Raw genomic sequence first — 72,089 nt, 5'->3', positions numbered from 1 at the left:
GATTGGGTTTTTTTCTATCATTTGCTTGAACATTTGGGTTGATTTTGAGACTTCTCTCATTGCGCTAAGAATTATAGTTTACTTGCAGAAGCAATATATTTGCACTAATGCAAGACAGAGGCTGTGGGCCGAGGGGAGGAGGAAGCGTGATGTCAGGAGTAGGGAGCTGGGCAGGTCCCTCCTCACTGTCCTGTTTCACATAATTGCCTCTCTTGTTGTCCAAGTGGGCTGGTGCTATATGAAGGATTACGGTGATGGAATTCTTTAGGGATCTACTGGAGTAATATGAAAACTGTAATAGATTCAGTTCTTTTTGTAGAGAAGAACTTATGTGATATTTGACAAGCTACTCGAAACACTTTATTGCTATAGGCATTAGTGCAGCATGACAAGTGGACTTGCTTTATTAGGTACAATGGCGGATTTTGTAAAGCATGTTAGTACAACAGACTGCATTAAGAAGAGATTAAATAAGACAGTGCTGACAGGGTAGCACAGCAAAGTTGACCATCCCTTCAAATGTTAAGGGTCTAAACAATAGTAGTGTATTACCACAGCCTCACAGTATCCTACATTCATTCAATAGTCTACAATAGACAGCAAGGTCAGTATAATGAATGGACCATGCCAGCTATTTGTCAGTTTAGGGCAGAGTCCCTTTTGCTGCTCTGGGCTGTACAGCTACAACAGATCAACAGAATGTAGTGGGCTCCATTGACAAAATCTGTTGCATGCTCTCCTTTACTTGTCGCTAGCATCCTTCAGATGTTCCAAAGCTAGCATAGGTGACCTCCACACTGCAGACATTCAGTTACTAAACTTAAGAGGATGATCTAAAGGCTAGGGTTCCAGGGGTGTGGAGTTCTCGTTTGAACCAAAGCATGGCAGGGTGAAGCTGGTGGCTGGCAGAATGATAAGGATATTGCACAGCAGGTAAGTGTTGGTCACTGTCACTCTGATGCTCTGACATTAAAATAGAGAGCTGTGTGACCAGGGTGATGTTAAATTGCTCCACAAGGCTGTTGCACATGTTATGCTGGATATGGAGGAGTTGGCATACTTTCTTCAATCATTCAGACTCAAAATTTCAACCCTGGTTACTGTGATCTAACAGAATAGCCCATTGACCTGTTTTTATTCACATGTACATCTCTTGGTTAATTACTCATTAATTCTCAAAATTTTACTGTCGTTGTTAGAACATGGAATGGATCTAATTGAACATTCGCTCACTTGGCAGTAAAGCTGTTTTGGTAAATGATATTATATTAAGTACAAAATCTGATCTGTGCCTTCTCACTGAAACCTGGCTTAATAAATCTAACACTGTTCCACTAGCTGAGGCATCACCAGATGGATACTCGTTTCTTCATAAGTCTAGAGATGATGGTTGAGGAGGAGGCCTTGGAATAATTCATTGTAACAAAATGCAAATCACGGCTAAAAATTTAGGCGACTTTACATTCTTTGAGGCATTCATTTTAAATATTAAAATAGATTCCAACACCATTATAGTGCTAGTCTACAGACCACCAGGACCGTATTCATTGTTCATGACTGAATTTAGCAACCTTTTATCTGATTTGGCTATAAATTATGATCACATAGTACTGATGGGGGATTTTAATGTACACATTGATGTGGAAACTGACACTTTTATCAAATGTCTTACTTATTTGCTAAATTCAGTAGGATTTTGTCAGATTGTCAAAGGTCCAACTCATAATCATAACCACACATTAGATTTAATTATAACTTACAAAGTTGAAATTCAAAATTTAAATATTGCTCCATTAAATGAAGTTATTTCCGATCACTACTTAATTACATTTGATTTAGTCCTTCCCTTACCAACGCACTCACAGATTAAAACAAAGACAGTGCGACATCTAGATTGTAATTCAGCTTCAAAATTTATAGATACTTTGAGTAAGTCGAGTGTAATTGTGGAAAACCATTTAGATCAGTTAACATCACATTATAATGTGAACTTGAGAGATGCTCTGGATGCAGTGGCGTACCTTAAAGCAAAAGTGATCAAAGTACATAGAAACTCTCTCTGGTTTAATGAAAACACTCGAGCTCTTAAATTAGAGTGTCGAAAACTGGAGCGCAGATGGAGAACAACAAAGCTACATGTCTTTCAAATTGCACGGACAGAGAGTGTTAAAAATATAAAAAAGCTCTCTTTAAAGCTCGTTCAGAATACTATTCCACAATAATAGATAGCAATAACTGCGGTGGGTTGGCACCCTGCCTGGAATTGGTTCCTGCCTTGTGCCCTGTGTTGGCTGGGATTGGCTCCAGCAGACCCCCGTGACCCTGTGTTCGGATTCAGCGGGTTGGAAAATGGATGGATGGATGGATAGATAGATAGCAATAATAAAAATCCTCGGGTACTATTTAGAACAGTGGCTAAATTAACAAATGGGAATTCAGATCTACAGTGCAAAATACCAACAGATATTAGCAGTACAGACTTTATGAACTTCTTCAATGAGAAAATTAAAAACATAAGATCCCAGATCTCAGCATCACAGTACAAACTGCATACTAGCTTAGCAGACCCTGCCTCACATTGCATTCAGCACTTTAGTAATTTTAATCCTGTAACTGAGCAGGAAGTCTTAACTTTAATTTCTAAAATGAAACCCACTACTTGCTCCCTAGATCCAGTGCTAACAAAACTAGTAAAAAGTGCAATGGATGTTCTTGCAGTGCCTATTCTAAACATTATCAATAGTTCATTATTGCATGGCATCGTACCTGATGCACTAAAAGTGTCAGTCATTAAACCATTACTTAAAAAGTCAGACCTAGACCCACACATACTAAATAATTATAGGCCTATTTCAAATTTACCCATTCTCTCTAAAATAATAGAAAAAGTAGTCGCCAGTCAGCTTCAGTCACACCTTACACATTACAATTTATTTGAGAAATTCCAGTCTGGTTTCCACACTGGTCATAGTACAGAAATGGCACTAACGCAGGTTGTAAACGACATTCTGATATCCTCCACTGTAATTATGTTGTTAGACTTAAGTGCAGCATTTGACACCATTGACCATTCTATTTTACTGCACAGGCTAGAAAATGATGTTAGCCTTACAGGCACTATGCTTGCTTAGGTTTAGTTCTTATTTATCAAATCGATTCCAATATAGATAGATAGATAGATACTTTATTAATCCCAAGGGGAAATTCACAATATGTACAGAAGTGTGCTGACAGTACTCCATCATTATACATAGAAGTGAGATATGGTGTCCCGCAAGGCTCAGTACTCGGACCTTTACTGTTTTCACTTTACATGCTTCCACTGGGATCTATCATTAGGAAACATAATGTTAATTTTCACTCGTATGCAGATGACACTCAGTTATACATTTCATTTAGATCAAATGAAGTTTCTCCAACATTGTCTTTAATTAGTTGTGTTAGTGAATTAGTGAATTGTGTTAGCGTGTCCCTCCTCGAACCGCCACCTTATTGTGGTGGAGGGGTTTGCGTGTCCCAATGATCCTAGGACCTCTGTTGTCCAGGGCTTTATGCCCCTGGTAGGGCCACCCAAGGCAAACTGGCCCTAGGTGAGGGATCAGACAAAGAGTGGTTCAAAGAAACCTCCCATGAAGAATAAAAAATTTGGACGGCGTTTTCCCTCACCCGGACGCGGGTCACCGGGGCCCCCCTCTGGAGCCAGGCCTGGAGGTGGGGCTCGGTGGCGAGTGCCTGGTGGCCGGGCCTGCACCCATGGGGCTCGGCTGGGCACAGCCCGAAGAGGTAACGTGGGTCCCCCTTCCCATTGGCTCACCACCTATGGGAGGGGCCAAGGAGGTTGGATGCAGTGTGAGTTGGGTGGTGGCCGAAGGCGGGGACCTTGGCGGTCCGATCCTCGGCTACAGAAGCTGGCTTTTGGGACGTGGAATGTCACCTCTCTGAAGGGGAAGGAGCCCAAGCTAGTGTGCAAGGTCGAGAGGTTCCGGCTAGATATAGTCGGGCTCACCTCGACGCACAGCTTGGACACTGGAACCAATCTCCTTCAGAGGGGCTGAACTCTCTACCACTCTGGAGTTGCCCCCGGTGAGAGGTGCCGAGCGGGTGTGGGCATACTTATTGCTCCCCGACTGTTCATTGGGGTTTACCCTGGTGGACGAGAGGGTAGCCTCCCTCCGCCTTCAGGTGTGGGGACGGGTCCTAACTGTTATTTGCGCGTATGTGCCGAACAGCAGTCTAGAGTACCCACCCTTTTTGGAGTCCCTGGAGGAGGTGCTATAGGGCATATCTTCTGGGGACTCCCTCGTTCTGCTGGGGGACTTCAATGCTCACGTGGGCAATGACAGTGAGACCTGGAAGGGCGTGATTGGGAGGAATGCCCCCCCCCCCCCAACTGAACCCGAGCAGTGTTTTGTTATTGGACTTCTGTGCTCGTCACGGATTGTCCATAACGAACACCATGTTCAAGCATAGGGGTGTTCATATGTGCACTTGGCACCAGGACACCCTAGGCCTCAGTTCGATGATCAACTTTGTGGTCGTATCGTCGGACTTGCGGCCACATGTCTTGGACACTCGAGTGAAGAGAGGGGCGGAGCTGTCACTACCTGGTGGTGAGTAGGCTTCGATGGTGGGGGAGGATGCCGGTCAGGCCTGGTAGGCCCAAACGTATTGTGAGGGTCTGTTGGGAACGTCTGGCAGAGTCCCCTATCAGAAGTAGCTTCAACTCCCACCTCCGGCAGAACTTCAACCACGTCCCGAGGGAGGTGGGGGACATTGAGTCCGAATGGGCCATGTTCCGTGCCTCTATTATTGAGGCGGCTGACTGGAGCTGTGGCCGTAAGGTGGTCGGTGCCTGTCGTGGCGGCAATCCCTGAACCCGCTGGTGGACACCGGTGGTGAGGGATGCTGTCAAGCTGAAGAAGGAGTCCTACAGGACCCTTTTGTCCTGTGGGACTCTGGAGGCAGCTAATAGGTACCAGCAGGCCAAGCGGGATGCGGCTTCAGTGGTTGCTGAGGCAAAAACTCGGGCATGGGAGGAGTTTGGGGAGGCCATGGAGAACGACTTTCAGACGGCTTCAAGGAGATTCTGGTCTACCATCCAACGTCTCAGGAGGGGGAAGCAGTGCAGTGTCAAGACTGTATATGGTGGGGATGGTGAGCTGCTGACCTCGACTTGGGACATTGTGGGTCGGTGTGGGGAGTACTTTGAAGACCTCCTCAATCCCATTAACATGCCTTCCAATGAGGAAGCAGAGCCTGGGGACTCGGAGGTTGGCCCCCCCCATCTCTGGGCCTGAGGTCACCGAGGTGGTCAAAAAACTCCTTGGTGGCAGGGCCCCGGGGGGTGGATGAGAAACGCCCGGAGTTCCTCAAGGCTCTGGATGTTGTAGGACTGTCTTGGTTGACACACCTCTGCAACATCGCATGGACATCAGGGACAGTGCCTATGGATTGGCAGACCGGGGTGGTGGTCCCCCTCTTTAAGTAGGGGGACCAGAGGGTGTGCTCCAACTACAGAGGGATCACATTCCTCAGCCTCCCTGGAAAAGTCTATTCGGGGGACCTAGAGAGAAGGGTCTGTCAGATAGTCGAACCTCGGATTCAGGAGGAACAGTGTGGTTTTCGTCCTGGTCGTGGAACAGTGGACCAAATCTACACCCTTAGCAGGGTCCTGTAGGGTGCATGGGAGTTTGCCCAACCAGTCTACATGTGTTTTGTGGACTTGAAAAAGGCATTCAACCGTACCGAGTTGGACTCCGCCAAGGCTGCCCTTTGTCACCGATTCTGTTCATAACTTTTATGGACAGAATTTCTAGGCGCAGCCAGGGTGTTGAGTGGATCCAGTTTGGTGGGCTCAGGATTGGATCACTGCTTTTTGCAGATGATGTTGTCCTGCTTGCTTCATCAGGCCGTGATCTTCAGCTCTCTCTGGATCAGTTTGCAGCTGAGTGTGAAACGGCTGGGATGGGAATCAGCACCTCCAAATCCGAGACCATGGTCTTCAGCGAGAAAAGGGTGGAGTGCCCACTCAGGGTTGGGAGCGAGATCCTGCCCCAAGTGGATGAGTTCAAGTATCTCGGGGTCTTGTTCATGAGTGAGGGAAGAATGGAGCGTGAGATCGACAGCATCCGCAGTGATGAGGGCTCTGCATCGGTCTGTCGTGGTGAAAAAGAAGCTGAGCCGTAAGGCAAAGCTCTCAATTTACCAGTCGATCTACACTCCTACCCTCACCTATGGTCATGAGTTATGGGTAGTGACCGAAAAAATGAGATCGCAAATACAAGCGGTTGAAATGCGTTTCCTCCGCAGGGTGTCTGGGCTTTCCCTTAAAGATAGGGTGAGAAGCTCAGTCATCCGGGAGGGGCTCAGAGTAGAGCCGCTGCTCCTCCGCATCGAGAGGAGTCAGATGAGGTGGCTCGGGCATCTGATCAGGATGCCTCCTGGACGCCTCCCTGGTGAGGTGTTCCGGGCATGTCTAACCGGGAGGAGGCCCCGGGAAAGACCCAGGACACGCTGGAGGGTCTCCTGGCTGGCCTGGGAATGCCTCGGGATTCTCCCGGAAGAGCTAGAAGAAGTGGTTTGGGGAGAGGGAAGTCTGGGCATCTCTGCTCAAGCTGCTGCCCCCACGACCCGATCTCGGATAAGCGGAAGAGGATGGATGGATGGATGGATAGTGAATTAAAGGAGTGGATGCATAAGAACTACTTGTCTTTAAACACAGACAAAACAGAGATGTTAATTGTTGGAAGGCATGATGCTGATCACAACAATATTTTGTCATCATTTAACTCAGTTGGAATCACCATTAAATTTTACTGAATCAGCCCGCAATCTAGGAGGTATCTTTGACTCTAGCATGTCAGTTAAAGCACATATTACAAAGTTGTCCAAATCATGTTTCTTCCATCTTAAAAATATTGGGAAATTAAGGCGCTTTCTAAATAAACAGGATTCTGAGAAACTAATTCATGCATTTATCTCTAGTAGGATTGACTACTGCAATGCGGTGTTCACTGGATGTTCAAACTGTTCTTTATACAGCCTCCAGTTAATCCAAAATGCGGCTGCAAGAATTATTACAAGAACAAGAAAATACGAACACATAACTCCAGTTCTTAAATCCTTACACTGGCTCCTGGTTAAGTTTAGGGCAGATTTCAAAATCCTCCTTTTAACATATAAAGCATTAAATGGCCAAGGTCCGGCTTACTTGTCTGAACTTATCATGACTTACAAACCAGAGCGCACATTAAGATCTCAAGATGCTGGTCTGCTTATGATTCCAAGGATTAATAAAATAACAGTGGGAGGTCGAGCTTTTAGTTACAGGGCCCCTAAACCGTGGAATGGTCTTCCTGCTACTATAAGAGATGCCCCTTCAGTCTCAGCTTTTAAATCCCGGCTGAAGACTCACTACATCACTTTAGCATATCCTGACTAGAGCTGCTGATTAACTGTACAGACTGCATCTCTGTTGTTAGTCATTAGCACTAAAACATAAGTAATATGATAGTTAGAATTGGATACTAACCCTCACCTATTCTGTTTTTCTTGTCGGTACTCAAATGTGGCACTCGGTGCCACGGCCCACCTGTCAAGTTGTTTTGCCTGCCTAAGGTAAAGTCATCCCTGATGGAGGATCGCAGGAATCGTGGGAAAGAGGGGTCCTTTCATTGGATTGGCTGGCCCAGTGCTGTTTCAACTGTGGAATGGCCAAATGGGGGAGGCAGCTTGATGGCTGAGGTCTCCAGGACTCTAAACAAATCCAAATCATATTATGTGATATTATCTACTGTTAAATTCTGCTCCGTATTTGTAAAATTTTTATTTTTATACTGTATTGAGGATTTGTTCTGTTTTGTGTATTGTATTGTATTGACCCCCTTCTTTTTGACACCCACTGCATGCCCAACCTACCTGGAAAGGGGTCTCTCTTTGAACTGCCTTTCCCAAGGTTTCTTCCATTTTTTCCCTACAGGGGTTTTTTGGGAGTTTTTCCTTTGTCTTCTTAGAGAGGGAGTCAAGGCTCGGGGGCTGTCAAGAGGCAGGGCCTGTTAAAGCCCATTGCGGCACTTCTTGTGTGATTTTGGGCTATACAAAAATAAATTGTATTGTATTGTAAGTGGAGGAAACAAGGATAGCCTCGGGAGTCCAGATGGCTGCACAGTCTCTGTGTGTGCTCAAAAAATACCTGCAGGACAAAATTTTCCTTCAGATCTTCTGGTATCTCAGGGTATTCCTTTTGAGTAAGCAATAAGATGTCTGCCGCCAATACTCTCAGTTTCTCCTGACCCTTCTACTATCTGGTAAACATGCTTTTCTAGCAGCCTCTCACATTAGTGTGAATCCAGAGTTGGATATCTTACCAATTGCAAAGTTATTATATGCTAAATGCTGGCTGTCTTAATGAAAGTTCTCACCACATTAGACCATTTTCAGATATGTTGTAGCTTAATAAAGGTAGTTAAACTACAAAAACCTACCCCCACCTCACAAGCCAATGTAGGGTTTCATGGTGCTTTGGACTACTGTGACCCCACAGCAGGAAGGATGCAAATCCTTAGGTTCTGTCTTCCAAAAAATTGTTTTGTGCCTCTTATTTTGTGTATTTTTAGTTGGACATCTTGCTGAGTGTTATGTTTTATTCCTGTGAATCTTCAGTCCATTTGTCCATGGCAGATATCCATTTCAAATAATCTGGATATGTTTTCCTTTTTAGTTACTGCAGTGTGTTTTCCCCCCCTCTTGTGGTACTTATCTCGCCAAACAACCTTTTTTCACTATTTCTTCAGTTCCATCTTTTATTTTTGCTTAGCCTATAAGGTGGTGACTGTCTATTCACATCAGTTTGGCGTTTTCCTGTCTCTGTTTTATTTTCACAGTCAACCAGTGGGTTACCTGTCTATGTCTTGTTTCTGTCTTATCTGCGTTTGCCAAACACAACCAACTTTGGGACACCTCAGCCTGACAACATTAAATAAACCTGCTGCAATTCTGCACATATATATAAGCTGAAAATCCAGTAAAACAAATACTGATATTTTGAGTTCATTTTTTGACAGCTGCCCTCCTTGTTTGAGATTCTGGGTTCTCTTCTTGATGCCCAGATTTATACAATAGTTTGCATTATTGGATTTGACCCATTTTCATGTTGCTGATTTTAAAATTTTACTCTGTAAAGGTCTTCTGGTAAAAGTCTTTTGCTTTGTTTTTTTTCATAAACTCAGCTACTTAATCTCTGCCCATAAAAAATATCACCAGTGATCTACATAGCATAAAGCATTTTGTTAATTGGCCATCAAGGAGATGTAGATGTCAGCCATGCCTGAACACTGATAGAAACAACTAATCATGATTAACATAACTGTAAAAATTTAAAGGTTAGTAAAGCATAGAAAGATTGCATGCAAACTTTCATGTTTTGTTAAATGTTTAATATCCCTTTGGAACTTTCTTTGGAAGTGTACAGACAGCCGAGGGTGGCAGTCATTTTAATAAGAAATTGGAATCAGAAGACAGAGTGAGGTCAAAATGCAAGTTAAGGTCAAAACCAAGTAGTGAGGAACCCAGATAACAAACACCAAGATATTTAACAGGAGTAGTAGTAGAAGAATTGAGAAAAATGGTCAAAAGTCGGATTAACACACATAACTTGAGCTAAAACGAAAAACGTAAATGATATTCAGGGCCAAAAGTCAGATTGCATTCAAAGAGCTTTTACATTAATCACACAAACAGGATGCTGAGACTACTTTAAATATCCACAAACCTGGGCAAACCAGGAAGTCTCTCATACTAACCTTTCTACCTTTGACCCTATGATGTCACGCATCACATGCCTCTGGTTGGTCTTACCTAGCCTCCATCTGGCAACAAGTGCAACAAAGATCCCAAAATGGTGGCCATAACAAAACCAAAATGGTGCCACAGGAGAATGATATTAGTGTTTAACATAAACATTCCAAAAATAAAAGTAATGACTGGATTATTTGATATCTAATACTCCCAAAACAATGTCTCAAACACTTCTAGAGGCCAAGGAATAACTATGAAAATAGGACAGGAAATAACTCTTCAAAAAAGCACAGAATTAAGATCATGGAGAACTAACTGAGTATAGAAATAAGAAATTATATGTTTAGACATTGCGTATTTAGATGTTGCGTTTAAAGTATGTGACGCTGGCAGCCTCACCGTGTCATTAGTGGAACAGGCCAAGCAGGAGGGGAGGAAATTAGCATCACATAGGGTAGTGTAGCAGTGCAAATAGCTTTATTTAATTTTGAAGTTCACCAATTATTTTATAGTGAGAAAAATAAGAGCAACCTTGGATCTTACCAGTATGCCATCTTCTTCACCTGTGCGTCTCATGTGTGTGCCTTGACAGCCAGTTCCTGATAAGCAAGAAATGTCAAATTCAAGCTTGGGAGCAGAACATTAAACAGAACTTGTCCTTACTCAAATTAACAACTTTAAATTTTCATATTTGTACTTTTTCGGCTTCTCACAACATCGTTTATGGCACCGTTCTTCTTTAACATCCTTGATGACAGATTTTGATGGTTTCCAAGTGCAGCAGTTGATATTTAATGACCTCTTTTGCTATGAGCACATGACTGACTGACATTAAAGCACGTGCACTGTACAGGATGTGACGTCAAGGCACATGTCACCAATCACAATCACCAAGTTAATTCGGTTATGCACAGACTAGTAATTACATTTTAGAGATGCAAAGAGTTGATAGGTTTTTGTTAAGAAACTGTAGTTCAAGAATTGTGCTAAAAGAAATATGTGATTATGATGAAAAAAACATAGATTTAGGAGACAAAAACATAGAAACATAGACAGGAGCAGAAAAAACATAAATCTAGATGTAAAAACATAGTGGTGGTAACACTGTACAGCTGTACATAAACACTGTACCCTGGGCAAGCTCAAGTGCAAACATGAAGAACCCAGAGATACAGGCATCAAGGAGTTTCGTTATTGTTTTTGGGTGTTTTGGTTTTGTTTAAGGGAGGTTAGTTTGGTTTTGGTGTATGTACAAGGTATTGTTATGAGGTATATGATTTGTTTAGTGTTTCTTGTATTTATCAGCCCCCTATACTGCTTACTGCTTTGTGAAGCAGCTCCCTTTCCCCCTTTGACATGCAAATGGTTGCTCCCTTAGAGAAGGCAGGATGGTAGGAAAATAGAATAAACTAGCCAACCCGCAGCGTAGCATATGCCGCATAATTATGTATTGATGGGTGAACACTTCTTGAAAGACACAGTTGTCCAAATGGGGTGGGTTTGAGGATACGGCTGTAAGTGAATGCAAAGATGGAACTCAGGAGAGAAGGCGGGGAAGCGGACCCAAGAGGTTTCGGGTCCTAACCATCCAACGACGGGTCGGCACAAACGGCAACGAACCTTCCGCAGGTTCACCTACGGAACCCGTGTTAGGACATTTATATCCTCTAGATAGGCAAGTTCGATTGTCTGACGTCCATTCCACCCCCACCATTCTAGTCTGCCGATTTCTTAAGTCATCTCTTAGTCATCGTTCAGTACGCACTGCCTATGTCCGCCCCCAACTCCTCACCTGAATTGCTTTCATCTGTGTACAGTCCACATGCACCTGTGAGCCACGTTCGGGCTGGGTGAGATTTCCCGTGTTGAGTCAAATTAAGCCACAGGCTCCACACCTGGTGGTGCTCTTCCATCAATTCCTTTCAGTTTCAGCTTTGCAACCATACTCCCCCCGGAACCCAAAGAATTTGGTTACCCGGTTGGCTGCCTGGCGGGTCATAGGAATAACGCCGCCGGATCGCCAGTCAGCATCGTGTATGGTCGGAACTACGACGGTATGTGATCTTCTTTGAACCTCCGACTTTCGTTCTTGATTAATGAACACATTCTTGGCAAATGCTTTCGCTCTCGCGCCATGGTCGGCTGTTTAGTGAATTATTGGTGGGCGGGGCTCTGTGAGTTGGCGGGCGTGGCTGTCTTGCGTGCGTCTTGCTTGCTATGGACTTAGTGAATTATATATATAGATATTACTGAGCGGAGGCTAAGACTGCTGTTGTGAAAGTGGGATTAAATCGATTGAAAGTGAGTTATAGACAGGGTTGTGAAATCACCAGCACAGTGAAAGGCTGGATGGCTTAGCAGTTGGCTGTTAAGTATGAGAGTTACATCTTGCTCTTAGCCAGGAAAGGATATAGGTTCTTCCATTTTATAGGAGCTACATTTTGTTCATTTTTGGGGCTACTGCAGATCCATTCTTTTTATTGTATTTTGAGGCTGCTATAGCAGGATAAGAGCCTTCTTACTTGAGACCAGTTTGATTCTTCTTTTGGATGTACCACTTGGGCATTCTTTTTGTTTAACATTGTTGCTTTTTTTTATCACTGAAATTAATTTTGACACCCAAACCTGCATTCATTTTAGGGAACTAATTATAATAAAATCTGCCTTATTTATTTATTTTTTTACATCTGCCACCTTTGTATTGCCCAAGAATGCTACTTTTAGTCCTAGTCAGTCCCAAGCTGGTCTGTGATAAAGTATTATGTGACAGATTTCTTACAAAGTTGGTTCTTATTTTGCCCCTCAATGTGCCAGTATAGGCTTTAACCGGACCCTGGATGAAGTGAAATCAGAAAAATTGGTGGATGGGTGGAACTAAAATATTATTTAATATTTTAATTATGTAATTCATTACATTTTAGTTAAAGTTTTACAGTTTGTGTTGATTCCTGCTTTGTTTCTAATGCTTTCCGGATTTGCTATAGTTCCCTCCTAACCCTAAATGAAACAACCCATCATGAAAACAGATAAATATAATTAATATGTAAATAAAACCTTAATGTTAATTGTCATTGTTCAAAATGCTACAATTTGTGCAAGATGCTAAGACTACTTTGCACATCTCTTTACCTGTAAAACAGCTTATTGTGCTACTTTTATGAAATCCTTTTTAAAATGGGTGCCTTAAGTATGACAGTATTAATCACTAAACAGGAACGTTGTAAATGAAAATCATTAATTTTATAATAAACATGATTAAAGCCAATGAGACAGTACAGAGCATAGTAATTCAGCAAAAGACGTTGAGTTCAGGAGATCATTAAATCATATGCACCGTGGGGCTCATTTGAATTCAAAAAGGGCTCACAAAAGAAGAGTGGGAAGAACTCCTAAAACTGAGTTAATGAGAACTTTCCGACATTTTTTAGGTGTATAATACAAAGTGAAATGTCATCACTCAAGTTAGGGGATTTGCGCTAAGTGAAAAGATACCTGATAGATATGGATTGGCAGGTTAAAGTAGCACAATGAAATCAAAACTCTCCTTGTTGGATTAATAAAATGTAGACACGCACTGGGGCAAATTAAATGCATTACTGTTGGCTAAATTTCAAAGGAGATACAAGAAGAATTCATCACGTCAAAATGAAAAGGGTGGATATGGGGTATTTGTAACATTAATCGAGTGTCATTCTACGAGTCGGCATAGCCGCTATTTCTGAATTCAAAAGTAGACATTGAAAGTGTCATTTTTGTATCTCGTATTTACAAGGCTATAAAGTAGAATGAGATTCACTTTAGTTTCTTATCAAGCAAGTCAATTAGATGCTTTTGTACCAGATATTTTTTATATTATTATCAGGGCAAAGTGTGATGTTGATACCCAATATGATTCCCAACCAGTGTGCCCTCTATTCACCATGAGATCTTGTTGGCTGTGGGACTTCTGTTCCATCTAATGTTGGCAACTTCCTTGTTTCTTTGTTACCTAAAGCGGTCCTGAACTCTTCTTCAAAAGTCATTTAAAAAATAAAAAATGAACACAGTATAATTTGCAAAGAACAGAGCAAGAATGGAGCTATCTGAAACCAAAACTTTGAGTAAAAAAAAAACAATAAATATAAACTAATAAAAAGTAAATTGAATTTAAAAATAATCAAGTGATATTACAAATGACGTAACACTAATGCCATACAAATTACCAACTAAGTTTTCATATGAAAATAAATGGAATGAGTCACCAAAAGAATGAGCTGGCATTGCATCATCAATAGCAGAAGCGTCTATAAATAAAGCATCTCTATAAAGTCCCACATTATTTCTATCTTTGTGTGGCTTAAAGCTAGCAGTCCTTTCAATGATAGCAAGCTACTAAAAGAGCACAAAATGAGCTAGAATCTATTGGGTCAGTGCTGGCCCGCACCACACAGTGTTACAGTATAAATAAACTCTTATTTTATATTTACAAAGTCTCAGAATAAAAAGTTATTATTATACACAAAAATTATTACTTGAATTAATTATTTGCAGTTCTTCCATTGCACGTTTTTTCAGTACAGGAAGAAAGATCAGGGAGAACTGGAAGAAAGTGACACATGAAGTGGGAAATCATCGAAAAGAACCAGAACACAACAAGATTTGATTTTAAAATAAATTATTTCATCAGGCATAAAAGAACAAGAAACTGATATGCTAGAACTTTAAAATTATTAAATTAGTCCAAAGGAAAGGAAAGTAATGAACAAAAAAAAATTCAAAATTCAAAATAAAAAATGTTATGGTTTAGCCAGGGTTTTATCATGACTAAAGTACATGTTATTTTAATTAGATATTTGTTGTCTTTTAAGTATTATCTTTTTTGTATTTTATGTTTTGAATTTTTTATTTGTGATTATTTAGTATTTATAAAGTATGTGATATTTATTTAGATATTTGTGTTTTCTTTTATGTGCCCTATACCCTTTATGTAGAGCATCTGTGTACTGCGCTACCTAGATGCAGCATATATTGCGTATATATTCTATTCTTGCCTATATATTCTAGTCAAAGGGTCAAGTTCTTCACAACAATACTGAGATTTGTTTTGTTAACACAGTTTATTTTACCATTTTGATTTCTTGGCATTTCAGTGTTTTAGGCTGTATTCTTACTGACTTCAAAAGAGACAGTGTGTTTTTTTTTTTTCTTAAAGGACCTGAAGTGAGATTTATAAAACTTGCGTACACCCAAAAGAATGCTCAAAATATGCCAATGCACCTTTCCACGTAAATGTCAGGAAAAGAAAAATTGACGAGAGCTTGCGTATATTTACAGCAACTCTGACCCATCTGTATGCAACATTTTACTAAAATGATGACATCCTTGATCAAGTATGGAAATGCAGCGAGACCGGATATTTGACGACTTGTTTATATAATAATTCATATCACCAAGCTGCAATTATAATGTATGTTGATGTGACAGACATATTACACCTCAAAAGTGAGGAATATGACATATAGACTCAATTTTAGTTTCCCTTTATAAGGACCAATGCTATGTATTTGCAATGGAGAACATTTTTGTTTTTTTGTCAGATTTTACGGGCTACCTGTTGTTACTTCTAATGATTAGAAATAAAAGCAGAGTAAAAACACATAAATGATTCACTCTCTGTATACAGAAAACTCCAAAATATCATACCTATTTATAGCCTAATGGTTTTAGATAACATGGATTCTTCCATGTTTGGAACTGCTGAAAGTCTATACAAATGGTCTGATATGAAGATTACAAGTTTTTAGGGACTAGTTTTTGGATTTTTTTTGCCCAATTTGGACTTAAAGAACTGTTCTCCTGTAACAATGTGTTGAGTTGTTGCCAGCATTAGAAAAACAGACTGCCCAAAATCAGGCTCTACTTGTTCATATGCAGACTTTAACAATGGTTGGTTATCTGGCAACAGGCACCTACCAAAAGGAACTCGTCGACATGTCAGAAATATATCAGCCAAGCTTCAGCTACATCATGCCTGCTGTGTTGAAACCACTAATGGCTTGCAAAGCACTACATTCAGTTTTTTGTATGGTTTTTCTGTTCATAGCAACATAAAAAAGGAAATTTGCAGCAGTGTCCAGTTTTCTTGAACTATTTATGGCAATTAACAGCACATATATTTCAATAAGGACACCCAGCAAGAATGAGGCTGCGTTTGTTAACCGTAAGCAGATGACATGCTGAGGGTGCTGTACATGATGGCTGGTTTTCTGGTGTAGTAACTGGCTGAACCCGCAGTTTTTCATATAGAGTATACTTTTCATTGTAAAATCAACCATGTCATTACATGTGCTAGGTGATAGTGACTACCCGCTTAGACCAGGGGTCTCCAACTCAGTGGGATATATGAGCCACACATAGAAAAAAGTGCTAGTCAGCGGGCCGCATTAATTTCTAAAATGATACAAATGCAATATTATTGTTAAGTACTTGAACTACAATACTACATTACTACAATAATGCAGCTAGGTTTACAAGTTTACTCGAAGTGCTGATTATAAAATCCAGTTTTCCAGTTCAAATATCGTAAATGCAGTCTGACTGCTCAGTTGGCAGCATTTGGCAGACACAAGAACGTCAAGATTGGGCTTGATGTCATGCACAGTAGCCAATCACAATGTTGCACACAGATGCTAATCTAGTCCACAATCTCCATCTGTAAATCTTCTGAAATGCAAGCAACGTTCACCGCAAATGGAGTTACATAGAGTGCAAATTGAGGTTCAAGAGCCTGGAACTTCTCAAAATGTTGATCAAACTCTTCAAGTAATTTAGAAATTATATCTGAGTAATAACTCAAGTGTTCTGATTCGACGTCTAGCAACGACTGCATAGCTGAGAAATGAGCCAAATTGTCAGACTGCACCTGTTTGGCCCACAAAGACAGCTTACATCTGAATGATTTGACACTGGAGCCTCAAATTGACTGGGTTGACGTGTTCCGTGACATCTGTAAGAAACTCTAAATCTGACAGAAAAGACATCAGAAAGTTGGCAAATGTCTTTTTCTTTCACTGCCATAAAAAGCGTGATTTCCTGCCTGTGACACCCCGTGTAGTGGGAATTGGGGTCACCAGCCTACACTCTAGGTGTCTAGTATGTGGGACTGAGTGTGACCAGGATGATTGTGTAAGACAGGGAGACACGGACACAAAAAGGGTTGGGTTTTTTGAAAAATAAAGTGAGGTTTTATTTACAGGTGCACTTAAAGAAAAACAAATATAATGTCCTGTGGAATTTATATATCAATACACAGTCCAATACCGCAAAGGACACACAAAAACAGTAATTAAATGGAGCCCAAAAATAGTGACTATATACAGTATTTATAGTGCTGACTGAAAATCCCAAATAAAAAAGAAAAATGCACATAAACTAGTGAAACCCATATATACACAAAAACCAATATGAAGCTGTCTTCCACAGTGCTCCAAGTCAGGAAGCTGCTCCTTCAAACAGTGTATAGTACAGGATTCACCCAAAAACAAAAATATTCAAAATACAGAAAAAGAGAAAAATTGTATATACAAAAATAAACAGTGCACCATTAACCACAACCCAATAAATACCTCCACCAAAGTTAATCCAGAGATATTTATCATAATATATATACAAGAAAAAAATATTTACAATAATCAAGGCACGAGCTGTAGTGCTTGGTAAATTCAAGACAGAGTTCTACAAAGTAATATTCTGTTAGCAAGATCTAGCCAGAAGACCCCCTCTAAAGGCCATAATTCCCTTTTGTATTTGGTGCCCTCGCACTGATCATTTAAACTGTTCTACGTCATCCCTCTGCGAGCACGTGATAATGTGACCGCATCTACGAAAAGTAGTGTCTCCTGCCCCGCACAATTAGTATAAAAGTTTGGCGCGCACGAGCATAGCTGTGCCAGCTTTTGAGACGCAAACTGAGCTTCTCCGAAAAGTGAAAGTAAGCATTTTTTTCCTTTTGTTCCCTGAGCTACTGCCCATATGGGATCCCTTTTCTAAACTGCGGCAAACAAATACTAAGGTGCTTCACACTTTCTCACTCTTCTGCTGTTATGAGGTTGCGGGAGACATGCGCATGAGTGGAAGACAGACAATGCCATTCCAATGTCTCTTTGCATTATCTAAAAGAAAAGTAAAAGGCAAGTTTCCTTTCTTTATACTTTTTTGTCCTTTTTTTCCCAAACAATTGCCTCTTTCTTAGCACTGCAGAGGACACTAAACTAATTTTATTTAATTGCTGGTAAAGCCAGTGAGGTATATCACCACACTGCCTTAAAGCAAAAAATCTCTTTAACACATTTCCCCGACTCAAGCATCTGACTTCAGTATGTTACAGCAACTCTCCATATTCAGTGTCCATATCAGACAAGAATGAAGTGAACTGCCTGTGGTTGAGACCTCTTGCTCGTATAAAATTAACAGTTTTAACAACAATGTCCATAACTTCTTTCATTTGTAGACTTTTGCCACACAGAGCTTCCTGATGCAGAATGCAGTGTACAGCAGCAAAAGGACCCGACAAAGAAAGCTGGTTTGGTTTTGCTTTCAATAATCCCACAACACCAACGTTTTCAGAACACACTGCTCATGCACCATCTGTTGCCATGGACACGAGTTTATCCCATGGCAGTCCCGCTCTGTTAATGCAACGTTCCAATTCTTGAAAAATGTCACGACCAGTCATTGTGCCTTTCATAGGTTATAAATTTAATAATTCTTTGGTTACGAAGAACACATGGTCCACCATCCGGCGTCTCAGGAAGGGGAAGCAGTGCAGTGTCAACACTGTATATGGTGGGGATGGTGCGCTGCTGACCTCGACTCGGGACGTTGTGGGTTGGTGGAGGGAGTACTTCGAAGACCTCCTCAATCCCATTAACATGCCTTCCAATGAGGAAGCAGAGCCTGGGGACTCAGAGGTGGGCTCCCCCATCTCTGGGACTGAGGTCACCGAGGTGGTCAAAAAACTCCTTGCTGGCAGTGCCCCGGGGGTGGATGAGATACGCCCGGAGTTCCTCAAGGCTCTGGATGTTGTAGGACTGTCTTGGTTGACACGCTTCTGCAACATCGCATGGACATCAGGGACAGTGCCTCTGGATTGGCAGACCGGGGTGGTGGTCCCCCTCTTTAAGAAGGGGGATCGGAGGGTGTGTTCCAACTACAGAGGGATCACACTCCTCAGCCTCCCTGGAAAAGTCTATTCAGGGGTCCTGGAGAGGAGGGTCCGTCGGATAGTCGAGCCTCGGATTCAGGAGGAACAGTGTGGTTTTCATCCTGGTCACGGAACAGTGGACCAGCTCTATACCCTTAGCAGGGTCCTGGAGGGTGCTTGGGAGTTTGCCCAACCAGTCTACATGTGTTTTGTGGACTTGGAAAAGGCATTCGACCGTGTCCCTCGGGGAATCCTGTGGGGGGTACTCCGAGGGTATGGGGTACCGGCCCCCCTGATAAGGGCTGTTTGGTCCCTGTACGATCGGTGCCAGAGCTTGGTCCGCATTGCCGGCAGTAAGTCGAACCCGTTTCCAGTGAGAGTTGGACTCTGCCAGGGCTGCCCTTTGTCACCGATTCTGTTCATAACTTTTATGGACAGAATTTCTAGGCGCAGCCAGGGCGTTGAGGGGGTCCGGTTTGGTGGGCTCAGGATTGGGTCACTGCTTTTTGCAGATGATGTTGTCCTGTTTGCTTCATCAGGCCGTGATCTTCAGCTCTCTCTGGATCGGTTCGCAGCCGAGTGTGAAGCGGCTGGGATGAGAATCAGCACCTCCAAATCCGAGACCATGGTCCTCAGCCGGAAAAGGGTGGAGTGCCCTCTCAGGGTTGGTAGTGAGATCCTGCCCCAAGTGGAAGAGTTCAAGTATCTCGGGGTCTTGTTCACGAGTGAGGGAAGAATGGAGCGTGAGATCGACAGGCGGATCGGTGCGGCATCCGCAGTAATGCGGGCGCTGCATCGGTCTGTCGTGGTGAAAAAGGAGCTGAGCCGCAAGGCGAAGCTCTCAGTTTACCAGTTGATCTATGTTCCTACCCTCACCTATGGTCATGAGCTATGGGTAATGACCGAAAGAACGAGATCGCGAGTACAAGCGGCTGAAATGAGTTTCCTCCGCAGGGTGTCTGGGCTTTCCCTTAAAGATAGGGTGAGAAGCTCAGTCATCCGGGAGGGGCTCAGAGTAGAGCCGCTGCTCCTCCGCATCGAGAGGAGTCAGATGAGGTGGCTCGGGCATCTGATCAGGATGCCTCCTGGACGCCTCCCTGGTGAGGTGTTCCGGGCACGTCTAACTGGGAGGAGGCCCCGGGGAAGACCCAGGACACGCTGGAGGGACCATGTCTCTTGACTGGCCTGGGAACGCCTTGGGATTCTCCCGGAAGAGCTAGAAGAAATGGCCGGGGAGAGGGAAGTCTGGGCATCTCTGCTCAAGCTGCTGCCCCCACGACCCGACCTCGGATAAGCGGGAGACAATGGATGGATGGATGGCTGAACACAGCACAGTATGCAATATCTGTTACACCTGTACTCTCGTCAAGCACTATGAAATATGTTTCGAAACCTTGTGCTGCTGTACTCAGTTGCTGATGAATGTTACTAGCTGATTCAGTGATTCTGCTAGCAATAGTATCTGCAGCCAAACCTATGCCTTCAAACAGTTTCTTTCTGTTCTGACATATAATCTCACATGTCTTTATAAAACAATCTTTTATGAATTGGCCTTCAGTGAATGGTCGCAAAGATTTTGCTATCATATTACAGAGGACAAAACTCGCTTTTACAGAATCTTCGCTTGACTTACTAACATTCGAGAAAAAGGTTTGTAGGTCCTGTAGAGTATTTTTTGCCTTTGTAGAAATTAACAGTTATGACTCTGTCTACCTTTCATGGTAATGCGCTAAAGTCTATGTTACATTCTGTGACTTCAAGTAGTAGCATATGTCAGACTTACTGATAGAAGTTGCTGATCTCATTGCTGAACAATGTCAGTTTACATGACTTAAAATTGTTGAGCATGTTCACCCCTTTTTTTGACAGCCAGTACTATACTACCTCTCGGAGCATGTGCTGTACAATATGTTAACAGGTAAATTGAGTTCAGCCACAGCCTCTGCCCTATTTATTTCTTTTGCCTATTCTGTTGCAGTATGTAAAACGTGAGACATCAGACAGACAGTCTCTCTTCTGCTTGTGAGATCTAAAACACATGGTTTCCTTATTCCTTGTTACTGCATTATATACATTGTACTAAAGGCAGATTTTGTTGGGGTGAGCCACAGAGTAGTCTGAGTGAGTCACTAGATTCCTGCTATTCACGGGCATGTACTGAAGACTGCCTCCAACTCGCTAAGAAGTCTACAATTAAAAACCTCTGATGGGTCACGAATTGCTAATGTTTATAATGGTAGTGGGTCACAAATGGACTGTGCAATGAGTCGCAGCAGGATGCCCCTCCAATGATCACTCATGATTCACCAAGGGGTCCTACTCCTGACAATTGTGCTTGATTCACACTTAGATAGGTTGAGAAGCAATAATTTAATGGGCCTGAAGTGGAATAATCAACCTGCCTCTTTCTATTATTTTTAGGATTGAACATTTACAATTAAAATCCATGAAAACAATGTATGGACCCTATAGTATGTTTACTTTTTCCCTTTATTTTTGTGTTTTGCTGCTGGTTTCTTGTTTGTTGTTTGAGTGCTTTTGGAGTCTGAGCTCATAGTTTATTTCCAGTTTTAAAAGAGTGTTTCTCCTCAGGGTTTTATTATTTTCATTTCTCTCAGGAGGTATTGCAATTCTTGTTGGCACCTGTTTTTTCCATCTCACCCAAGGTTAGTCAGTTGAAGAAAGCCCTTGTGAATTGTTTTGTAGACTGCCAGCTAGATTTCTATTGATTTACTAGCTGTGCAAAACAACTAGCCAGGGTCTTACGCTACTGTTCTTCCAGTGTTTCTTTCTCGATGCATTCTCATATAATGTGAAAAGCACATATTGCAGTAGTCATGTCTGTCTATCTGTCTGTCCACGTAAAACAATGAACTTTGGAACGCTTATTCTTCAAACAAATGTTTCAGGTTAGTTTAATTTTGGTTGAGACATTTCAAATTGAGCGCATTGTTCAAAATTTTGGAATTTCAAAAATCTTCAAAAATCTAACATTGAAAAGTATTGTAGAATTTGAGAACTCATCTATCTTAAAACAGAGAAACGTTTTGTGCAGCTTCAATAACAGATTAGTTTACTGTTTAAAACTTAAGTGAGGTTACTTAAACTTGCATATTTTGTATATTGTCTTCTTTAAGTCTCCCTATTGCCTCTGCCGATGGCAAAGTGGATACCCAATACATGTTATTAAAACTCTAGAGGGGGTGCAAGTCAATTGTGCTCCACCTCACTTCTCCTGCTGTCTAATGTAAGTTAATAGTAAAATAAAAGCATAAAAAAAGTAACTGAGCTGAAAATTAATATAAGGGAACAAATTATGTAAGTGTTGCTCTATAATCATAGCATGAACAAACATTGAAAATAAACTCACTATTGCACTATATGAACATTATAACCATTCAACATTTCCTTGAGACTATAGAGCCCCATGTTGTAATCTGAAGCAGCCAACAATTTTACCTTGAGACTTAACCAGATAGTTTAACTCTCCAACAAGTATTTCTTCTAAGAATATTTTGTTTAATAAATTTGACTCAACTGACAAATTACAGACATTAAATCACTTGAACTGGAATCTGCTGTCAGTAATAGCTGTTGAGCCATCACGAGCCCATTTAGACTATGTTTTTAACTACATGACATTGTAAAGTGCTGCATGCATTTAATCCAGTCTAATAACACATCAAATTGCTGTCAGTTATCACTGTTGTTTTTTGAATATGACTCATTGTTATAAAGATTATTCAATAAAAATATGGTAACTGACTCTTTGATGAAGTAACTAGAAATGTAAACTCTTCCAACTTTGAAATCAGGTAACTGAGTTACTAAACTGACTGGAATTTCTACGGCATTTTATAAGTTGTTATTATGTGGTTCACTTTGCTCCCTTTGCTGTGGAATAATTCTAACTGGATAATTGGACTGATTATATGACTGATAATTCTATTTTCCAGTGGGCATAATAAAGGGTCATTTGTTTTAAGAATAACTGTATTTACATAGGTGGTATTTGCAAACAGAGAACCATATTTAAAGTAATTTATATAAAACTCTACAGCAGTGTCAATTATGCCATGAAAACATTTTGCTGTATTGGCATTCTGCCTTAAGTTGATTGCTTGAATGGAATGAAATGTCAATGTTCTTAAACTCTGTCTCACACAGTATACATAATATATTCCTGAACGAATAGTTTTTTTTTCTGTACCCGTGATGGCCAATACTGTGATATACTTTATGCTTCTGTGGTTTTATACTAAAATCAAAGAATTATTTTAAAAAGGTAACCGTGGTTTTGATTGATTGTACTGTCATATCCAGTAGTTATGGTGTTAAGTGTGTCAACAAAATGTTGGTTAATTTGTGTAAAATACGGTGTTGAATCCAATTTAAAACCAAGCAGACACAGAATTCTGAGCTACTTCAAAATCAGCCAGGATTTTCTGACAGCAAGAATGTTAATGTAACAAAATAAAAGACAGCTGCTTCAGTGCCTAGAGGGCTATGGTGGCCTGAATGTTGCTAGGAATTATTTTTTTGATGTCTACATCCTGTGCACAAAATGTGTCATATACAGTATCAATATCTTTAATGCAGTGCCGTACGTTGAAAAGTAATATAGCATCATTGAAATCCCACTGAAATAATCGTAACATGGCACGACATTCTCAAACTTGCATAGCCCAACTCTGTGCCGTAGGGGATGAGATATTCCTGAATAAACAAATATCATGATATGACACAACATATTTTTAAAAATATACATAGCAGTGAATCGAAAGGAAAAAAAATAGGAAGTAGTTTATAAAGCTGCATAACAGTACCATTTATTGATCTGAGAAACAAGAAACATAGAGATCAATAGACACTAATTATAGAAATAGATTACATTTAATTACTTACACAACAGAAAAAACTACACACCAACAGAAAATTTTATTTAAGGTAATGTATATATATATAAAAGCCAAAAACCACTGACTCACTTATCACAAAATCTCCTGAACCATGAGGATTTGGGACTTAAACTTTGGAATGTAGGTTACCCTTGGCCCATAGGTGCTCGCTAAGAAACGATTTTAAAAATTCCATGGTCCAAGCATGAAATTTCTTATAGTTTTTTAGACCCGCTTGTATGTCTGTCCGCTTTTCACGAAAGAACTACTTAACGGATTTAGATTGGGTTTTTTTCTATAATTTGCTTGAACATTCCATTGATTTTGCGACTTTCTCATCGCACTAAATATCATAGTTCGCTTGCGGTACTGATTTATTAGCACGAATCTGAGAGAGACTCATCCAAAAGACACTCACATGTCTGCCTCGGGGCGTAACCTTAACGCCGCTTAGTTAGTGAACAAGAGAACTACTTAACGGATTTAGATCTTTTTTTCTATAATTTGCTTGAACATTACGGTTGATTTTGTGACTTCTCTCATTGCGCTAAGAATCATAGTTCACTTGTAGGAGCGATATATTCGTGCTAATCCGAGACAGAGGCTGTGGGACGAGGGGAGGGGGAAGAGTGACATCAGAAGTAGAGTGCTGGTTGGGTCCTACTCACTGTCCTGTTTCACTAATACGCGGGCGAAGCCGCGGGGGATGGCTAGTAATGTATAAAATAGCATAAATAATAAAAACACTTTTTGTATTTCTTTTGCTTTCTTGGTTTTTGGATTCAGGGTCAGTTATCAAGTGTCCTCTCATGGCAGGATTTCAGGCACTCATTTTTTTCTGTTTTTTGCTCAGGTTATTTTTACTTTTTTTGTGAGTCAAATTCTGTGTACAGCCGGAAGAAGCTAAAGGAACAATATTTGGACAGTGGCAGCTGAAGAAAATAGGATGAGGTCTTGTTTTGTTGTGATTGCATCTTAGGGTATCCCTATTTTGCCTTTTAGACTCTATTACGTAGATGTGAACAGAATGCCCTGTGACGATGCAGGTTCTGCTCCATGCTCCTGCTTCTCTTCAGGGAGCCTCTCGATCCCAACACCGTCGATAATGTAACTGGGTGAGCTGGTCAATGAGGACAACAAACAAAACAAGGGGAAAGGTGCAGAAGTGTTTTTATTACAAAAACGAACAAAAAACCAAAACAGTGTCCAAATAAAAGTTTTTCCAACGTCAATAAATAAATAATCCATTAAAAGGTAAAATTCAGATGTTTAAAACAAGGCTAAAAATAAGACTAAAAGCTTATAGCAGACAGACATTGGGATCACCCCAGCCAAGCACAGCTCCTTTCCAATCTCTCCAGCTCACCCAAGGCATGTTCAGCGAGAGAGACTTCAGCTGCCACGGTCCTCACACTACCAACCCCCGTCTTCGCTGCCTCTGCCGATGTCTGCCAGACCGCTCAGGGTAGGTTGTCTTCCAGTCTTCTTTCTTGCAGTCGTAGTCATTTCTCAGATCCCTAGGGAAGACTCCTCCATGATTGTACCCACTCTCCCACTCAGTGGGCACGATCCATCAATTGAGAGCCGATCCTTTGCTCCATCCGGGACCCCTGACCGCGCTGACCTCTCTTACAGCTAGCTGGCAGGTCGTCCTCCTGCCTTCCGCCCCCAATGCTGCTCTCGCTCTCTAAGCCTTTCTTTCCTTTCAGTTTCTTTATCCTCTATGTCCTCTTCATATTTGTGCCGGCCTGTCATTCTAAGGCTTTGTGGGTGCAGCGCCTCAATCATGCACTGCAGGAAACCGATTAAGCAATTGAGAACGATCGCACTCTTACATGCAGGTGCGACTCGTCCCAGTTACTCCATCAATTCCCTGCATGATCGCACCCATGAAGACTGACACGGCAAGTGGATTATTTAAAAGCCGCCAATCTTTCAAAGCTGCGGACGCACTACACCACATGCCTCAAATTCTATTTATAGCTCTTGTATATTTACTCTTACCAGTATAGCCACTGTCACGGTTGACTGTAGTTAACCAGTAGTTAAACACTTCCTCTTTTCTTTTACATCTTTAACCCCATTTAATTAGATACAGCACCAGAACACACAGGAGAGAAGATTTACGCTCTTATTCACATATTAACCTAAGGCTTTCAGTAATGTCCAAAATATAATAGATAGTATTATTATATAATATTTCACTCGCACCATGTAGAAATTACAACACTTTATGTACAAGCTGGCCCGTCCATTTCAGGGCGCCATAATGTTTGGGACAGTTGGCATCTCAGGTGTTTGTGATTACTCAGGAGGGTTTCATTGCTTCATTAGTGCAACCATAAGATACATAGGCTTACTTCTACCTTTTGGTATATGTAGCTGCCATTATTCAACATGAGGACAAGTGCTGTGCCAATGAAAGTCAAAGAAGCCATTCTGTTGCTGTAAAACAAGAAACAAAATAATTAGAGACATTGGTAAAACCTTATGATTACGTAAATCAACTGTCAGGAATATCATTAAGAAGAAAGAACGCACTTGTGAGCTCAGTCATAACAAAGGGACTGGTAGGCCAACGAAGATCTCCACTGTTGTTAACAGAAGAATCCTCCCAATGGTAAAGAAAAAGCCCCAAGCACCAGTCCGACATATCAGAAACAGTCTTCAGGAGGCAGATGTGGATATGTGAGAAACTACTAATCGCAGAAGACTTCATGAGCAGAAATAAAGAGGCCACACTATGAGATGCAAACCACTAGTTAGCCAAAATAACAGGATATACAGATTACAGTTGGTGAAAAAGTACTTAAAAGAGCCTGCAGAATTCTGGCACAAGGACTTGTGGACAGATGAGACAAAGATGAAATGGGATCAGAGTGATGGCAAGAGCAATGTGTGGAGATGAAAAGGAAATGCCCAAGATTCAAAGTATACCATCTCATCTGTTAAACATGGTGGTGGGGGGTGTTATGGCTTGGGCATGTATGGCTGCCACAGGTACTGGCACACTTCTCTTCACTGACGATGGAACTTCCGACACAGTGACACAATGAATTTTGAGGTATATAGAAAGATCTGTTCAAGTTCCAGTAAATATCCCCATTCTCATTGGATGGTGTTTCATCATACAACAAAATAATGATCCATTACATATTGATAAGGCAACAGAGGAGTTTTTCAAACCAAAAAAATGGAAATTGAACTCCATTTAAGCATGCGATCCATATGCTGAAGAGAAAACCTAAGGAGACAAGCCCCGAAACAAGCATGGCTGCATTAGAGGCATGGCAGAGCATCACAAGGGAAGATTCTCAGCACCTGATGATGTCTATGAATCACAGACTTCAAGCAGTCATTGCATGTAAGAGATATGGAACTACAATAAAAGGGATATGTAAGTATGGGATAGGGATATGACTGCTTTAATATAGCTGCTATTGCTAAATGGGGGACCATGTATAAAAAGTGTTGTCATTTCTGCATGGTGTGACTGAAATGTATGCAAATACCCTTATGACGTCTGCAATGTCCACTTTAACCATGTCTGAATTGTTGGATTTGTAATTATAAACTATGGGGCAGAGGAGTAAATCAAGGAAAATTGTTCCTTTGTCCCAAATTTGAAGGAAGGTACTGTATGTACAATTAAAGTCTGTTCCTTTTTAATTTTTCATATTCATTAAAGCTGACAAACACAATCTCAATAACAGTTAGGGAGAGAGAGAGGTTGGGAGTATGCGCTAATTACAGCACGTTGCCGCAACCACCACACAACAAACCACCTGGATTAAGATCCGAATGCAGTCGTGCAACGGGTGACACCTCAGCATCACACTGCCACCAACCTCCAGATTTCCTCTGCAAGTTGGAGGACCTGCTTGCAGGGCTGGATGCAGATTAACGCTTGAGGTCAGTTGATTGACTTGGCCTTTGAAGAATATTCCACTACTTTGCATTGAAAAGCACTTGTTTGCTTTCACAGTATGTTTTGCGTCATCATCCATCTGTACTGTGACGCATTGTCTTATCAGTTTTGTAGCATTTGGCTGAATCTTAGCAGACAGTATAGCCCTATACACTTCAGAATTCAACCTGCTACTTCTGCCAGCAGTCATATCAATAAACACTTGTGATTGACTTCCATTTGTAGCCATGCATAATCATGCTATAAAACTGCCTCCGTCATGTTTCACAGATGATGTGGTATTCATCGGATCATGAGCCAATTCTTCTTGTCTCCATACTCTTCTCTATCCAACACTCTGGTATACTGAATATTGATCTTAGTTTTCTTTGTCCAAAGAAAATTGTTTCATAACTGGTTTGGCTAAATGTTATGAAGGGTTCCTTTTTCGCCAAGAACAGAATTCTGCAATCATCTAGCACAGTTGTCTTCCATGTTATTCCCGACCTTTTGGTGTTACTGAGTTCATAGTATGTTCCTCCTTTTTGAAAATGTACCAAATGTTTGATTCCTCATGTTTCTACTGTCTCTCTAAAGGGTTTGTTTTATTTTCTCGGCCTAATGATGGCCTGTTTTACTTGCATGGACAGCATAGTTACAGCTTCCAAATGCAGATTCTACAATTGGAATCAATTCCAGACCTTTTACCTGCTTAATAATGAAATAATGAGGGACCTGCTTCCAGCTGGCTATGGAACTGCTTGTGAGTCAAATATCTATATGCTTTTTTGCCCCTGAAAATGGGAGGGTTATGCAGAAAAATGGCTGTCATTCCAAGTTGGCTCATACAATATTTTTGGTAAACCCCTTAAATTAAAACTGAAAGTATACGCTTTAATCACCTAATGATTGCTTTATTTCAAATCCATTGTGGTGGTGTACACTTATGTACAATTATGAAAATTGTGTCACTGTCCAAATACTTATGGACCTGAGTATATAATTCTAAAACCCACTTCATCCACATCAGGCCTGTGTGGCAGATGAGCCCACCCTGGCATAATTTTGGCACAGTGAACAAACCCTGAACAAGTCACCAGCCCATTACAGGGACCACAGAAACACACACATACATAGCCATAGCCATCTAAGGAAAAAAAGTAGAATTTCTAAAAGGAAGCCTCACGTAGGCATGGAGATAATGTGCAAACTCCAGGCAAACACAAGAAATGTGTAAAATTTGGACCATGGGCACTTGTTCTGTGAGGCAGCAGTTCTAACCACTATGAAACCTCATTATAAATAAATACATAAATAAATATGTCAGGTGCTTAATAAAATTAATTTCAGTTTATTTTTGAAACATTGTTATTAGGAACACATTACAAATCATGCAGCCTTTATATGCATGACTGCATAAATTATTGTAAACACATAGTAAAACAGAACAGTTTCACAAATATAAATCCATTATCATTATAATTGAGATTTGGCCAGTTCACAATGAAGGAAAGGTAAGCAAACTGTACCTAAGAATATCCATCCATCCATCCATCCATTATCCAACCCGCTGAATCCGAACACAGGGTCACGGGGGTCTGCTGCAGCCAATCCCAGCCAACACAGGGCACAAGGAAGGAACCAATCCCGGGCAGGGTGCCAACCTAAGAATATTCCTGGAGAAAATAAATAATGTGGACAAATGATGAGCTAAAAAAGACAAGGTCACAGTTAAAGGCAGACAAAGTCGCAGTACACTGGCAGCACTCCAACACTGGGCATTGTACAGAGGTGTATCCCTGGCAGACATCCAAGAACATTATTTTTAACATTACAAAACAATAATGCAAAAAAAAAAGTGAAAGTATCAGCAGTAAAAGTTAGAGATTGTAATATAAGGCAATATATTTTGCCTGACCCGGCACAGATTGGACACAGGAGGTACGTATAAACCAAAAGACTTTTATTTTTCTTCAGCTGGAGTGCACGTCTTCCCCGTAATCCCTCCAGCCACAACACAGTCCCAAGCACCAATAAGTCACAGCACCACTATCCTCTCTCTCTGACCACCACTCCTCCACAGCTTAGTCCTCCTCCTCCTCCCGAATCTAGTGGTGGTTTCTGGCTCCTTTTTATCAGGCACCCGGAAGTGCTCCAGATGGTTGTTTGCTGGCCTCCAGCTGCACTTCCAGGTGCGGCGAAACCAGTGCCCAAAAGGAACCCCACAGAGCTGCACAGAACTCCAACCCCCATGAAGCCCTGGGGGAGTCCGAGGCACCGCTGCAACCCAGGGTTGCTGCCACCTTGCGTCCAGTGGGAGGTACCGGGCTTCCCATCCTTGTCCCCCTGGCAGATGTGGTGAAGGGGGGTCCCGGCCACGCATGGGCCCCAGCCATCTGTCACAGGATATATCAAGTGCCTAATTTATATGCTGCTGTTAAAAATTGTAAGAAATTTTTTAATTTCAAAAATCTCAGAATTGCAGACTGCAATGTTTTGCCACACTGCAAGCGTCAACATTTCTCATTGTTGTTAGTGATCAGATGTACCACTGTTGTGTCATCTGCAAACTTGACAATTATGTTAGAATCATATGCAGTCATACAGTCCTATGTGTAGATGGAGTACAAAGGTAGACTCAGAACACAGCCCTGTGGAGCCCCTGTGGTGAGAGTAGGGGATGATGAGGTGTGGCCACCCACTCGAACCACCTGGGGTTTGCCAGCTGCACAATGAAATGCTGAGACACAGGTTCCTGAGTTTGGTGATGTGTTTAGAGGGAATTATTGTATCCTTCTGTTGTTATGCACCTAAAATCTGGAATAGCCTGCCAGTAGGAATTCGCCAGGCTAATACAGTGGAGCACTTTAAAAAACCACTGAAAACACATTATTTTAACATGGCCTTCTCATAACTTCACTGTAATTTAATCCTGATACTCTGTATATCTAATTCATTATAATAACTATTCATTCAAAATCTGTACTAACCCCTACTCTCTCTTCTGTTTCCTTTTCCGGTGTCCTGTTGGTGGTGGCTTGCGCCACCACCATCTACCCAAAGCACCATGATGTTCCAACAATGATGGGTGGATTAAAAGCCAGAAGTCTGTATGACCATCAGCATCAAGTGACTCCGTGAAAAACCCGAACTACCAAGAGGACTATTTCATTTATGTTAGGTAGAATGCCCAGAGGGGACTGGGTGCTCTCGTGGCCTGGAACCCCTACAGATTTTATTTTTTTTCTCCAGCCTTCTGGAGTTTTTTTTTTTGTTGTTTTTTCTGTCCACCCTGGCCATCGGACCTTACTCCTTTCTATGTTAATTAATGTTGTCTTATTTTAATTTCTTATTTTGTCTTTTATTTTTCTTCTCTTCATTATGTAAAGCACTTTGAGCTACTTTTTGTATGAAAATGTGCTATATAAATAAATGTTGTTGTTGTTGTTGTTAAATGCAGAACTATAGTCTATAAATAGTATTTGCACTTAATTCCTTCTCTTATTGTTCAGGTTGGTAGGTACTGTATGATGAGATGAGATGTCTTAATTTTAGGGTTCCAAAGGAAAAACCATTTATTAGCCTGACATTGGCTAAGGATGGCAGAAAAATGAAAATCATAACAACATTGTCACAAATGATAGAGCTCTGCTGTGTCAGTTGGGTGGTCTAATAAATAACAGCTCCTTCCTACTGTTGTGTGCTTTTATTCTGGATCAACTGGAAGGTTTTTTCTGTGAGGCTGGGCCAGTGTTCCTCTTCAGGATTTTCTTTGGTTAGTAGGATAAAAAGGAATTTGGGTAAGCAAAACCCTTCTCTCAGTAGAGACGACTAAAATTGATAAGCTGGTTAAGTATGCAGATTATTCCAAGCAAGGGGGACAGATAATGTAGAATCAGCAAAATTCTTACAGAGGGTCCTGAACAGCAAGTAAATGTAAAGAAAATACTACATGTTGGAAGTAAAGATGTTAGATTTTAATACAAAATGGGAATTCAGAAACTTCAGAAAGACCAAGGAGTCGAAGTGGGCTCATCACTATCTACATCAAGATAGTGTACAAAAGTGATGAAGATAGCTAATAGAATGTTAGATTATGTATCACAATGTGTGGAGTACAAGTTAAAGGAGGTTAAGTTATATAACACACTAGTGAGGCCTCGCCTGGAGTACTATGTTCAGTTTTGGTCAGCATATTACAAAAAAGCAGTGCTAGGGAAAGTCCTAGAAATGCGACTAAGCTGCTCCTGGGACTGAGAGGTCTGAGCTATGAGTAGAGATAGAATTAGTTGAACCTTTGCGTTTTAAGCAAACAGAAATTAAGAGGGGACATGATTTAAGTGATTAAAATTATGAAAGGACGTAGACACAGCAAGAAACTTGTTAAGGGTAAATTTCACTCAAATATTACAGATTTTTTTCTTCTCACAAAGAACCATACACACATGGATTAAATTACTAAGGGTGGTGGGGAGTAGGACTTTTGGTGCCTTCACCTCTTAACATCATCTCTCTAAACGAACTTGTTGATTTTCTTAGGCTAGGTTTATTTTTTGCATAATTGTTCTCACTTTAGTCCTTTTCTGTAAGAGATAGTGCCTGGTAGTGTATTAAAAGATATTCTTAGCCAATTCAAAAAAATCTTTTTTATTAACTAGACATTTACAAGCTTTAAATTGCAAAAAACAGTGAATATTGTGCTTGGTACTGAGTTGAATTATAACTGATTGAAGTGATACCTCATAGCTTCAGGAACAGTTTCCATTCTAATATCTGCTCCATGTTCCCCCATGTATACCTCAGTTTCTTCCAAGTTTTCAGATTCCAACTTAGATTTGCAGGGTATATAATCTGTATCTGGCAAACTGATATTGCCCTGAAGTGCAAATAAGCGTGCTTCTGTTGAGCACTCATTGCTGCCAGGATCCCCTTATAACTCTTCTGTGGCACTGCTGATTTCTGTTTTAGATGCTTGACTATGCAAACTTAATTTTGTTTACGTGTCATCAAAAATAAAAAAAAATTGTCACTTAAGGTTTTCAAGAAAATTAAACTTTCAAAGGCAACAGCTGCAGAACCCGCTGCTTCTGGGGTTCGAAATCATAATGTGCCAAGATTACTGAAACATCTGTACTATAGTCTAACAAGTAAGACAAATAGGTTCCACAGTTGACCAAAAGAGTAAAGGCCTATCTGTGTGTTTTAAGATTGACAAGCTGTTTTGTCGTGGGGATTCTCTAAGCACATGCATATATTCAAAAATAATTTATATCAAGGAAGCCCCAGAGATAAAAACATCTCATTTCAAAGCTGCCATTGAGGCCACATGTGTAGTGAGAGGAATGTTGATTAAACCAGTTAACTACAACCAACAGCAAATCGAATCAACATCCTTTAAGGAAAAGGCTGCTGTGTGGTGTGCATATACTTGGCTGCAAACAAAAAACACTGAGCTGGGAGTGTAGGAGGACTATTGATGTTAATGGAAAAATCACACTGACACTATGAAAATAAGAACTTGCACAGCCAAACTCAAAAAAAGAAACAATTACCGTGAAGATTAATCTGCATCTGCCAGAATGTTTTACATACATATGTAATAGGTAACTTCTTTATGCAGCCACACATCCGATGGTAAAAATTCAGTGAGACAAATCAATTTTCAATAATGCAGCTGACAATGTGGATTGTAGGAATCAAGAACATCTTACAGACAGTCTTCACCACAGGTGTCTCCGTGCTATGATGTGCATAGCCATTTACATTATCTGTTAACAGCACTGGGCATATTTGAAAAGAAAAGGGTGTGAAGGTGTGAGATTTTTTTTAAATTCCTTTATTTTAGTTGAGTGGCCAGCTTGAAACTTCACTACTGAGCTATGATACACAAATTATAAAAAAGATGGAGCTGGCCATCTGGCAAAAAGATTCTAGAGCTGGTAGAGAAAAGCCAAGCAAAATGACACCTTTTATTGGCTAACTAAAAAGATTACAATATGCATATTGTAATCTTTTTAGTTAGCCAATAAAAGGTGTCATTTTGCTTGGCTTTTCTCTACATTCATAATGGCTAACACGGTACAACACCCTAGTACTAGGGCTGGTAGCAGACACAGAATTGTATGTGACACGGGGAGGGTCCATGATTAAAAGAAAATCCACATTTGTAAATGGAGACTTCCCCTACATGCAAGTGTGGACAGTCAATGGCTACTGGGAGTTCTCAATGTAGCCCACATCCAGAATAGAATTCTATGGGAATAGCCCAAAAGGGAATTGAAATATTCTTCCAGTCATTGAACAGAGTGCATAGCTAGTGTAAAAATTTGGTGTATGCATATGTCGTCTAATGCAGGGGTTCTCAACCTCGGTCCTGGGGACCCCCCGTGGCTGCAGGTTTTTGTTCCAACCAGCTTCTGTTTTTAATTGAAAATCTTGGGATAGTTAAGTGATCTGTTATTGCCCAGATTCTGTGTTTTGGGAACAATATAGAAATTAGAAAAAATAAATTTGGTAAAAACAAAAATATTAGAATGTACTAAGTAGTTATATGGGAATAATGTATTATTTTTTCTTTTTAACAAGATTTTCATCTTTATGTTCATTCTGTTTTTCTGGGTGTTGTAATTTTTTTATTTAATCCATTGTTTTTTAATTAGTTTGTCTAACGCTAAAGTAGTTGCAGCCTTTCACGATTCGGTGTTGTTTGCCTGGGTGTTTGCTCTGCTCATTTTTAATTGCCATTATTAAAATACAATGAAAGGAGAAAACTGCACAGAGAAAGAGTAAAATAGAATGAAAGCAACAAAAGTGAGCTAAGCATTTAAATCTATAGCAAAAATGGAAATATTTCTAAATCTTCTTATATAATACGCTACTGTGACTGTCCATTTGTCTGTCCAGGATTTTAAATCACCTGTAGCTCACAAACTTGAAATTTGGTACACATATACTACGTGACGTTTACTTTCCACTTTTGGGGTAATGATTGACCTCCAAGGTTATTCCTCTTTTTATTTTATTTTATTGTAGAATCAACTCTCGGCAGCGGCCAGCAGGGTGGCCATGCAGCACATGTGTATGGGCGCTGTTCTCCTCCCTACTACCTTCGCTGTCACTTCCCCTACCTCTTCATACCTTAAATTCTTGAGGCAGATTGAAGACTTAAGTGCCAGCTTAAGTGAAAAATTAAAGAAAACATACTAAGTAATTGCAACACAAACACTGACTTCATCAGTTTTAATGTGAAAAGATGTCAATGAAAGAAGAGAAGAAGTGGGCCTCTAGGATGGAAAAAAGAAGAGCTGCTCAGGAAGCAGCAAGTGCATCAACCTCTGAGCAAATGAATGCTAAATGTACAGAGAAAGAGGATGAAAACTAGGAATGTTCAGGTCAAGTGTATTCACTGCACGTTATCGTGAAGTGCACCGTTACTGGTGTCTTATAATAAATGTAAAAATCACACCTCTGTGCTTTCTTAATGTAGAACAAGAGAAGAGATCAATGTTAGAAGTTGTCACGGATTATGAATCTGGTTGAAGCAAAAACCTGAAGCCACAGTGAGACCCCAGGACCTGCATACATAGAAGAGGAAATGTAAGAAGGGTTCTGGTTCATGAAGGAAGCTCAATTTGCCCCATTTATTGCCACTGTGACAACAAACTAGTCAGAAAATGTGCTTTGCCTTCAGCAATAACTGAATCCATCTTGTTCTCTTCAGTGGCTTTTATGTTTTGAGATCCAGGGGAGGCAGAACAAGGGTTGGGATTTAAATAGTGTTACTGTTTATCTTCCTGGTCATCAGAGACAGTCGAGTCCCAGTGCAACCCTCAAATTCTGCCCCAGTGCTCCACAAAGGCCACACTTTGAACACAATGGTCAAAAAACCAGTAAGTCCATGAAAATCATTGTGTTTACTTTGTATTTTCTAGACACTTTTGTAGGAAATTGGAGGATCTGAGATTATGAGAATACATTTCCATCAGCTATAATGATGAGTGAAATAGGTCACAATAAATTGACTTCACAATGAAAACTTTTTGCGTTTTGCCACAAGCCAAATTGTTGTCATCAGTACATATATTTTCATCTGTAGAGTTAAGGAACATGAGCAAATATGGTGTTACCTCTTGCCCCAAATAAATAGTGTAAGGCTTAACTGGCAGTGTGAATATGCAAGTAGGTAGTACATGAGGCAGATGAGAGCGTGTAGAGCCACATGGAAGGAATATCAGGGTGGTGCTGGGAGATGTCGCTCAGCTGTGCTTTATTGAGCAGTATATTAAACATAAATTATCTTGCTTGCTCCTGCCTGTAAATACAACACTCCAAAAGAAAAGATTAGTCAAAACATTATGAAGACTTCTGTATACAGCAAATGACAATGAGTATCTCATAACAAGGCTAAATCTTAAGTAAATTGTATGTTAACCAGTAAGCTGACATTAGGTCGATATGTTGAATGCAGAAGATATGTGCAGGTGCAAATTATGGCCTGAAGGTGTTGGACACCCAAGGTTTATCGATGCTAGAGGTCAGTGAAGGCTATCCAGTCTGGCATGAATGAACAGAAGGGCTACTGTTGCACAAATTACAGATAATTTTAATGATTGTTAAGGTAGTAATGTGTCACGACACACAGTGCATCAAATCTTGCTGTACAGTAATCCCTCACCTATCGCGGGGGTTCCGTTCCAGAGCCCCCCGCGATAGGTGAAAATCCACGAAGTAGCGACCTATATTTATTTTATTATTTATACATATTTTAAGGCTTTATAAACCCTTCCCACACTCTTATAAACCTTTCTCACTCTCTTGTTAACCTTTCCCACACTCTTATAAACACTTGCTATGCTCTTAAACACTTTCTACATTCTGAAACACCACAGACCAACACTGCACACTGCACGCAGCAATCAGACGTCAATGTGTCTGCACTCGCTTTGTGAAGGGGGGCAGCTGAACTCACGCTGAACAGAAATGGACTTTGTGCTGCTTCTGCCAAAAAGCCTGCTTGTCGCTCTGCGCGTCCGGAAGGAGGAGGAGTGTGTGTGTGTGTGTGGGTGTGTCTGTGAGGGCTGAACGCACCTTCGCTCAAACCCCCCTCCCCGGAGGCGCAGTTCGCATTGTCAAGGGGGTGGGGAGCTGAATGAACGCTAAGGAGAAGTGGACTTTGTGCCGGCTTTGTGCTGCTTGTCGCTCTGCCTGTCAATAATTTAAAAGCCTGTACATCACCAATTTTCCTGTCTCACTGTCTTGTCTTGCGTGAAGTTAAAATGTTTTATAATAGTGAGATGTTACTCATATCCTTAGCCCGACATCCACATATCATATGTGTTAACAAAGTGTGTTTTATAAGTTTACATGTGTTTAAAGCATGTGGGATGGGTATTTTAAGGCTTAAACTATAAAAATATTTATTTATATGGTCTTTCTATATCGCGGATTTTCTCCTGTTGCTGATGGGTCTGGAACATAACTTCCGCGATAGGCGGGCAATCACTTGTATTTAAAAACCCGCAAAGTCGTGAAGCCGCGAAAAGTGAACCGCGAAGTAGCGAGGGATTACTGTATATGAGACTTTATAGCCAGATGCTAGTCAGAGTGCCCATGCTAACCCCTGTCCAACATCAAAAGAGTCTACAATGGGCACACAAGCCACAGAAGAGGACTTTGGATCAAAAGAAGAATGTTGCATGGTCTAATGAGTCCCATTTTCTATTGTAGACATGTGGACAGCCAAGGTTTATCTAGGGAAGAATTGACACCAGGATGCAATTTTGAAAGAAGACAAGCTGGTGAAGCAAGTGTGATCATTTGGACAATATTCTACTGGTAAACCCTTGGCCCAGGTTTTCATGTGGGTGTTAATTTGATGTGTACCACCTACTTAACCACTGTTGCAAACCCGCTCATGACAACTGCATTTCCAGATGGAAGAGGCATCTTTCAGCAAGATAAGGTACTGTGCCGCACTGCACAGATTCTTCAGAAATGGTTTGAAGAACATAATTAAGATTTCAAGGTGTTACCATGGCTTCCAGATTCATCAAATTTCAATACAATTGAGTATCTGTGAGATGCATTTAAACAATGAGCCTGATCTGTGTCAGCTCCTCATCACAATTTAAAAATAACACCTTCAGAGGTTTAGTAGAGTCCAAGCCTTGCTGGGTTGGAGCAACAAAGTCATATTAGACAGGTGGTCATAATGTTTTGATGTGTATATAAATTGTGGATGTGCGAGGTACAACAACTGAACTGGAGAAATGTCGGGACACAAACCAGGTTACCAGGCTAATAACAAACTGAGGTACCAAACAAAAATGGTGCACGAAGGTAAACTGCCTTCAGCATGGAATTATTAGCAGGTTTGGTTTGGTGCACCTTCTCTTATGAGTGTTGGTCCAGACTGAGATTCTACCTTCTGTGAGCATCTCGTTTTTACACTCCTCCAACTGGAAGGGGCAGAGTCAATTGCCCACAATGGACATCTCCTGACTCCTGGAAAAGAAAGAAATGATACCATTAGTGACAATGCTCCCCCTTGTCCCAGGGTGGAACTACTTACCCAAGAAGAGTCAGGAGGGTGATATATAGACTTATATATATATATATATATTATTGTCATGCATGTATGTCTATTAGGGGGCTATATATATCCGGGGCGCGCTAAGCGCCTGCCACTTCGCGTCTCTGCCGTTCGCGTTGTGAAGGGGTGAGATGAACGCAAGCTAAGGAGATGCGGATGGATCAGCTGCTGTCTTTCTGCTGCTGAGCTGCACGTTCCGCTTTTCACGCTGCGCATCGATCATGTATACCCTGCACAGCAGCTGTCCTTTGGTCTCACTGCTTTGTCTTGCAGGATGTCAAAGTGTCTCTCGTGGGACGTCTGGGCTGATTATTACTTTCGTTATTTTCTGAATTTGCACATAGATTATAATTGTTCTCTTGTGCATCCTTTTTTGCCTTCTTTTCTCTCTAATGCTTTTGTGTCTCTTTTCAACGCGCTGCTCTTTCTTCTCCGCTTAGTCGTTCATGTGCCATCTAGAACGTATAACATTTTTAAGGGCTGGGAGCACATGAAGTGTGTCTGCCAAAAGCATTCCAACAACTGTAATGTTAGATGTCCTTGAAATTGTTTTAAACTGTTTGTAAGTAGGGTGTAACGTACAGAAGTCACCATCTCATGGGTCTTGCTTCCTAAGGTTGTAATGTTTAGTCTTGTGTGACGTCAAAGTATCTCTCCAAGATGATCACGTCTCAACCCAATTTTTTTATATAATAGATTGATATACTGTATATATATGGACTCTTGGTGGTACTATTGCTCACCTTTTCCCCAACAGACAAACACACTGGACACAAGTTAAAAGCACTAAGAAGTAATTTAATTTCTTCTTTTCTCCGATATAGCGCCTCCAAAGCACCCAGCCACATTAAACATAAATAAATTCACAATAATTAAACACAATACTCTCTTCCACTTCCCAGCAAGCTCCATCACACTCCCTCCCAACTCCGGCTCACTTGCTGGGTCTCCAACAGTTCTTTATATAGTCCTTGACCCGGAAGTGGTTCCATTCTTCTGTCCCTGTGACTTGCCAGCACTACTGGGTCACATGGAGAATCCCAACTCTTTAATCAGCCCGGAAGTACTGTGGGGCTTCTGCCCTCATGACTTCCAAGTACTTCCGGGCTGCAAGGGAAGCATGACTCCCCAGGTCCTTTTAAAGCTCCCCCGGTGGCACCCATGGTACCCAAAAGGGCTGAGAAACCGGACTACAAGTCCCAGGATACCCTGTGAGAATCCGAGACACGGCTATACTCCAGGGGAGCTGCCATCTAGCGTTTTGCAGTGTCATGAAAAAGCTGCCTTCCACCATTATATATATATATATATATATATATATATATATATATATATATATATATATATATATATATATATATATATATACCTGTATATAACTGCTCGACTACAGGATAGCTTCTGGATACTGTGAAGCAAAATCCACAGGACTAGAATGTATTTATGTCCTTAGGCTTAGAGTCCGAGAGGACCTACTATGTCCATCCTGATACACTCATACAGTATATCTATCAGAGGAATGGGAACAACACCCATTAGACCAATTTCTAACCAGCCTTTCCTAAGTAACATTCTAGAAAAGATAGTTTTAAGTAACTAAATGATTATTTGATTAAACATTGTAGACAAGTTTCAGGTTTTAAAACAAATAATAGTACAGAAACTGCATTGGTTAAAGTAGTAAATGATTTATGGGTTAATGAAGACAGAGACTGTAAAGTTTATCTATTCTTGTTCTCTTAGATTTGAGTGCAGCATTTGACACCATAGACCACAGTATTGTTATATATCACCTTAGACAATGGGTGGGCTTCTCCAGCAGTATCTTAAATTGGTTTCAGTCTTGCTTAGGTAGAAAATTCTCTGGTAGTTGTGGTGATTGTACTTTGGAGATCCATGATATTGAATATGGTGTACCACAAGGATCTATTCTGGGTTCACTGCTTTTTTCAATCAACTTTCTTCCATTAGGTCAGACTATCTCAAAACACAAGGTGAGCTACCATAGTTAGTTAGTGGTCTCCCAAGCACACATGATGACAGAATATATACACAAACAAAATGAGTTATATTTTTATAATATTACAAAATGATGTTACATAGGGATTCAAAGTCTACTTTTTTGGTCTACTTTCCTGCTGTTGAAGCACAGTATTACACTTCTACCTCTCAAACAGTACACACTTTTTCTAGATATTTGCCTCTTTTATCCTTCAAGATAATCCCTTGCCTCTGACTCTACTGCTGATTCCAAACAAGAATAAATAATAAAGATGGAGCAGCTGTTTTCTTCCAGCCTAAAGTCAATTCTGGGTTAACACTAGAGATGTCTCTTGCTGCCCAAGGTACTCCTGTACATCTGAAGCCCATTTAACATTTATAGAGACAGAAGATATCACTCCCTAACCCTCATAGCCAGCATGGATCCATCAGCAATTGAAAATGCCATGATCAGTCTTGAAAAGTCTTGAAAAACTGACCATGGGACCCTTTATTTTTGAAGATGTAATTCAGTTAGTCCCATTGAGTGAAATTAAAATTTAAAGAAAGCCCAATTAAAAAACATATCCATCCATCCATTTTCCAACCCGCTGAATCCGAACACAGGGTCACGGGGGTCTGCTGGAGCCAATCCCAGCCAACACAGGGCACAAGGCAGGAAACAATCCTGGGCAGGGTGCCAACCCACCGCAGGACACACACAAACACACCCACACACCAAGCACACACTAGGGCCAATTTAGAATCGCCAATCCACCTAACCTGCATGTCTTTGGACTGTGGGAGGAAACCGGAGCGCCCGGAGGAAACCCACGCAGACACGGGGAGAACATGCAAACTCCACGCAAGGAGGACCCGGGAATCGAACCCAGGTCCCCAGATCTCCCAACTGCGAGGCAGCAGCGCTACCCACTGCGCCACCGTGCCGCCCAAAAAACATATCCTAAAACATAATTCAGAATACAATTTCCAAATGAAAATAAAAAAAATAAATAAATGTAACAAATGCAGTCTTAAAGCCTTATTTAAATATAAGACTTAACCCCTGCAAACACTAGTTTAAGGTTTAGTTTTACCAGATTGAACATAAGCTAAGCAAAATTAGAGCTATGACTGAAGACAAACGGCATTCAGTAGAACAAGAGTATGGAATTCCACCACAAAGCGTGAATCCATACAGGGGCTTCCTCATAATGAGCTACAGCTGAAAATAATTAATCATAAATGGTGGCCTAGATTCTTGAGGCAAAACAAAATAAAAGAAATAATTAACAAAACTAATTAATAATTTAAGATTATTACCACAAAAACAAACAAGAGAAAATCCCTGACAAGAATATGACTCAAAGGTCCTCATGCTTCCCTGCAATTGACTGGGAAGCTCTAATCTATTTGGCAGTCGTTACCCACCATATGATAATTTGTAGTGTCCTTGTCCCCAGTGGTTTTATGCCTCTGTTCCTGGCACAATACTACATATTTCCATCACAGTTTATTTTACTTGTTTCATCAAGGTAATGCAAGACCCTGGGCCTGTGTAGAAGTACCCTTTGTTGCTAGCAATAGCTACTGCCACATGTATTATTGCTACTACAGATATTATATAATACAAATCCTTAAAAAGTAAAAGACTAAACAGAATACATTTAAAGATATGGCAGTATTGCATAAGCTATATATTTGGTTATGCAGTCTGTGTTCTTAGAGATAGTTTGAATTCCAATGCTATAATAGTGGTATGTTTTTAATTGGATTTGTCTTCTCCTAACGTAACTTTTCATTGGCAGCTAGCATCTTATTTTGTGTCCATGTTATTGGTTTACTTTTTTCTTCAGAGATGGCTGTGTCATAAAGAAAACATTAGGATGTAACCCAGGCAATGTAAAGTGGGCCAGCATGAGCTATACACCTTACTCTTAGCTATATATCTACTGTATATCCTGATGAAGGACGTTTTCTTTCAGATTGTAATATCATCCTTGTCTTTATCAATATGTAACTACTCACTCAAAAAAGAACAAGAACAAGTCACCACAGTGCCTTGTTCCAAATAGAATTTAAGCCCCCCCCCAACAAGAAAAAAACTATTAACAGAATGAAAGTAGAAAATAGGGAATATATTCAGTTAGGTAAAGGGTAATAAACAAAACATATATATTAATAAAAATGATTATTCAAATAAACTGTAAGAGACTATAAGCAGTGCTCAAAACAAATTGTATCCCCCATCAAAACCCCATCACCCATACACATACTGTACGTTATATAAAAAAATAATTAATAAAGACAAAGTCCACCACCGATGTGCAAAAAAAGACAGTCCAGCTCTTTAAATGGTTAATGAAACAAACAATGTTGATTTGTTTGTAAAGCTGACATAAACCTATCTTTAACTGAAGCAGTTTTTAACTGTTTGAAACTGAAAGGTAGATAGCACAATCTTCAAGAAAAGTAACTGGAATGGTTACATTTTGTGTGTCGTGAAAATGCTGCAAGCCACTGAAGCACCGTCCTAAAACAGAATTCATGAGGTCATCTTATTAAGTGCTTGAAATAAAAAGTGAAGGAACGTGAGGTGAACAAGGGTAAACTCCTGGGATGTCTGGATGCTTTCAGGTTTGGAAACTGGTGCAAATGTCGTCATGCTGGTGAACAGGCAGACAATGTTTTGCTGGGCAGCATTTTTAAAATCCCAATTAATTGGAAGAGGCATGTATCACTAAAGGGGAAAATTGCTGAAAGTACTGCAGGCCCACTCCATCTCATGTTAGTGGGCAACAGCCTTCATATATACATTGGAATGACAGCTCCGCAAGCATTAAAATTTGGGGTGCTGACCAAGTCATCCTGTTTATTGTCCAAAGACAAATAAAAAAGAAACACTCTTTGGCGTCTACTTCCCATTATGTGGTGTACCAAAATAAACAAGCTTGTTGGGCTGGTTAGCCAAGGTCACAGTGGTAGATAGACAGGGCTCGGTTGTGCCAGTAATGACGACTCTTTCCAGAAAGTTTGGGTTTCTAAGGAAGGTGAACTACAATGGTGGGGTCAGTTGCCCTCACTGGGCTGTTTCTCGGCACTGTGGGGAAAGAAGTGGATGACAGTGTTAGCGATAGTGCCCTCTCTCGTCCCGGAGAGTTATTACATACTACGACAGAGCCTGAGGAGGTCCTCCAATGTGCATGTGTGACGTTTAAATTCATATACATGTAAAATGGTAGCTACAAACAACTGATAACAATATTTATGCAGTGCTGCTAAAAACAGATTTAAATCTTTTTTTTTTCTTTTTTGACAGATGCCCTGAAAAATGTTTGAAGCTCACCAATTACGGTGGGACATCAGTGACAATTGTTTCAGGTAGTAGTCTAATGATCTTCATTTTCTAATCACTTGTGCTCTTTTTATACATTCATCTATCCAGCCAGCACTGATCTGAATCCTACATTTATTGGACTGTTGAATGAAACCAGAATAAAACACCAGGAAAGACACTGACTGGACCATGAATTGAACCCAGAGGGAGTCAGCACCTCCTCTTTAAATACACTTACTCTATGTGTTCATTATTTAATTGAAAATGTTACCCAAATTGATGCTCAAATCACAAGTCTATAGCACTATCATTTAAACAGATGTCCTTACATTTGCACTGTGAGCCAAAGGTGGGGAACTGAATCATATAGGGATGCCATTTCTCTCATAATGTTTGGCATATGCTCATTGTTTTCCAGACTCAGCCATACAGCAGACACATACAACTGTCACAGTGGAGTAAGCAGAGTAAAGGACCGTGAATGCTTAAAGGAACATAAAATAAGCAGTAATAATGTGTAAACCATGTGCCCACTGCGGACATGCTACAGGAACTGGGAACAATACATTTTGATTGCATATTATAAACTTCCATGGAGACAAGAAAATATCCTTTTGCATTTTTAATGCTACCGGTGGGATATTGATTTGTGACTTTTTGTTATATTCAGTGACATAACTGACCATTGGAAATTGCTTTAGTTCCAAAGTTGCTACTTTACTTTTTGTAAATAAAAAGAATTTCAGTAAAAAGTGATTAATTCATTTATGGCTCTGAGGTACCAGGAAAAGGGTACTTTTAAAAACTTAGCCAGGAGTAATCAGTGCATTCATAATATGGGTCAGAAGTTGAGAATATGGATTTTACTTCTTCCCAATCTTTTAAACATGAACAATCTCATTTTTTAATAGAGTAGTGATGTGTGATTTCATTTCCTTCTCATTATTCCCTGATATTTATATATGTTAGGTGCTTGTTGAATATCTAGATGATTTAAACAGTTTTTCCAGAATACAACAGGATGTTTATTTTTTATTGTTTTATTTTTAAATGGTATATTTATGATTGGGCAGTATCCATTGTTGTGTTCCCGTGTTCCTTGATGATGTGACTTACACTGTACAAACAATGTGGCAAACGTTTGGATGTTGAATCTGTCCTAATGCGTTGTCCTGAGTAAGTCACTAATTGTTTGGTCCGGCTGTAAACAAATTCACTTATCATTGCGAACTGACTTTGGATGTGTTTTATCTACAGAAATGCACTATATACATATATATATATGGTTGAAATAGTTTACTGTCAAATAAATGCAAAGAGTACACGACACGTGTTTCGCCCTCATTCTGGGCTCATCAGGTGTACACACTCCACCTCGGGGATCGAACCTCGGACGTCAGCGCCAGAGGCGATGCCCCTAACGTTGCGCCACGGTGTGTGGTTCGTTTATTTGACAGCATGTAGATCGGGGTAATTACATTCACGGCATTCGTAGTCTGTGTCACAATCTGATTGTATGGGTGGTTACCTACCACGTAACGCTTGTGGTTGGCCAGCAATCTGCTAACATCTGCCATGGTGCCCTCAGTTTGTGAGGAGCAGATCATAGAATGGTTGAAATAGTTTACTGTCAAATAAATGCAAAGAGTACACGACACGTGTTTCGCCCTCATTCTGGGCTCATCAGGTGTACACACTCCACTGCACTCCCTCTCGGGAATCAAACCTCGGACGTCAGCGCCAGAGGCGATGCCCCTAACTTTGCGCTATATATATATATATATATATATATATATATATATATATATATATAGTAACAAAGGCGCTATATAAGCGCGCAACCCGACACAGATTGGACACGGAAAGCATGTATAAAAATAAATAAACTTTTATTTTCTTCAGCTGCAGGGCACGTCTTCCCCATGTCCCCCAGCCACAACACAGTCCCAAACAACACAGAAATAAATCACACTCCTCTCTTTTCTTTCACCACCACTCCTCCTAGGCAACCTTGTCCTCCTCCACCTGACTCTGGCCGGTGAGTGGTGGTTGCTGGCTCCTTTTATGGCCCACCCGGAAGTGCGCTTGATCACTTGTTTCCGGTTGCACTCCCGGGTGGGGCCGAAGATTCGTCCAGCTGGGCTCAGGGACCCATGCCGCGCCCCCTGGAGGCCACCCCAGATCCCAACAGGGGTGTGGAGAACTCCATCTCCCATGAAGCCCTGCGAGAGACTGAGGCACCGCTCCATTCCAGGGGGAGGGCAGCCATCCAGCGTCCGGGGGGAGGTACTGCACCGTCCAGGGCTGCTCCCCCTGAATACCCATCGAAGGGGCATCCCGGCCAGGTCTGTCACAATATATATATACGTATATATATATATATATATATATATATATATATATATATATAATGTTTGTGCTATACCATATACCTTAGGAAAGTGAAGCATTGACTTATAGTGGATTTCACTTTCTGCACACTTTATTATGTGTAAATTTAATTTTAAATGGTTAAATGTGACATTTTTGCCCATCAGTCTTCAATCAATAATCCATAACGACAAAGTGAAAACGTGTTTTCAAAAAGATTTGTCGATTTATTAAGAACCGAAAGACTTGTGCCCTTTGACAATCCTGGTTACGCATGATATTCTGTCTGTTTTTGACTCTTCAACCAACTCAGAGCATCACTTGTAGTCCTGGACTGGGACAAAATATCTTGATTCGGTTTGTCTTTGTTAAGTAATGATTCATATGCATTTAGAGGACCCTATGTCTTAGCTTGCACTGGTTCTGATCTGGCATACGCTGAGTTTAGTAGGCATGACCAAATCTTATCTGTTCTTTAGTAAAAAAAACTTTACAAGAAAATTTTTTTACTATGTGGGGTCAATGTACTTGACCAACCTTTTCCATACAGCTTGGTCCTGCACCTCCTCCCCTGTCAGTCCCTTTTAATTGAAAACTTCTTTTACTTTATTCACCCACCTAAGCTTTGGCCTCCATCACTTTCTCTTCCCCTGTACTTTTATTCCCATCACTTTTTTGCCTACATATGCATTGCTTCTCTTCATCACATGTCCACACCACTTCAACCTATTTTCCTGTACTTTATTAGCTATCTCCCCCTCTGTTGTGTACCTTTGCTTTTCTCATTTTTTTATTCTGACCTTTTTTTGTAGCTCCACACATCCATCTCAACATTCCCATTCTGCCACATCTAACTTCTCCTGTGCTCCCTTTACTGCCCATGTCTCAGCTCCATACATCATTACTGGTCTTACTACTGTCTTAAAAACCTTACCTTTCACCTTGATCTTAATTCTTCGATCACACAATACTCCTGATACCTTCTTCCAGTTGTTCCATCCTCATTGCACTCTATGGGTTATCTCTGCATCTAGTTTTCCATTCTGGGCTACACTCATCCTAAATATTTAAATGTATTCACTCTTTTCAACAGCTGTCCCTACAGGCTAACTTCTGAATCCTGATCATCATTAAACTTCATATATTCTGTCTTCTTCCTATTTATCTTCAGCCCTCTAACTTCCAAAGCTCTTCTCCATTCTTGTAATTATTGAAACTTTTTCTAAACACATGCCTTATCACTTCAAAGATTCATGTCTTAATAATATGTTTTTTTTTTATCAGGTGGAGACATTTTATTTTATGCTCATTCTTCAGATCCATGGTCAATTGGATAGTTTTGGCATTATTATTTTTTAGACATTTATTATTTTTCAGATGTTACAGGTAGCATTGGGTGTCTTGGGACATTTTTCCCTGGGGTTGGACATTATATGTTTGGAGTCAATTTGATTGTCTCTGATTAATGTAATGATAGGTCTATTTTCTGTTTCTGTTATCCACATTCTCTATTGCACACTAGGATTGGTTACGTGTTGAACCGTGCACCTAATGTCATAGAGTAGTGTTTGATGGTATTCTGATTTCTAATATTATCTTTAATGTAATAGTGAGTTATTAGTATTGTTTATTCTCTTCAGTGTTACCTCCTTAATATTTATATCCTGCATAGAAGTCGTCTTTCCTTGTGATTGGTAAAGTTTCCAGTGGTAATATTTTAACTAATGTGTATCATTAGGTGTTAGTTCTTTTTATATATGTGATCATTTTTGATTGTCCAAGTTCTATTGTGATATGGGGGAGGGGGGGGGTTAATATATATATATATATATAAAATATGAATGCAAACATTTTTTTAAAGTCTATTCTCATACCACTGTTTGGGAATAAAGGGAGCCAAACCCAAGTATTCACAGCACATCACTTTTTCCACCTTTTGTTATGTTACAGCCTTATTCCAAAATGGATTAAATTCATTTTTTCCTTAGAATTCTACACACAACACCCCATAATGACAATGTGAAAAAAGTTTACTTGAGGTTTTTGCAAATTTATTAAAAATAAAAAAACTGAGAAATCCCATGTACATAAGTATTCACAGCCTTTGCTCAATACTTTGTCGATGCACCTTTGGCAGCAATTACAGCCTCAAGTCTTGTTAAATATGATGACACAAGCTTGGCACACCTATCCTTGGCCAGTTTCACCCATTCCTCTTTGCAGCACCTCTCAAGCTCCACCAGGTTGGATGGGAAGCGTCGGTGCACAGCAATTTTAAGATCTCTCCAGAGATGTTCAATCGGATTCAAGTCTGGGCTCTGGCTGGGCCACTCAAGGACATTCACAGAGTTGTCCTGAAGCCACTCCTTTGATATCTTGGCTGTGTGCTTAGGGTCGTTGTCCTGCTGAAAGATGAACCGTCGCCCCAGTCTGAGGTCAAGAGCGCTCTGGAGCAGGTTTTCATCCAGGATGTCTCTGTACATTGCTGCAGTCATCTTTCCCTTTATCCTGACTAGTCTCCCAGTCCCTGCTGCTGAAAAACATCCCCACAGCATGATGCTGCCACCACCATGCTTCACTGTAGGGATGGTGCCAGGTTTCCTCCAAACGTGACGCCTAGCATTCACACCAAAGAGTTCAATATTTGTCTCATCAGACCAGAGAATTTTCTTTCTCAATGGTCTGAGAGTCCTTCAGGTGCCTTTTGGCAAACTCCAGGCTCCACTCTACCATACAGGCCTGATTGGTGGATTGCTGCAGAGATGGTTGTCCTTCTGGAAGGTTCTCCTCTCTCCACAGAGGACCTCTTGAGCTCTGATAGAGTGACCATCGGGTTCTTGGTCACCTCCCTGACTAAGGGCCTTCTCCCCCGATTGCTCAGTTTAGATGGCCGGCCAGCTCTAGGAAGAGTCCTGGTGGTTTCGAACTTCTTCCACTTACGGATGATGGAGGCCACTGTGCTCATTGGGACCTTCAAAGCAGCAGAAATTTTTCTGTAACCTTCCCCAGATATGTGCCTCAAGACAATCCTGTCTCGAAGGTCTACAGACAATTCCTTTGACGTCATGCTTGGTTTGTGCTCTGACATGAACTGTCAACTGTAGGACCTTATATAGACAGGTGTGTGCCTTTCCAAATCATGTCCAATCAACTGAATTTACGACAAGGTGGTCTCCAATTAAGCTGCAGAAACATCTCAAGGATGATCAGGGGAAACAGGATGCACCTGAGCTCAATTTTGAGCTTCATGGCAAAGGCTGTGAATACTTATGTACATGTGCTTTCTCAATTTTTTTATTTCTAATAAATTTGCAAAAATCTCAAGTAAACTTTTTTCACGTTGTCGTTATGGGGTGTTGTGTGTAGAATTCTGAGGAAAAAAATGAATTTAATCCATTTTGGAATAAGGCTGTAACATAACAAAATGTGGAAAAAGTGATGCGCTGTGAATACTTTCTGGATGCACAGTAAGTACTTTAGGCCATGGTATTAAGCACACAAAGCTAAGGGCCACTGCATATACCCCAGATTGTTCCATGGTTATTGTACAGTACTTTTTATTAAATGTAATTCATTAAGTAGGTCTAACTGTAGTGTTTTGAATTTACTCGCCATTCAATGATTGAAGTGAGAAGAGATCTGAAGCTAGGGCAATGTTCTATTTTGGGAATTGAAAGACACTGAGCTAGACATATGCATTGATGAGTCTTGAATAACTGTATACAATAAACATAACAGTCCACATATAGATGTTTCATATTAATCTAAGCGCTTCCTCACTGCCCATTTTGAAGAGCTATGTGATTAGAGAACCCAACCCAATGTTGTCTCTCAAATATATTAATAAATAAAAGGTTTAAATGAAGGCCCGTCTTATTAATTTTAGGACAGCATTCATAAATTCTAAAGAAAATCTAAACAGCTTTGGACCATTCCTTATGGAGAAAATGCTATGCTTTTATAATTTTAAGTAAAACAGGACATCCTTTATTACTAGGTTTTAAAAAGTTGGGTTAGGATTCTTCCCAGACAAGATGACAAGGGAACAGTATCGATACCACCATAGGGTTTTCATTATGCAATGCTGTCCAATCAGTTTTTCTCTGAACAATATTAGGTAGAAAATTTGGATTAATTATGAATTCACAATTGCCTAAATAATAAGCAAAGAGTTTTTCCCAATATGATCCAAGTGTAGGGCAGTAGCTCCTATCTCCTGTCATTTGGCCATGGCCAGATGAAGACCCACACAGGCCCTTGGGTGACGTGATGAATACAGGTCCTTATCAGAGAGCTGATCTTACTTTAAACAATGCAGCACATGGACACCCCGCTGTTCAATGCACTGAGAGATTACTAAAGCGCAGTCTTGAGTGATGAAGAGGGGGGTTGGGGGTCCCAGTTGATGATTTTGGTGTCACGGACAACTGACTGTGAATTGTGAAAAGGCTTCTTGCCATCATGGGCTAATGGGCACGCAACCAGAATGCTCTGGTGGGAGATCCACTCCTTCCTGTGGCCTCCAAGTGGTTCCAGTTGTTGCTGCAACACGTTTCCCAATAAGTGAGCTATTCTGTTCTTTTAGTGTGTTTATTCTGCATCTAGAAAAAAAGCAGTAGTGTAAGATTTACATTTTGAAAAAATTCAGAAATATTTTTACTTTTGCAGTAGTCTCAAATTCTTTTGCCATTTTTCAGTTAGTTCACTTTTTTTCTGTGGTGTTTGCTTCCTTAATTGTAGCCTAATAATGACAATTAACAATGAGTGGAGTAGACACAGAGGCAATCGGCACTGAATGATAAGCTGTACCTCCTTCAGTGTTAGACTACTGATCAGGAAACAATGGCTTAATTACCCAGAACATGTAGTGAAGCAGAAGGAAAATTATGATGATGAATAAGTAAAAAACTATGAAATAAAACCCTATATTATGTCCATGTAACACATATGAATGCTTCATATTTTTCAATAAAATTTAGAAAACCCAGTTTTGGAATTTTTGCTGTTGAGCAAGTCATTCTTTTGTGTCATTTGCCCCAGTGTCTACTCTGCTCATTGTTTTGTGTCATATTAGGGCTTGTTTATACTTCATGCTCAGAACGCATACACGCACACATGATGGCTGACACGGGTTCCCAGCATTCATTTGACGCGTCCTCTGAGCAAGTCCTCAGAAATTAACGAGATGTGTGCACGAGTTGTAGTACCAGAGTCTGTTTACTATCTGCATGTGACAGAATGCTGCTTTGAGGATCCTCCGGGATCGATATCTGTGCTTCGATGTTTGATGAATGGTTCGATGTGGTGAAGCAAAATGCCGACATACAAACTGCAATTGTGGTGCTTTTATATTTAAGCATCGCATATTCTCCATCGTAATGACACAATGCATTTTAAAGGTCTTACATACTATCTTCTGTCTTTTTTTTTTTTTTTTGCATCTTAACAACAGTATCAGAATGTACTGCAGCGTATTTTAGCCACAGAGAAAAAAATTAAGGACATGGTGAAAAGGTGTATTTTGTGATTAAAGTGGATGTTTCGGCTTTAATCTCGAAATGTCCACGTTAACCTCGTAGTTTACTTTATCATTAAAGTAGACCGCCGTAAACGTCATCTTAAAACCGACCCAGTAATTAATCCCTATGTGGTTCTGGGGCTTCCTCTTGACCTGACAGCAGCAATCACCACACAGAACACATTACATTTATGATATTCCAGGCTCTCTGCACATTTAGAATCCTTAGATTTATACTTGATACCACTTTCATGATGAAATGCATTAAAGTATGTATGCTACATATTACAGATAAGTTATTTACTTCACTTAAATAATGAATACTGATAATAATTACATACAGTATGTTGTGACAGCACAGTCTGCCTCGCAGGTAGTCATGTCCCTTCTGTTCCCTGCCTGGAGTTTTCATGTTTTCCTGGTGGGTTTCCACAGTGTGCTCCGGTTTCCTTCCAAAGACATGAAGGTTTGGAGATATGGTGAAGCTACAAAGACGCCAGTGTATGTATGTGCTTGTTTTTACCTTGTGATGAGCTGATGCCCCGTCCAGGGATTGTTTCTGTCTCACGCCCGATATTTGCAGGAATGGGCGAATCCCGGGATTGATGGATTTAATCATTAAACATCCTTTTCAGAGATATTGTGGCAAGGAGTCCTTGGAATTTGATGGGTGTTTCAGGCAATTCACAGCACAGCGAAGCCGAACCTGTTCTCACCATGATGATATCTCGTACTGCCAGCTGGTGGAATCTTCCAGATTTACGTAAAGTATGCGCGCAAGTATGAACAGTACAACACTTGCGTAGCAGTAGTGTCCGCTGGAAGTATAAACCTGAAATTAAGGTAAAAGAACTCCACAGAAAAAAAGAAAAATTAATAGGAAAATAACGAAAAAGAGTTAAGAACCTAAATGAATGAAATTAAGGAGAAATGCATTTCATACTGAAGCCAATAAGACTTTTTTGCTGAAAGAGTTGTGAGAATTTGGAACAAACTACCAAGGCATGTACAGCTTAGTTGAAGAAGAAACCCTGATAACCTTTAAGAAATATCTGGATAAGATATGGCCTCCTCTAGTTTGTCAAATGTCTTATGTTCTTAAAATTATGGCAGAAAATATTTCTAAATTTATTATGAATGTAAATCTCAATCTTACTTTACTGCTCTTTAAGAAGGAGAAGGAAAAAACAACTAATCAATCAATGAGTTTAATTAGAGGGAAAAATGACTGAATAAATTTAGACAGCCATTAGTGTAGGACATTTCCAAAACATATGACCTAGCAAGGCAGGTGCTTGATGACATAATTCACAATTTGGACCTTTTCTTTGAAATGATACAGAAATCAACTGAACTTTATTTATGCCAAGATGTGAAATTTTGCTTTTTACAAAAGCTCATCATTCGTGAGCTTGCCTTTTTTAATCAACTTTTCAATTTGATGGGCTTCTCTTGAAGTGATGTTACCATCTCAGCATATAAAAATATGGAAAGTCACGTGGGCCATCATAGAGGTAAAGAATCTGTAAAGTATGTCACTCCCCACAATGAAGGAGCACAGTCTCCTAAGATAAAAGAGTTTGCTCTGCCCTTTCTTATATAGTTCCTCTTTGTTATGAGACCAGCCCAACCTGCTTATTAACAAACACCCCATAGTACTTGTAGGAATGGACCACTTCTACATCCAGCTTCATGAGCAGTGACTAGACATGAAGGCTGTTTTGGTCCCATGAAGGTCAATAACCAGTTTCTTGGTTTTGCTGATGTTACACAGACCATTTTTTTTGCACTAAGAAACATAGTTCTCCACCCAACTCCTATGCTCTGTCTCGTCTCATCCCTTTTATTGATACATAAGTGGATAAGTGCAGAATCATCTGAGACTTTCTGCAAGTGACATGACCTGGTGTTATATTTGTAGTCAGAGGTGTACAGAATTAAGAGAAAAGGAGACAGGACTGTTCCTTGTGGTGCTCCAATGTTGCTCACATTCATCAGAGACACAGTCCTTGAATCTTATAAACTGTGTTCTGCCTGACGATCTTTTATCAAGTACACCAAAGGCTCATTCCCCTGCTGCATATAGCTGCCATTTTGACTAGTTTAGTTTTACAGACTTAACTAGTTTGGTATTTATATTTTTGTAAAGATCATTGATCTATAGTATATTAAACAAAGAGTCTCAGCATTAGCATTGATCTCTAAGGTACGCCACATTTAACATCGCCTAATGCAGAAAACTTTCCATATAACATACTGTAACCCTTTGCTTTGTTTAAGCTAATTTTGCACAAATCTAAACACTGTGCATGAACTCTCACTTGATGTAGTTTGATCATTAGGCTTTTATGTGGTATCTTTTCAAAACCTTTGTGAAAATCAATAATGCACTTTTATAATTGTATTGTATGCTTTTGTCACTTCCTCATAGAATACCAGCACATTAGTGAAACAAAATCTCTAAATTCATGCTGACCATTCACTAATACATTGGTTCCTGGCATGTATTGCTCAGTCATTTCCATAATTGCTTCCATTAATTTTCCATAACACTTGTTAAGTTTACAGGTGTAAAGTTACTTGCATCAGCTTTATCACCTTTTTATATTTAATGGCAAAATATTTTCTAACTTCCAGTCTTAAGGATTTTTCCCACAGTGCAGTGATTTTTGAAAAATATGTATTAAGGGTTTATATATGTACTGATTAACCAATGTACAGTGCATCCAGAAAGTATTCACAGCTCGTCACTTTTTATTCCACATTTTGTTATGTTACAGCCATAACTTAAGTCATCCTTCCCTTTATCCTGACTATTCTCCCAGACCCTGACGCTGACAAACATCCCCACAGCATGATGCTGCCACCACCATGCTTCACTATAGGGATGGTATTGGCCTGATGATGAGCAGTGCCTGGTTTCCTCCAAACATGACGCCTGGCATTCACACCAAAGAGTTCAATCTTTGTCTCATCGGACCAGAGAATTTTCTTTCTCATGGTCTGAGAGTCCTTCAGGTGCCTTTTGGCAAACTCCAGGTGGGCTGCCATGTGCCTTTTACTAAGGAGTGGCTTCCGTCTGGCCACTCTACCATACAGGCCTGATTGGTGGATTGCTGCAGAGATGGTTGTCCTGTCTCAGAGGTCTACAGACAATTCCTTTGACTTCATGCTTGGTTTGTGCTCTGACATGAACTGTCAACTGTAGGACCTTATATAGACAGGTGTGTGCCTTTCCAAATCATGTCCAGTCAACTGAATTTACCACAGGTGGACTCCAATGAAGCTGCAGAAACATCTCAAGGATGATCAGGGGAAACAGGATGCACCTGAGCTCAATTTTGAGCTTCATGGCAAAGGCTGTGAATACTTATGTACGTGTGCTTTCTCAATTTTTTTATTTCTAATAAATTTGCAAAAATCTCAAGTAAACTTTTTTCATGTCATTATGGGGTGTTGTGTGTAGAATTCTGAGGAAAAAAATGAATTTAATCCATTTTGGAATAAGGCTGTAACATAACAAAATGTGGAAAAAGTGATGCGCTGTGAATACTTTCCAGATGCACTGTACTTGAGAGTGCCTGCCTGTTTAAAATAAGACACCGTGACATTTGTACCCGCATATTCAATTACAAAGTAAGATCATACAGTATATAACATTTCACTGTATATTTTGTTCTGTTATAACAGTTTACATGCACAAAGTCTTATTACTTTTACCCAGTATTACTTATAATTTGTAAATTATTTTGGAACTTTACATAATGCTTAACTGCAGAGGTAGGTGTTTGGACCATACAATTTACCAGTATGCTGATTGGGGTGATTCAAACGATTTGTAGTCATTCTATAAATGAATGTAACTGATTAAAGGACGGTTTACTGTTAGATTTATACTGTTTGCCATGCTTCATTAACAAGAGCATGTGGGACTCCGCCTGTAGGTGTAAATGAAGGATATCCATGTATGATATTCAAATTTAATGATGGCTCAAGCCTATTTATGAAGTGTTTTCTGCCACAGCTCCTAAAGAGCTCCAGTATAAATCTTTCATTATTTGATTGAAGCATTTTAATTTAAGCAGCCTTTTTTGCTCTACACTTTCCAAATCATGGAATACCTACTTAATAGTCAGTGTACTGTGGCTGTAGCTGTTCTTATTCTAGATAAAGTGTTTGAAGTGCTTAAATGGTTTTTGGCTGTAGAATATACAGTGGCTTCTGGTTTGGGGTTTGAGTGGATATTAAAGAATTTTGCATTTGAAAATATATTTGGTTAAATGGTTTTATCCCATTGAAAAAGTATTAACCATCTTAGAACAGTACAACATTGAATCACAGTGGATTTAATTTTGGCATTTTTGACACTGAATAGAAAAGACAATAGAAAAAGACCTTTTAATATCAAAGTAAAAACAGATCTCTGAAAAGTGGTGGAATTTACAAAAACAAAATGCAAAATAATTGATGCAATAAGTATTCACCACCTTTAATATAACACACCTAAATCATAGCTGGTATATCCAATTGGATATGAAAAAGTCATATAAGATGGCACGGTGGCGCAGTGGGTAGTGCTACTGCCTCGCAGTTGGGAGACCTGGGGACTTGGGTTCAATTCCCGGGTCCTCCCTGCATGGAGTTTGCATGTTCTCCCTGTGTCTGCGTGGGTTTCCTCCGGGTGCTCCGGTTTCCTCCCACAGTCCAAAGACATGCAGGTTAGGTGGATTGGCGATTCTAAATTGGCCCTAGTGTGTGCTTGGTGTGTGGGTGTGTTTGTGTGTGTCCTGCGGTGGGTTGGCACCCTGCCCAGGATTGGTTCCTGCCTTGTGCCCTTTGTTGGCTGGGATTGGCTCCAGCAGACCCCTGTGACCCTGTGTTTGGATTCAGCAGGTTGGAAAATGGATGGATGATGAAAGTCATATAAAATGGCCAACAGAGATCACCTGTCTGGAGTTTCAGTGGATTGAAGTAAAAAATGCAGTTTACCTGGAAGGTCCAACTTGAGTTAGTATGGTGGCCTGACGTACACAATGAAAAGCAAAGAAAAGAACACTTCCAGCAACTCGGTGAAAAGCAGATTGAAATTTACAAGTCAGGGGATGGAGACAAAAAAATCTCCAAGTCACTGAAAACCCCTTGGAGTGCAGTTAAATCAATCATTAAGAACAAGAAAGGGTATGGCACAGCAGTAAATCTGTCTGGAGCAGACTGTGCACAAAAACAGAGTAATCATGCATGAAGAAGACTAGTGAGGGAGTCCACCAATAGACTCTTGATGGTATTGGAAAAACTGCGTATGCAACAATTGTTGCATAGGTGTGTCTTCAGGCAGAGCTTTAGATAGATAGATAGATAGATACTTTATTAATCCCAAGGGGAAATTCACATACTCCAGCAGCAGCATACTGATAAAAAACAATATTTAAATTAAAGAGTGATAAAAATGCAGGTACAACAGACAGTTACTTTGTATACTTTGTTTACCCACACACCCCCCTCCCCCGCGTAGAATTGAAGAGTCGCATAGTGTGGGGGAGGAACGATCTCCTCAGTCTGTCAGTGGAGCAGGACAGTGACAGCAGTCTGTTGCTGAAGCTGCTCCTCTTACTGGAGATGATACTGTTTAGTGGATGCAGTGGATTCTCCATGATTGACAGGAGCCTGCTTAGCACCCATCGCTTTACCACGGATGTCAAACTGTCCAGCTGCGTGCCTACAATAGAGCCTGCCTTCCTCACCAGTTTGTCCAGGCGTGAGGCAGGAAGGGTGGTGTGATGGTCCTGGTCGGCTCAATGCTACCTGTTCCATCCAGGAGCCTCTTGAACATGAATAGTCATGAGGAGTCACCAAGTTGAGCTGGGCAAATGAGGACACTCACATCCAGCCAAGGAGTGGATGCAAAAGTGCAGGTGTTTTTATTAAAAACAATCCAAAAATACTGTTCAAAAGTGCAGTGTGTTTCAAAATCTTCAATAAATAAATGATCCATAAAGAGTGTACAGTCTGTGGAGGTTAAAATAATCCAAATAAATAAATATCCGTAAAATCGAGGTTAAAACAAGCAGGAAACTGTCCTTTAAAAACTCCCAAGCCCAGGTGCATCATTCTACAACTGTCATCTCTCTAGCTTACCCTATTTGGGTCTCACAGGATGGAGAGACTCAAGCAACAGGTACAGACAACCTTCAATCCTGACTGTGTCCCCGCCGCTAATCCCATGGCATTACAAGGGGTGCCACCAAGCCTCCACTCCTTCCACTCCCACTTCCATCTGTGTCCTTGTAGGGGAGTCCTATGGAATATTTGTGGTTGTTCCTGCCCCCATGCTGCTCAGCAGGAGCAAACTTCAGCCCCCTCTTGAGGGCCGAACATCTGAGCAGAACACATAACTTCTCTCAGGTGAGTTGTCGTAATGCTGCCCAGGGTCTATCCCAGCACATCTCCAGTGTAAGGTATTCTATAAAATGCAAAGTTTAAGTTTATTGTCATGTGTACAAAGAACAATGGCATTCTTGCATGCATGTCTCCTGAGAATGATAACAATAATACAATGCCAACAAAAATAGAATAGACATTTACGGTGAAAATTGAAATCATTTTTTGCTGCTAAAAGATTATAAAGTGTGTAGGAAACTGTTTTTTTATTATAATTTTTTGGCTAGACGGGGAGCATGTCAGTTGACTTTAATTTCACCATATAACATAGCATATTTTCTCTCCAATAGCTTATTAACTAAAGATCACCTCTATTTAGTTTATCTCCAATCACAGGAGATAAACTCCTGTCTTTAGACACCTATAAATATTTGTTAAAAATGTACTACATAGTCCATCCATCCATCCATCCATCCATTATCCACTGCTTATCCGAGGTCAGCTCGCGGGGGCAGCAACCTAAGCAGGGAAGCCCAGATCTCCCTCTCCCCGGCCCCCTTCTCCAGTTCCTCTGGGAGGACCCTGAGGTCGTTCCCAGGCCAACCGGGAGATATAATCCCTCCAGCGTGTCCTGGGTCTGCCCCGTGGCCTTCTCCCAGTGGGACATGCCCGGAACACCCCCCACAAGGGAGGCGTCCAGGGGGCATCCTGACCTGATGCCCGAACCACCTCAACTGACTCCTCTCAATGCGGAGGAGCAGCAACTCTACTCCAAGTCTCTCCCGGATAATAACTGAACTCCTTACCCTATCTGTAAGGGAAGGTCCAGCCACCCTGCGGAGAAAACTCATTTCAGCCGCTTGTATCTGTGATCTTGCTCTTTCGGTCACTACCCAAAGCTCGTGGCCATAGGTGAGGGTAGGAACATAGATCAACTGGTAAATCGACAGCCTTGCCTTTTGGCTAAGCTCTCTCTTCACCACGACGGACCGCTGCAGAGCCCGCATTACTGTGGATGCTGCACCAATCCATCTGTCGACTTCCCGCTCCATTCTTCCCTCACTCATGAACAAGACCCCGAGATTCTTGAACTCCTCCACTTGAGGCAGTAATGTATTCCCAACCCGGAGAGAGCATTCCACCCTTTTCCGGCTGAGAACCATGGCCTCAGATTTAGAGGTGCTTACTCTCAACCCTGCCGCTTCACACTCGGCTGCGAACCGCTCCAGTGAGGGCTAGAGGTCACTGTCCGATGAAGCCAACAGAATCACGTCATCCGCAAATAGCAGAGACAAGATTCTGAGGTCACTGAACCATACCCCCTCCGCTCCTTGGCTGCATCTAGAAATTCTGTCCATAAAACTTATGAACAGAATCGGTGACAAAGGCCAGCCCTGGTGGAGTCCAACCTCAACAGGAAACGAGTCCGACTTATTACCGGCAATGTGGACCAAGCTCCTGCTCCTCCTGTACAGGGACTGAATGACTCATAACAACAAGCCTTGTACCCCATACTCTTGGAGCACACCCCAGAGTATGCTTCGAGGGACACTGTCGAATGCCTTCTCCAAATCCACAAAACACATGTGGACTGGTTGAGCAAACTCCCATGATCCCTCCAGGATCCTGGCCAGGGTTTAGAGCTGGTCCATTGTTCCGCGGCCGGGATGGAATCTGCATTGTTCCTCTTGAATCCGAGATTCGACCATCGACCAAACTCTCTTCTCTAGCACCCCTGAATAGACCTTACTGGAGAGGCTGAGGAGTGTCATCCCCCTGTAGTTGGAGCACATCCTCTGGTCACCCTTCTTAAAAAGGGGGGCCACCACTCCAGCTTGCCAATCCAGAGGCACTGCCCCCAATGTCCATGCGATGTTGCAGAGACGTGTCAACCAGGACAACATCCAGAGCCTTGAGGAACCCAGGGTGAATCTCGTCCACCCCAGGGGCCCCACCACCTCTGAGCTTTTTAACTACCTCGGCGATCTCAGCCCCTAATATGGACAGGCCTGTGTTTGTGCACATTTTACCCTTAACAAGTTCCCAAATGTGTTCCCTTGTTCTTGATGAAGTCATATTAAGATAACAATCTCGAGCCACTGGACTAATTCCCTTCATAATTCTAAACACTTCAATCTTGTCTCCTATTAATCTTCTTTTGCTTAAACTGAAAAGGCTCAGCTCCTTTTAATCTTTGCTCATAATTCCCTGTAGCCCTGGAATCAGCCTAGTCGCTCTTCTCTGGATATTTCTAGTGCTGTTATGTCCTTTATGTAGCCTGGAGACCAAAACTGCACACAGTACGCCACATGAGACCTCGTCAGTGTGTTATAAAGCTTGAGTAGAACCTCCTTGAACTTGTACTCCACACATCAGGGCGCTATATAACCTAACATTCTGTTAGCCTTCTTAATGGCTTCCGAGCACCATCTGGCAGTTGATAGTGACAAGTCTCTTATGACACTTAAGTCCCACTTATAAGGTGTAATTTTTATTTTCAGACCTCCCATTGTGCGTTCAAAAACTTTTATTTTCTACATGTAATACTTTATATTTACTGACATTAAATTTCATGCAGACTGATTACAAGAGAGATATAGTGACACTGAGGATATGGTGCTAAGTTGCTTCAGCTGAAAAACTAGTACTTTTGTGAGCTGTTTTGCCAATTTTGTATATACTTATGAATTCACTTTTATGTTAAGGTTATCTAATGGATTTATTTTTATGTTAAGGTTATCTAACTACTGACTGAAAGAGTGCAGTTTAGCAACTGTAGCTTGCCAAAAATATTTCCCATAATGCAAAGTACTTCCTGTAGTTAAGATTATATTCATACCTCACGTGAACCACTTTAGGGTTTGCTTGGTACAACATCGAGAACATTGTTTCCAAAGGGTCTCGGTACGTTAGCCTTTAGTCCACACTAGAGTGTGATTGGTGTGTTCACATCTACATAAGAAAATTGAACCACTGGAGTCACAAAATGCTGAGGGTCAGATATGCATAGCATTGATTATTATTCTGTGGGCAACTCTCTCCCACCTGCACTTCAGGCTGTGACTCCAAGGACACCATATCTAGAACTAAAACTTCATACAAATTTATTTGTTCTCTCCCTTCCATACACATAAATGTGCACACAAATGCCCAGACATTTCCATGACTTTTATTCTGATAATAAATCATGCTAAGAAAATAGAACTGCACCGAACCATAAAGGGATAACTAATGCAGTGTGTTTTGTTTGTTTGTTCAGGTACATTATGGTGCAAAGTGTTGATGAACACTTGGTTTTTCACAACTTATAACTATGTTTAATTGTCAACTGCAAACATCCTGTCTCTTATGAAAAAAACACACTAAATCTCCCAAACAAATTCTACTTTTAGAGTAGACATTGTGGGGAAGAAAGGCATTCTGTTTTAGTTGGCACTAAAATCTAGCAGTGTGTATTTCCTCACTTAAAATGTAATGAAGAGATGCAGGTTGTGAGGAATATGAGTTCATAAAATATGTGTAAATGGCAAAATATGGAGAATGAAAGAAGAAAAAACAGCAGTCTTCCCTGAAATTGCCAACTCATAAAGCAGGTGTGAAATGTACACACTAAATTACATGGAACCTTACAGGCTGGATAGCTCTTTAAATTGCTAGTATGGAAACAAGGAAATACCAGCAGATTTATCATCTGTACAATCTTTATTGTTTGGATAAAATTATCCAACAGCCGCGGCTACAGTTCAGGGGCTTTCTAATGGTACATGAAGACAAGCAGCATTAAAATGCAGATGCTTGAACTGAATTGAAAAATAGATGGGATGGGCATGAGGTTTGTATACTGATTTAAAATACAGCAGTATCAAATGCAAACATCTGAACATTGAAAACATCCTATTCATTTGTTTTACCTGGATGTATTACAAACTATTACAAAATTGCTTAGATCACAAAGAAACTTGCCCTGAATAATGAGAGCACTCAAGCTGCTCAATTACAGTGATGAAAACTAAAGTACAGCTGTCACATCTCTCATGGCCATGCTGCATGGACAAATAGTGTTAAATGTTATGTAAAACATTTTAGTTATGGCCAAATTTGAATACTATTTCAGGGTAATAGATGAAAACAAAATAACCCTCATGCACTCTTTAGAGTAGCTAGCTGTTAATCTGACTAATGGGGATTCTTATCTGCCTTGCAGAATTCCTACAAACATTGATTTAGCACAGATTTTGTTATCTTCTTTAATGGATAAATTGATAATGTAAGATTCAAGATTTAAACATATTTGTATTACAGTCCCTATCTCTTTATGAACACATTGCCTTAGTAATTCCTACTTTATAACAGAATAGGAAATCTTTCTCATAGAGTACTCTGTCCTCTCTATGGCCTATGTGAGCTAGTTTCCCTTCAGTCAAGTTTATTTTCAGTATTTACTTAACACTGGTGAGCTCCCTTTTCTGATTAATTTGTGCTAAACCTTACACCTAATTACTGCTGATGTCGTTTCCTGTCATCCAAGCCTAGAAATGTTGTAGCTACTGAAGGAAAATGGTAGCTCCCACAATAAAACAATATGGCAGATGTAAGGGATGGCCAGCAACCCAGCCCAGCCGGGACGCCCAAGGGACGGATGAATGGGGGAAGGTAGCTTCTTTAGAGCACTGCCTCCCTCAGAACGCTAGATAGCAGCTCCCCTGAATTGCAGAGGTGCCCTGAATCCACAAAGGGCTAGGACTGCCAACTGTCCTCATTTTCCCGGACATGCCCTCATTTTTAACACGGCATGAACTGTCTGGGAGGAATTTATAAAATTTTGAAAATTATTGCAATTTTGGCTCCTAAATTTTGAAAATCTCCATATCGTTATCATTGCTAAAAACTGAAAGCTGTACACCAATCAGCATTTGTGGAAGTAGTGCACGCACTTTTTTCCCAGAATCTTCACTTCCATTCCAGTGGTAAACAACGCAGATATTGACGAGAATATGTCAATATCTGTCCAACTTGGCTTTTTCACTTCATTTTTTAAATTCAACTTTATCTTCTTCGTGAGTAGACAGTTCATTATAAATGTTGTTCCTTTCCTTAATTATTTGTAATCCTAATTACCATAACCATAATTTCACATTTTCTGTGTGAGATCTTATTTTCGATTCTTCTTTCAGAAGCTTGGTTAAACAAGAACTTTTTCATATATCTAGGTACAGTCCGTCATATTTAAGTGCTAAAAATACTGCTTTGTAATATTTTAATGGAAAAAATTATTATTACAACTTGTTCTGTTGTATAACTGTAAATGAATGAGTCAACTATTAAAATTTCAGTTAATTAAAAAAAAAATTACACATTTATTCTCTCATATAAATGCAATATCTTTTTAGTTACCTGTTGATTAAGTAATAAGTCACTTCTCCAATTAAATAATATTTTCATAATTCTTTCATTTACATAAATTCAGGAATACCCATTATGTCGAAAAGAAAGTTGAAGTTCACAGACTACTTGAACAACACATATTCTTGTTTTCGAAATTGCAGAACAGATTCAATTAAGGGGCTAATGCTCACAAGATTCAATTTCATTAGCATGCTATGTAAAGATTTTAATCACATTTATACAACCCTGGTTTACTGAGAAAAATAGCTTCAGTGGAAAAACATAAAAGAATGTAGATAAATGCAAATAAACTAAATTAAAAAAGTAAAATTATTTTTATTTTACTAGAAGTGAATTTACCATTTGTATTTTTCAAAAGTTTACGACAGTTAAGCTGTCCAAATAAGAATGGAAAGAATGAAGTCTGTTAATTTAAGAGGCTTGACATTTTCAAAATATTTAATGGATTATTAGTTTGCTAGTGACTGTGATTGTGACTATTATATAATAATTATAGTGATAAACTGCTACTAAAGGTTTATATCATTTTAAAAAACCATAAGACAGTATAAAGGCATATTATGGCATCACAGAGAAAGGTGTCCTCAAAAGTCCTAATTTTTCGACCCAAATGTCCTTATTTCCAGATAAAGAGAGTTGGTAGCCCTGTGAACGTGGAGAAGCCGTATGGCATGAGGATTCTGCCTAACCCGGAAGTGCTTGCAGATCACGTGGGCAGTACAGCAGAAGCACTTCTGGCTTGGCAAATATAAGAGGACTTGACCAAACTCACAGGGACGAGCCAGAGTCGGGTGGGAGGTGGATGAGATTTGCTGGGAGGAGCAGAGGAGAAACAGACAGAGAGAGAAAAACAACTGTGTTCTGTGCCAATTTAATTATGGCTGTGGTGGTGGGAAACACTTTGTAAAGAGTTTTCCTTGTAATAAATATGATCTTTGTGCTTTTAACTTGTGCCCTGTGTCTGTTGTGTTGGGATTGAGGAGCAGCAGTGCCCTCTAGTGTCCAACACAGGGCAGAAAGACTTTAATGATTTTTTGCATTATTTAACTCTAGAATTACCAAAGCTTATCTAAACCCACCCCACCTTAAATCTGTTTGCACCTCTCCATCAGCGTCTTTTGTTTTGTAAATGTATCGATAAGCACAAGCAGTCTACTATCCCATCCTCCCACTGCTGCAGAAACGGCAAAAATCACTCCCAGCTCAAGCCTTGTTTATCTGGGAGTGAGGTACCGGGAGCTGTATAGTGTAAATAATATATTGTTATTTGAAACACATGCATTTCATGTGTGTTCCGTGTCTACAAAGATCTATGTAAGTGTAGCATGGCAGAGATGTTGAACACATACCTAAAAGACAAACTTTTTTCATGTTTTAGTACTAACTACAAAATTTTGATATGAAGTGTGTAATGTGTGAAGATTGAAGTCCAAATATCAAATAAGCACTTTCACAAAAGGTACAAATATAACAGAATAAGTGTGTTTTTATTCAAGACTATAACTAAAGAAAAAGAAATCGGGCCAGTGTACTTTGTTGTTATGAGTGCTTTGGTAGTACAGCAGTAAGAAATACTGACTCATAATCAAGAGGTCGCAGGTTTGAGCTTTACCGCATCACAAAATAAACATTTTGAGTAGTGAGCTGCTCTTATTGTTACTATTATACAATAAAAACATACATTTGATTTGTAACAGCCGGTGTAAATGTATGGTACTTGTAAAGGTTAAGGTTTTTTTTTATTCAGTTTTATTTTCTCAGTCGCGTTCACGCTCACCCCGATCTGTTTTCAAATAAAGACGTGCTATAACAGAGGTGAACTCAGATGAGGACAAGGGTTTTACATCGGAGAAAGAGAACAGAAGCCCTCCCCGCAAGAAACGTCCACTCACAAACAAGAACAACGCAGCTGCACCAGGCGTAATGGCGAAAGATGGCACCGTTTGGATGCAGCGACAGGTCGGGTGTCATCCTGCCAGTTAGTCTGCCCCACACCTATCCTTCAAAGAAAAAGCACAGCTTACAGAGCTCGCCAAGGTATCGTGCAAAGCCCAGTTTGTGATTATGTTTTGTGATGTTCTTTATATAAAAACATGTTAATGACACTTTACCCAGACTGGCCACTACACTACCAAGACTATTCCTTAGATAGCCTGAGGCTTTTTGATCTAGTAACAAGCTGTACTCCTTACAAGTTGTACTTTTTTCCCACACAACAAAATAACCAGCAAACAGTAGACAGGAATGTAAAATCAAACATGGATATATTGTAAATGAAAAAGATAAACAAATATTCAATAATGTAAATATGTGTGCACAAAACACCACTATTCCAATGACACCAGTGACTAATTATTAAAAAAAACACAAATATACAAATAATTACAAAGAACCCTCCCTTGCCCCTAAACACTAAATAGAAACACGGAACACAAGCACAGATTAGTTATACATGGCAGTTAAAATGTGGTGATAAATGAGTCAAAAATAAAGTCTGGCGGTATTGATACTGGCTGTAGTGTTAATGTGTTCCTTCTCGAAAACAAAATGACCTCACCGTGAAAGTCCTGGCAATGGCTGGGATGAATCTGAACCCTGGGGTTTCTCGGCACTGGCTGTCATGGTGATGAATCGGATGTTGAAAAAGCAAACAGTTGAATGATTCAATGAATGGCAGTGATGAGTTGGTAATCGAACGAGTAAATTATCTCCTTTCTCCTCTCGCTTTCTCTCCTCTCTCTCTCTCTCTCTCCTTTCTTCTCTTTTTTACCTTTCGCTCCTCTTTTTTAAATACGGAATGTCCAGGATGTATTTGGTGAGTTTAACAGGAAATTCCCATCTCGGGGCTGCGGTCTCCATCATCCTTCCCCTTTTCACTTATGGGGACAACATTTACTGATGCACATATAACGGACAGTAAACAGGACAATGAAAACAAAACGCAACTCAACACAGACGTAAAATAAATATTTATTATGTAGCCCCACTACAAGTTATATAAAAGCCAGATCGAATGTTACTCACCTTGATTTATTTATGTATCTTCCTAATGCATAAAGTCATAAGTAAACTGCAGAGCTTCCTGTGTTTGATCGACAAACTACATGTGTACTGAAGTGACTTCAGCTGCAGGTGGAAGCTCTTGTCACACCCTACGCAACTGTGTTTGATCTTATTTAGGAAAAGATCCCAGTCGCCCCAAGGGAGACAGATTTTCCGTGACTATGGTCATAAAGCTTATGAAACCGTTTCTGGACAAAGGCAAAACTGTAACAACAGTCGTGTGGAGCTTCCACTTGCAGCTAAAGTCACTTCAGCTCTGCAGGGTAGAATGTCGGTGCCTGATCCACACAGTTGAAGCGCCCATTATGCTATTGTAGGCTACCACAGTGTAAGGCTTATTGACTTCCCCAATTCCCCCAAAATGAAAATTGACCGCTATTGCATTATGAACAGCACTTATCAGCCAATGTCTTTCTTGTCCTTCTACTTGATCCAAATAATGTCATCTTTTTTACCACAATACTACTTCACGGGACCAAATTCACTACAAATATGGTTGGTTCACTTGTACAATGCTGCATGCATCAGTTTCCCTATCGACGTCAAAGTCTGATGACCATTCAACATTATGATTGCTATCACTTGATTCAACTAATGATTGAGTTTCATTTTGTTATAAAACTGGCTTTACCACTTTTTGTTTATACACCTTTGTGTTCTTGTTGAACTCCAGTCCCACTTATAAATATTGATGAGTTACCTTACAGTGGTACAAATAGGAATATTCATGATTGTTTTGCAGCATAATTATATTTCATCCATTACAGCAGAATACTGTCTTGGAGCATTAAACATCACCCCGAGTCTGACTTCTGCTTATCCAAATTTACACAAAATTTGCTCTGGGCTAATACCAAGGAGGGGGTAATCATTAATTATTTTTCATTACTATTTGGCTGTTTTAAGTTTTGTTAGGTATCTTTTGTTCTTTTTCAATTATGTATAATAATTGTGTTAATTGATAATTAGGTGCCTGCCCTCAACTGCTACGGTCATTAGAAATTCTGTTACCTGAGGGCTACTTATGTCATGTGTTGCCACAGCTTTTTTGTTTTGGCATTAGTTCCAACAACTGTACTCTTTGACTCTCTTTTTGTAATTTTGCAGTCTTCTGACATGTAGTCTTCTTGTTTTGAGGTTTTGGAATATTTGTTTTTTGGATTAGTGGGTTGTTTATTTTGTTTAAGTTCTATTTATTTCTTTCTTTTCTGCATTCATTTTTGTTGTTCTTAGTTGATTTCTAGATTTTATAATTTTGGTATTTGAATTTTGATGTTTTGTTTTGGAATATTATTTATTAACAGACGTTTTGTTTTCTGCCAGTTTGGCTTTCCTATTCGGGAAACAAATAACTCTTGTGGTTTAGTTCAAATCATTTTCAGTTGGTATAGAAATGTGATAATGGTGTTCTGTCAGTATGTTCTAAAGTTAGATATGGTGCCTCCCAAGTGTCGCTACTGAGGCTGTTACTGTTGTCACTTTGCAAGCTGCCTCTGGGAGATATGTTTAGAAAATTAATATCTGCTTTCACTCATTTGCAGATGATACTCAGGTATATATTTCGTCTAAATTACATCTCTTCTACTGCATCCTTGAGCTATTTATTTTGTGCTGAATCACTGGATTAGTGTTAACAGCTTGTCTTTGAATAAAAAATACAAATTGTTAATTGTACAGCAACAAGGTACTGTCACTTATTAATTCAGTAGGCCTACACATTAAATTTAATAAACTGGAATTCAACAGTGGCATTATCCTTTACCACATATTGTTATGAATGAAGTTTCTTTTTCAAATTTTTTTGCGGCTTTTCTTGAGCTATAAAAATAATTATTTTTGGAGTTGTTACATTTAGGAAATTCAGTTCTGTGGTAATTGTCTTGATTGGAGCCTTCATTTAGAAGTTAACCTTTATTTAACATCTTTTCGGAAGCCATTTTGTTTTGATGATGGGCACCACTATTTTCTGTATTCTGTCATAATAATGTGAGACCTGGTTGCTAGGAGCATGGCCAGTGTCACAATATCGATGGGGCAATTATTTAAGTGTTAAAAGGTCTTCTCAAATATTTGAGAAAATTTAAAAAAATGGGAAAATTAAGATATTTTTATATTTTTTACTTATACATAAATAAAAATGCTGCTGAAAGAACTGATAAAAGAGCTACCAAATATGGCCACATAACTTCTGATTTTAAGTCTTTACAAAGGATTCAAGTTAAACTTAGGCTGATTTCATAATCCATTTTCTTACATTTTAATTTCTAAATAGCCTAGGCTTTGTTTCGTGCAGTGTGCCATTACTGGTATACCATATTATCCAATTTACTATCTATCATGAAATTATGGTATTCTAGTTGAGAATGTAATGAATTATTATTATTTTTATTAAGCTGAAGTCACTGCAATAAGCACTGTTCTTAGAGCCGAAGACGAAAAGCACAAAAGGGATTAAAAATTGATGATGATGCCAAACACTTTTTAAAAATTTTACTATACTTGAATTGCTATCATAAAGTTGCACAATGTAAACAGCAAAACCAGTTGTGCAAAGCAAACCCTAAGGTAAAATAATTTTAGTATGTATTAGAGTTTAGGGCGGCACGGTGGCGCAGTGGTAGTGCTGCTGCCTCGCAGTTTGGGGACCTGGGTTCACTTCCCGGGTCCTCCCTGCGTGGAGTTTGCATGTTCTCCCTGTGTCTGCGTGGGTTTCCTCCGGGCGCTCCGGTTTCCTCCCACAGTCCAAAGACATGCAGGTTAGGTGGATTGGTGATTCTAAATTGGCCCTAGTGTGTGCTTGGTGTTTGTGTGTGTCCTGCAGTGGGTTGGCACCCTGTGCGGGATTAGTTCCTGCCTTGTGCCCTGTGTTGGCTGGGCTTGGCTCCAGCAGACCCCCGTGACCCTGTGTTCGGATTCAGCGGGTTGGAAAATGGATGGATTAGAGTTTAACAAAATATATCATTTAGTCCATCACGCTCATTTGTTTAGCTAATAGCAATGCTATCCCAAAATCTCATCCAGATACTTCTGAAAGGTTGTCCAGGTTTCTTCTTCGACCACTGCGACTCCATAGTTTGTTCCATATTCCCATAACTCTCTGAGTAAAGAAGTGCTTCCTGGCTTCAGTCTTACATTTTCCATTAATTTCAACTGCCGTTGTCAGGAACATAATTCAGCATTTATTGAAACGAATTAAACTGTATATATTTTAGCAATACCTCTGAAATTTTTGAAGATCTGGATTAAGTTTCCACACAGCCCTCTCTGCTCAAAACTAAACAGGTTCAACTCCCTGAACATGCTCTTTAGGCACAGGATGCACTTGGTTACTCGCCTATGCACAGCTTCAAGTGCTGCTATGTCATTTTGTAGTGTGGTTACCTGCACAAAATATTCCAGATGCTGTCTCCCTAGTGCATTGTATAATGTAAGAGCAATGTTCCTCTATTTATAGTCAAGTTCTTATGATATATCCTAACATTTTATTTGCCTTTTTAATTGCTTCTGCACATTGCTTACCTGATGGGAATGTTGTGTTAATGTACGAATATTCTACAAGCCCCAAATAATTAAAAAAAAATAAGTATTTGGCTGAGTCTAAAGCTAAATATACGAGGGGGTACCCAAAAATAACCAGAATCTGTACCTGGCGCGCAATCTAGAATTTCGCCAGTAGGTGTAGCATACTTACAGTATTCTGTGGCAGTCTGCCAAATGGAGTTGCTCTGTATTGTTCGTACGGCATTCTGTGTCGGTTTTTCTTGGTGCTTATTAAACGCATTCTATAATTTTTGTGATGGGTGATCATAAAGAACAGCGAGTCTGTGTTAAATTTTGTTTTCTCTTTGGGAAAATAACTGCAGAAACTGTAGTGATGCTTGAAACTGCTTTTAAAGAGGAAGCTTTAAGTAAAACACAGTTCTACGAGTGGTTTTCGCATTTCAAACTGGGGGAAATGTCACTTGAAGGCCAACCAAGATTTGGTCGACCTTCCACAATTAGGGATGACGAAAATCTTGAAAAAGTTGCAATGCAATTTAGGGAGATTGTCGTCTGTCTATTGAAGAGATTTCTGAATTGACTTGTGTGTCTTGGAGTTCTTGCCACCTTTCCTACTCGTCTGATCTTGCTCCATTCGACTTTTTCTTGTTGATACATATGAAAAAAGAACTCAAAGGAAAGCATATTTGTACCGTAGAGGAAGTCAAAGGAAAAATGCTGCACGCATTGGACAACATTCCTCTTCAGCAATTCCAAGAATGTTTCCACCAGTGGGAAAACTGTTGGGACAAGTGTATTTATTCACATGGAGAGTACTTTGAAGAAGACAAAAGTTTCAGTAAGTAAAAATTATTAAAACAATTTTTTTTTTCAATTCCGGTTATTTTTCGGTACCCCCTTGTATAGTAAAACCCTTATCTTCGTTATCATGTACAAATCTATGAACTTGCCCAGTTGCCATTCTTTTAATGAGAATAAAGGTCTTAGTTTCTTTACACTTCTCATCAGTACCTGATTTCATTCATTCATTCATAACAAATGTCCAACCATTTTTGACCATCTCAATCCAGTGGTATCCCCTTCTACTAAAGTATTGTTCCCAGACTGAGAGCATCAATAGGTGTAAATTTCAGGTATGACCTTCTGCCCAAAAACAAAACAGTTCCTTGTTCTTTTTGTAAACTGATTTACATATATCCATGTTGTTGCCTTAGTAGCAACTCACACACTGACAGCAGTAGCAGAATTTTGAACCACCAGACTAAGAATCATAAAGCTGCAAAGTCTTAGGGACCTACCACACAAAAAAAATTGCTTAGGAGAAAGAAAGTTTTGGAACTTTGTGTAGAACTGTCATATTATTAGTGGTATATGAAGGTTCAGCAAATTGATGGATTGATCTGTGTACATATTGTAAAATATGAAGGGAGAGGGAGAACATAAAAGGGTTGGAGTCCATTCCAGCACCCCGATTGATGCAAGCAAAAATGATAATAATGAACATAAAGTCCAAAGACAGTAATCAGATGTCTGTAGTCCTATGATAACCAGGCATTGCCAGTTCTTTCTAGGCCTGCTCTCTTTTAATTTTGAAAGTCTTCTCTGGAAGCTCTGTCCTTGTTAGAGATGGGTTCTTTAGTGAACACTGGCTCCTGGCGCCATTGCTCTTTAAATCGGGCCATGGGCAGAAGCAGCAGGAATTCCTAATGAAAACTGGGACTGACATCAAAGCTTATCCTCCAGTCTGTGGATGAAAAACGAAGAGGCATTAGTTACCATGTCCTCAAGCACTTGAGACAGACAAGTTACCTTACAGGACTCTTAGCATATGTTCCCTATGTGCAGACGTGTAACAGTACCTACATACATATTGTCCTATTACTCTTTGTAATGTACTTGTCCATCATTAAGTTCAGTATGTTTAGCAATACTTTCAAAAGAAATTTGATAGCATGCGTAAAGACTTATTTTCTAGCCATTGAATGAATGTTTCATTTGTCACTTGTTATTTTGCATCATTTTTGCATGTGCATTCCAGGAGATCAGGAGAAGTCTCCAAACTAATCACATCACAAAAAAACAACTCTGTAACTTTTCACACAGTAGTTTTGTTCCATCCCTACTATTTTCAGGTTTTACTTCATAATATACATCAACAAGCACA

This window comes from Erpetoichthys calabaricus, chromosome 5, assembly GCF_900747795.2.
Source record: "Erpetoichthys calabaricus chromosome 5, fErpCal1.3, whole genome shotgun sequence".
Lineage (NCBI taxonomy): Eukaryota > Metazoa > Chordata > Cladistia > Polypteriformes > Polypteridae > Erpetoichthys > Erpetoichthys calabaricus.
Note: the sequence above shows the minus strand (reverse complement) of the source record.